The sequence below is a fragment of the Felis catus genome, chromosome A3 (genome assembly GCF_018350175.1).
Source record: "Felis catus isolate Fca126 chromosome A3, F.catus_Fca126_mat1.0, whole genome shotgun sequence".
In the NCBI taxonomy this organism is placed as follows: domain Eukaryota; kingdom Metazoa; phylum Chordata; class Mammalia; order Carnivora; family Felidae; genus Felis; species Felis catus.
Window position 1 is genome coordinate 128179763 of NC_058370.1, and position 70106 is coordinate 128249868.

Here is a 70106-nt window from a genome sequence, read left to right on the forward strand (position 1 = left end):
AGCGAGGCAGAGCCTATTGGATTCCAGAAGCTTTTCAAGGTTGAGGTTTTGAACTCCTCTTTTGATTTGAGTGGGTCGGAGTTGGGAGTGGGATGGGGGCAATGTTGGGGCATTCCTTGATATTTATAAAAGATGAGGCAGAGATGGAAATAAGCTTTGTCCATTTGATCTGCATTTCAAAAATAGAGGGATCACCTCAACTGGTAACTCCCCAGCCAGGGAAGGATGATGGGTATTAGGCATGAACCCTAAGGTTGGTAATTGTTAATAGAATAGCTCAGATATGGTGGCGAGTCCCAGGGCAGGGGTCAGAGGACTCTTGCAACTTCGGAGGCTCACCAGCTGATCTGTCAGTAACCTTTCCCATTTTACAAAACAGCTACACATCATTCTGTTCTCTGTTTCACGAGGCTGTCAGGAAGGAAAAGAGAAGATGGTGTTCCCTGTTCTGAGAATGTCTATGCCTCTTAGCTGTCGGGGGCACTCCCACTCATCTGACTCGCAAGACCCAAGGCGAATGTTTTCCTTCTCTGAAGACTTCTTCGATGGAACTCTCCCAAAGTAGCCACAACATCCCCTTTGTCATATAGCGCCCCACGTAGACTCATTGTACGCAACAAGCTGCCCTGAAAACACGGGCTTATTGTGTCTGTCTCTCCTGGGGGTAGAGACCATACCTAATCCACTGTCGGTCCCCAGCAACGTCTGCCACGTAGCAGGTGTTCTGCAAGCACTGACCGAATGAGTGGGAAAAGGCAGAGATCAGCATCTTCTTAAGAAGTTGCAGTATCTTTCTGCACGTTTCTTTAAGTGCCCTCAAAATTCACAGTGCTGTCTTGAAGCGTGGAGTCTTTGAAGGGGATGTCAAAGCCAGTTTCTCCTACCATGCAGGAACCCTTTTTCAGCATCCCAGGAGAAGTAGTTGTTCCATATCTCCCCCGGACATCCCCAATGATTGTAAGCAGGGGGAATTATTCGTGAATCCTGCCTTTCTGTGGGTACTCTGACTTCTTCATTACCAAGGGCCCTGAGGTTCTGGAAGATGGGGAAACAATCACAGTTATAACAATCATGCTTTGTTGACGGAAACGTTCATTATACAGCTAACAGTGAGTACTGAGGTACCATGTACTCTTCTTGGTGCTTAATTCACTGAATCTTCATTCCACCCTCCACCAACCCTACAGAATGGTATGATTGTTATCTTCACTTCATAGACAGGAAATTTGAGGCCCAGAGAGGTAAAATAAATAAATAAATAAATAAATAACTTGCCGAAGGCCACACAGTAAACTGCAGAGCTAGGGTCAGAACCCAGGTGATCTAGCTCTAGAACCCGTACTCTAACTACCGACCTCTGCTTCTCCATAGAAGTGAGTCAACGATGTTTAGGGTGCACGATGCACTTGGCATTACATCGGTCCTTTTCCATATATGAACGCTGTCATCACTGGGGACAATCCTGTGACTCAGACAAGCAAGTGTCCCCATGGAACAGGTAAAGCAACATTCCAGCCCCCACCCCCTATGATACGTGTCACGCGTCCCGTAGGTTGGCTAGGACCACCCCACGAACATTGCCTTGGATAGAAGGAGACGGTGTCTCAGAAAACACTTCTTCCTGGCTACACAGAAATGTAGTTTCTATGAATTCATTTTGGACCTGTCAACATATACCGGGAACGTCCAAGGAGTCTCTTTTCTGCTCTTAGCCTGTTTTCTCACTTGTGAAATTTGGAGACCAGACCAGGGCTCTAAGACCCTGTCCTACCCTGGCATCGGGCTCTGCTGCCCTGAGGTCTATTCGAGAAGAGAAGGGCAGGGGGAGATGGAGGGGAGGGAGGAGGAGGGTGGAGTTGGCAGTTACTGGAGAGGCAGCAGAGCCCCCAGGTCTTAGAAATGGGCAGAGGAGAAGAATCTACAAAGAGTGGTAAAAGCAAAAAGGGGAGAGAGATCCCACAATCTCTTGGCAACACCCTCAAGATTCTGTTCCCTACCCCCATTCAGTCTAGAACACACCCTTCCCACACCTTCTGATAGAAACTGGGCTAGGGGACGCCTGGGTGGCTCAGTCGGATGAGCATCCGACTCTTGATTATGGCGCAGGTCATGATCTCACTGCTCAAGAGTTTGAACCCCACCTCAGGCTCTGCGCTGATAGCGTGGAGCCTGCTTGGGATTCTCTCTCTCTCCCTCTCTCTCCCCCTCCCCGATCGGTGCTGTTTCTCTCTCTCCCTCTCAAAATAAATAAATACACTGTACCCAAAAAAAGCTTTTTATAAAAAAGAAAAAAAAAGACAAAGAATCTCCTGGTGATTCCCTCAAGGTTCTGTTCTCTACCCCCCTTCAGTGCAGATCACCGCCTTCCCAGACCTTCTAATCGAAGCTGGGCCAGCCCCGTTTCCAGGCAGCGGGGGGAGCCGGCGGCAGGCATATCTCAACACTCCACAAGTGAGCAGCTCCTCCCAGCCTCCCCGCCAGACCCCCTGCCCCACGGTCCTCCTTTTGCCAGCTGCCCTCGGAGGACAGAAGTCACCCCAGGGGACACCAGGTGGGCAGGGTGGCCCTGAGTTTAGCTGAGGTTTAACACCCGCCTGGAGGGCAGGTGCGCCAGGCTGCTCTCCGACAAAGCACCTTCCCTGCGCGGGAAGGGCCCCTCAGCTTTCCACGGCCCCAGACAATGCTGAGAAGCCCACTTTTTGCGAGTCGCTCAAGGTTTGGGACCCTCCTCCGCAGCTCACATTCAAACCACATCGTGCACACCTGTGCGGTGGGCTGGGAGGCAGGAGACATCAGGCCGCACAGCTGAGAGCCCCTACCCTGTGCACCCTCTCTGAAGAGGGAGCAAAGAGGCGCTAAGACCTGGGCCCCCTCCCTCTCCGCTCACGCCTCCCGAAAGGGTAAGGAGGAAAATTACCTTTCAGCCTGGGCCAGCCTGGACGGCTGGTGTCATCGCCTGCATTCCCTGGGGTGTTCATCGGGGTGACACTGAACGCTCAAGGTCAGGGTCTGGCCTGCCTCCTGTACTCAGCACTGAGGCCCCCTCACCCGCGGGTTTGATTTTGACGAGACGAGGAGGCAAATGGGAAAACATCACGCTCTTCCTCAGGTGGGTCTTGAAGTAGAAACTTGGGACAAGGGTGTTCAAAGCCAGGCCACGGCCAGAGGGCCGAGCCGGGCCCCGCAAGCCAACCTCAGCAGCAATAAGGCTGAGACTTGAACCTCCATCGGCCCACTCCCGCGTCTGTGACTCGGCTGGCCCAACCCAGAGGGAAACGATGTGTGAACCCTACCGCTGCTAACTCACCATCGGAACGAATGGCGGCGGCCCTAACTTACCCCCTCCCCGACTCCAGCACTGGCCACGGGGAGGGTACAGGCGTCCAGTGCAAACCATGCTCCCAACGCTTTAGGAGAGGGACCCACATAACCCATCACCCAAACGAAAAAGAGAGGCTTCCAGCTCCAGCCCCCCCCCCCACCTCCACCCCTCAGGGCCTCAATCTGCTCGGCTACAAAACAAGGGTAAGAATAGCCCTTTCAATGAAATGACTATAAAGCCGGGGACGTGCACCCCCGTTTACAAAGGCGGGTGCTGAGCACCCCCATTGAGAGAGAGGAGAAGCTAACCAGAACTCTTTCACAGCTAAAACGGCTCCTGGAGGAGACAGGGCCCGGGGGCTGGGCGGAGGGTATTATCGGGGCCCAGGTGAGCTCACGGGGGTGATGCTGCTCAGCTGGGGCAGGAGGGGAAGCGGGGGGGCTGGGGGCTCCGGCTCTCAGAGTCACCAATTGCCTGTCGCCCTGCTCCCTCACGCATGTGGCAGGCAGAGATAAATTAACGGCAATCAACAATAAGACTTCAACTTTCTAATGAACTTGGTGGAGTGCGCCTTCTATTTTTAACTGGCCCAATTTCTCGGTCACATCACATGACTCCTATTGTCTTGGCTGAGAATTATGAGAAACAGAGAGAGAGAGAGAGAGAGAGAGAGAGGGAGGGAGGGAGGAGAAAGTGAAACTGGGCCATATTTTTTAGTTCAGCAAGGTGACAAACTCTCTTAGTTGCATGTGTATTTTCTCTTTCATTTGCAATTTGCTAAGTAGCTTTAGAGAAAAACAGTGACTTCTTCTTCTACAGTGCTCTATTTAAGGAAACAAAGAGCTAGAAATTTACCTGATTGGGGTCACACAGAAAGTTCTGAACTAAATAAGAAGTTGCTTTGGAGACCGTGTCGATGAGTTAGTTCCATTTAACTTCAGGGGTCTCGGAAGCTTTTTGGGTTTGGAGATGGGGTGGGCTTAGCTCACATTTTTACCATTCGTGTAATATTTCCCGTCATATTGGGCAGCGCCCTGGTGTAGTGGCAAGAATATTGGCTTAAGCTTGGAATGAAACTATTCTCTGCCTTTCTTGACCAGCGTGGGCTGACATGGGAAACTCTGGTGGCATAGATGCGTTCCCTGCGTATTATGTCATTCCCTCGATCTCCACGAATGACTCTCCAAGGCAAGTGTCAATGTCTTGAAGACACCCTGCAACTCATAGCTCCAGCATCCCTGAGGCTGAAGGGAGGAGATCTCGTTGCTTCTCATCTGTTACCCAGGAAAGAGAACCCAAGTGGTTCCTTAAAATTCATCGGTTTCAACAAGTTAGCTTAACTACACAGATTCTGAATTACTCAACTTCGGAGTCGCCTAAACATTTGAAATCTGAATGCCCTTGTTAGGAAGATGGAAATCTTAAGAAGCTGCCCCTTTGGCGTTATCAGTAGGTCCCTAATTCTGGACCTTCTGTGTTTAAGCCCACGATTCCCGAACTGTGGCTTGAGGTACCCCGAGGCCCACAGCAAACTCAGGGAAGCACTGAAGAGTATTTTGTATCTTGGAGCAGTTCCTGACATCCGTTAGACATCACACAAACCACGTGCTTTGTGGTCGTTCCTTCCTGCAACAGTAGATTGTGCTACATTCCTTTCAATGACATCTTACCCTCGCAAAGCGGGGTTCGGGGGTTCAGCGATAACGGGCAGATGAAGTGTGAAAGTCACTGTGAGACAGGAAACGAAGATGTTAGTGTCCAATCCGATGCCAGGATCAGAGAAGCTGCATAGCACCCAAAAGGCTCACATGCTGTTCGCTGTATTTATTCAAGAATGAGATAAAAATGGTTCTTCTACTTTCAATTTATGGGTATGATTATTTCAGGTGGGTACTAATTTGTTAGGAGATAAATGATTATTAAGTTATCGGCTAGAACTACTTAATAAACAGAACTGTTAGGTATTTCTTTTGGTCTACGGGCACCATGAGCCGAAATGGTTTGGGAAACCCATAAGCTAGCTTACAACTCCGGAGGTGGCCTTTCAGCTTCTTACTTATAAAGGTCTCTTCAAGTGCAATGGAAACTATTACAAATATTGTGGCAAGTTGTGTTTGCCCCCCAAAAGCCCCCAGCAATATTTCTAGTCCCATTCTGTTTTCTAGAAACTTGCCTCTCCTCTCATTATAAGGTTGAGCTTAATTTCCCTTCTCTTTTGAACAAGAGTCAAGTTTTTTATAATTATCTTTTTAATGTTTATTTATTTTTGAGAGAGAGACAGAGACAGAGCATGAGTGGGAGAGGGGCAGAGACACAGAATCTGAAGCAGGCTCCAGGCTCTGAGCTGTCAGCATAGAGCCCAACGCAGGGCTGAGACTCACAAACCATGAGCTCATGACCCGAGCCAAAGTCAGACACTTAACTGCCTGAGCCACGCAGGCACCCCTGAACATGAGTCAGGTTCAATGACTCCCTTCTAATGAAAGCTACTGAATACAATGTGCAGAAGCCATGCTGGGTGACTCTTAAGGCCAGGTTGAAAAGATGATGAGGCTTCAGCCTGCCTTTCTCTTTGGATGCCCGCCCTGAGAACCCAGCCACCATGCTGTGAGGGAGCCCAAGCAGCCCATGTGGAGAGGAACTGAGACCCCCCTCAGCCAGCATCAGCCGCCCCTACTTATCCAAGTCTTGACCAAACAAGCCTTCAGATGATTACAGCCCCAAGCTTGGAGTCTGGCAGCTAAGGCTCCAAACACTATGAAGCAAAAATAAGCCATCCTCTCTGTGCCTATTAGAATTCCTGACCCAGAGATCAGTGAGCATAATAAATGGTTGTGTTAAGCCTCTGAAATTTGGGGTACTTTGTCACGCAGCATTAGATAACCCAAGCGAGTATGATGGACACGTATGAGATGCCTATCCAGCCCAGGAACTACTAGCTTCCCCAGCTCTTCTCTGGAATTCTCTCCATATACACTCACCCCATCCATATAACCACAGAGAGGACACCCCCCCCCCCCCCCCCCGCCAAACACCTTACTTGCACCAGGTAACTCCACCCCTCTGGCCAAGAAGATTGGACCAGGAGTAACAACCTGACCAAACAAAGTCAATCCCAGTATTGTCTCAGGAATTTGGAACTGAGAGGGAGATTGGTGCTTCTGTTGTCACTGGTTCCCTTGACGTGTAACTTCAGGAGTTTCGGGGCAGCCATCTTGGATGCCACATAGACTGGCAAGCAGAGACAGAAGAAGAAACAGACACACAGGGCAAAGCAGAGGTAAGAGGGAGGAAGTGTGCTGCCCCAGGTCTCGGAAGGACTTGCAGTTCTGGACTCCAGTTCTTCCTGAGGCTCCAGAGAGCAACCTCCAAGCCATTTCTTTAAAACAAATTCCCCGTGTTTTGCTTACATTTGCTAGGATTTGTTTCTGCAGCCTCAGGGTATTTTTCACATCTACCCAGCACTTTACAGCCCACTGAGGCTCTTTATCTGCATGATCTCATACAATCCTGACCAGAACTCTGTAAGAGGTATATGTTACCACCCCCCCCCCCCATCATCGAGAAGAAGAAACAGAGGTCCAGAGGAAGCTACGGGAGTAAGGCTCACAGGTGGAAACAGACATTAAACCAGAACTACAACCTGTCTTCTGTCTCCAAATGCCAAGCTGTGTTTGGGGGATATTTCTTCCTCCTGCTCTGCACAAGTGGGGAGGTGACATCTGGTTTGTCTCCGAAACCAACCATATGTCCACAGTGCTTTCCTGCTGCTTCATAAGACTCAGGGATGCCCAGCATTCAGGCCAGCCCTTGGGAAACCAGACCCTCAGCCAAGGATACAGGGTGCCTAGTGCCCAGTGCCCAGTGCCCGGCACCCAGAGAGCTCAGTACCCAAAAGGAGCCCAGTGGGCACTGTAGATGCTCCAGACAAGCGACTCCTCCAGTCTGAGGTGGCCGGAGACGCCGCCCAAAGGAAATGGCATGGGAAGTTCAGGAGCACTTGGATACGTCCGAGGTGAGGGGGAGGGGGGGAGGGAGATCATACTCCAAAATTGCCTTTTTCTTTCCAGGACCTTCTCAGTTTCTTCAGTAACAAGAAACCTGAACCTTTGAATCCTCAAGGCCTTCAACTCTCCCTGAGAAAGTCTCCTGAAGAAAGCATCTAGTCCAGCCTCCAACCGATGAATGAGACCCCTCTGCCGAATCCCAGCAACGCTCTAATCTCCTGCTGTCAAACAAGGGAGGGGGGCCACGGGGCGTGGGAAGCACATGAGCAGAGAACGACCTGGGTTCAAGCCCTGATTCTGCCACATATTCCTGCTGGTCCCTACATAAGTCACTTAAGATGTCTCAACCTCAATTTCCTCATCTCTCCCCTTCAACTGAGATGTTGTTTGTTCAACCCAGAAAAAAGGTAGGTGAAGTGTCCAACATCCGTCATAGTAAACGCTCAGCAAAGTCTAACATTTAAATGACCTCGTCTGACAGCCCATCCAATCTTTGTTTGGTCCTTATTGTTAGAAATGCTTTCTTCTATGTGGATGAGCTAAGCTCTGCCTGCCCGGAATGCCCACCGCTGACCCTGCCTCTGCCTCCAGAGCCCCCCGAAGGACAGCCCTCAAGCCCCCAACCTTCCTGCACACACCACTGCTTCCTGCCTCCACCCTCAGACTGGTCCCTTCCCTGCTCCCCACAGTCAGACTGTGGAAGCTGCAGACTGCCGGTGTGTTCCTGGGGGAGCCTGCGCACATTGAAAGCCTTGTTTGCATGGAAACTTCCTCACTGAGTCGGGTCAGCAGCTTCTGTCAACACAGCCCTCAGATAAGATGCTGTAACTCAGAATGTTTGGCTCAATAGACATCTGCTACGCCCGAATCCTACGTCCCGGGCTAGCGGCCTCCAAAAGGCAATGTCAGATTTCCCCATCCTTCTCTCCCCTTCTCTCCCATGCCCGGCCTCCCCACTGCACAAATAGAAGCCAAAGGGAAAGGTCCAATTATTCCATGGAGATTTAGCTACTGTATTGACAAAACTCGGCGTTAATTCCCAGAAAGCATTCAAGCCCTGGGGTGGGGGCAGGGTGGGGGCAGGGAGAGCCCGCTGGATAACTGGGTGAGAGTCATAGCCGCTTTTCAGCCGAATCTGACCTAGTTTAATGAAATCAGGTCATCTGTGAGCTCTTCATTACCCTCAGACTAAACAGGACCCAACAGAGCAGCCAATGTCCCTGGCCTTTCTGAATTCTGCTCATTCGCATTATGACATTTTGATGTTGGGTCTTAATGCGTGTTGACTTAGTGGCTGGGCCCCTGCAAAGGTAGTAAACAGGCAGGAAAGTAAACAAGAGGGCTGATGTTAAAAGCACACGCACACAAAGGCAGTGTAAATACCCCAGGTCCCCAGCCTGCATCCTCAGGGAAGCCAGCAGACAAAAGGCATCACGAGTGTCTGTGACTATTATCGCTGATGGACGGACGAGACTCACCTATTATCTTGCCGGCTCTTCAGCTGGAACTCGCGGCTTCAGCAGATCTTCGGGGCAGGGGGTGGGCTGGGAGGGAAATGAAATTGTCAGTTTAGGGATGGTAGATTGGATTCAAGGGCAAATTGCTCTCTGGCAACAACTGCAGAGGACAGGGACAGTCACTCCTCTTGAGACTGTCCTGTGGGCTGGTGATGGCTTTATTTCATCTGCTGTCCCGATCTGCATTTTCCGGAAACCGAAGCCTGTGGCCTGGGAGTCTGCAAAGGAACCGTCTTCTCTCGGTGGATGCTTATTAATGGGATGACTATTTACGGAAGTAAATGATATGTGTGACTTCCCGGTCCCTATCAGAATCGTCACAGCCTGTCAACCTCAGAAAGGGCAGGATGCTCCATCCCGGATACGCACAGCAAGCGCTTCAGTACAGAGGTGGCCCAAGGACTGAGGGTTCGGGGTGTGGTCACAGTTTTAACTGAAGATGAACTTAACGGGCACAGACTGGCTCAGGCGGACAGCCAAGGGAGGCAGGAGGGAATTCGCGCACACACTGGCTATTCTCTGGAGTCCGTAGTAGTCCGGGGTGGGGTTGAGAGTCTCACATGGTGATGAATTTGGTCTGGGTTCTGGCTGTTGCCTGTTGAGCAATGGCTCCCGGTGGGAAAACGCCGTCCCCTCACCCTCCCTTCCCGAAGGCTCCTTGCCTTCGGGGAAACACTCCTCTGTCAGTCACCCTTGCCTTCGGGGAAACACTCCTCTGTCAGTCACCTCATTGACGTGCCCAGCCCCTGTGGAGAGAGGCCTGAGGGCTCACGGTGTAGACTGGAAGAAGTGAAATACTGTGACCTAAGGGTGACCTGAGCAAGGAGTGTCACTTGTCTGGCTTTTCGTTTTTCCATGTGCTTCCCCACAACATTTCTAAGGCTCTTCTATGAAGTTCGTTCTGATTCTACAGAGTCCTAAACCCATTCTCTGCCTCGGTTCCCCGGGCCCCCATACTCCTTTTCAGAGCAGGTGTGCCCTGGAGAAGCCATCTCTGTGGTCTTTTGGGATCCACCACTGACTGGCCTCGGCTGCCTTAGTGCCGGGCTCGGACGCTGACCTGCGCCCTCCCGGGGCCACCGCTTGAGAGTAGTGCTTGCCCTGGGTCTATTGTTTCCTTTAGCGATTGGTAGACACAGTTGGCCACAGAAGAAAGCCAGTTTCTTTCCCAAAAGCAAGGGATTACAAGCTGGTCCACTCCATGACTCTACAGAGCCGACGGGATGGAAGGCGCTGGGTCTGCCCCTGGGTCTGGCCTGACAACCAAAGTTAGACTGTCCAGAGAAGCAAGATCCTGCCGTCAGAATGACGGCTGAGACTCTGGCTTTAACCCCTCTGTACGCTCCAATCGGGAAAATGGCAGGATCGGGTTTCCTGTTTTATTGGCATTCGATAATATATATTCAGTGACCATGTCTGCAGTGAGGCAATTGGTTTAAAAGGGGGTTATAAGGATTGACTTGTATTTAAGTGCTTAGAATTCCAGAATGGTAATTATCTCGATGTGCATCCTAATTTATAGGAACTCCAAAGAGCTCAACGGCATATAAATTTGAGCCTGTCCAAATGAGTCTCTGAAAGAACATCTATAATCAGAGAGGCAGAAAAAAACACTTTGCCAAAAGAAAGGCTAGAGAAGTTCAGTCCAGTGGTTCTCACACATTTAACCACAGAATCTTGTGGTTGAGATAAAAGCTTCCATGAAAACCAAATACATAAAACAGACCCAAGGGGTCTGCTCAGGTAGAAGCAGAGGAAGGGCCCAGAGCCCTGCCCCCTTTTCCCTCTTTCAGCCCCTTCCCCAGGCCATCAGGGCTCAAGGCACCCATGGAACGTCTGGGGCTCTGACGAATGCGTTGAGAAGCAACGACCTACTACAAGCTCCTCAGTTTATAGATGAGGACCCCTAGGTCTAGAAAGATGAAACGAATTGTCAAAATTGGAGTGCAAGTCAGAGACAGGAGAGGGAGTAGATTTCTGGGACTGCGAGCAATGCTCACTCACCATTACGTTAAGTGCCCACTTTTCAATGCTGCCCCAACCGATCTTCATTATTTACTTGCATTCAGGAGTTAACTTTAAAAGTGTCTTTTTCAGAGACGCCTGGGTGGCTCAGTTGGTGGAGTGTCCGACTTCAGCTCAGGTCATGATCTCGTGGTTCATGAGTTCAAGCCCCATGTCAGACCGTGCCGACAGCTCAGGACTCGGAGCTGGCTTCAAATTCTGTGTCTCCCTCTGCCGCTCGCCCACTCACGCTCTGTCTCTCTCTCTCTCTCTCTCTCTCTCAAAAATCAATAAACATTAAAAAAAATGAAAGCGCCTTTTCCAGAACTGAAACAAAGTTTTATCAATAAGATGAACAGGCATAACAATGCTGGTGGAGGAAAGGCAGCTGACCCAGAATTAGCAAGTGGTGGTACATTACCTTAGATAAGTCTTTTTCTTTCTGGAAACTATTCTCTTCATCTGGAGACGCTAAACTCAGTGACTTCGAGGCTCATACAGACTTTAAGGCTAAATAGCATGGATTTAGATCTTCAAGGTCATCTCTTCTTTATTCTCCTATAAATGATTCCTTTGAATTAGATAACATAGCTAAAGTAGAAAATTCAATAGAAAGATCAGAAAACATAATTATGGAATCTTTGAACTGTTTTGTGTGTGTGTGTATATATATATATGTATATACATGGATGGATATATGAAAATATGGGAAATGAAATATATAGCCAATGAAATGTGAGTATATATCCAAAAGAATTGGAAAATAAGACATAAAAGATGAAATGTTGGGATCAACCCACAATATTCAACATCTGACTAATGCTATTTACAGAAAGAAAAAACAGGAGAAAATTATTACAGACATAATTATTTTATTTATTTATTTATTTATTTATTTATTTTAATGTTTATTTATCTTTGAGACAGAGAGAGAGCACAAGTAGGAGAGGGGCAGAGAGAGAGGGAGACACAGAATCCGAATCAGGCTCCAGGCTCTGAACTGTCAGCACAGAGCCCAATGCAGGGCTCGAACCCACAAACCGTGAGATCATGACCTAAGCTGAAGTTGGACACTCAACCAACTGAGCCACCAAGGTGCCCCAGATGTAATTATTTTAAAGAAAAATTCCTAGAAGGGAAGGGCATGATGAGCTCCAGGATCAAAAGTATACAAGAAAAAAAAAAAAAAAAAGACCGATCTTCAGTGTAAAGTTTCAAAATACTGAGATAAGGAAAGATCTTAAAACTTCCACTAGCTAAATAGGAAAAAAAAAAAAAAAAAAAGCTTCCAGGGAAGAACATTAAACTCTATCCAAAGATTGGGGATGAGAATGGCATCAGACTTCTCAATAGCAATATAAAATATTAGAAAACAAACAATGCTTTCAGGGGCACCTGGGTGGCTCAGTCAGTTAAGCGTCCGACTTTGGCTCAGGTCATGATCTCGCAGCTCCTGAATTCCAGCCCTTCTTCGGGCTCTGTGTTGACAGCTTGGAGCCTGGAGCCTGCTTCACATTCTGTGCATCCCTCTCTCTTTCTGCCCTATCCTACTAGCCCTCTGTCTCTCTCTCAAAAATACACGTTAAAAATTTAAAAAAAAAACCACAAAGAATGCTTTCATATTTCTGAGAGAAAGTGATTTTCAACATAGATCTCTATACCCAGCCAAACTAGCTAAATAATATAATGATCGAATACAGAAAATTTTTGTTACGCAAGAATTCAAAAATTTTACATCCCATACACCATTTCCTAGAAAGCTGGCATGGGTTATGCCACATCAAAACAGGGGATTAAACAACAGAACAGATCGGTAGATAGATGATGAGAGAGAGAGAAAGAAAGTGAGAGAAAGGTGAGTGATCAGCTGAACAAATGAATAGGAGCAGATCAGCCAACACAGAAAGGCAGCAATGATAAGTCACACATCGCAGGCAAAATAGGCTAGGGTGTGCTGGGGCTTACAACTACACAGTTTTATTTCTTGCTACATGTCCATCGTGGGTTGGTTATAGCTCTACTTCGTGTCATCTCTGCTCCAGATCTAAGTGGAACATCCTCTATCTGAAATGTTGACAGCCGTCCTGGCAGGGGATAAAAGAGGTCACAGCAAGCCATACTCTGGCTCTAAGATTTCTTCTCAGAAGTGATACACGTGCACACGCACACACACACACACACACACAGACACACACCTTCTACTCACATTTCATTGGCCAAAGCAGGTCACAGGACCAACCCTGATATATGGGACTCAGAGATCTAATCTTCTCCAAGAAGGGGCAGTGAATATGTTTTAACATACAGTCTACCACATCCCAGAATGACAGCTGCATATCAGGCTTAAAACTCAGTCCAAATTAGAACACGAGACAAAGGGCAATGAGAGTGTTCCAGAGGTGGGAAAATGCAACTGATAAATGGTCTGCTTCATACAAGCACTCGCAAAACACGATTGATAAACCTTAATGATTTTAAGAAATTAAAAATAGGTACATAGTCTTATGCAGAGAATTACTAGCTCCAGAAAAACACAAAAAATTATTGCAAAAGAAAAGCATTCACAATATACTACTGGCTCTTCAGGGAGCAACGTTTTCATAGTAAAACGTGACTATTACTTAGTCAGTATTACTATTACATAGTAAAAAAGTAATACTGACTATTGATTTAACTACAGATTACAAAGTAATTATATTGGGAGGATAGAAAGAGAGGAAGTGAAGGCTATAGTTATAAGAGATTTAAATCCTCAACTCTACTAAAGTAACCTCAAGGCTAAACATATTCTTCCTGGATTCTGATTCTGTAATATCTCGCTCTGGATGTGCTCCATCAAGAATCAGTAACGCATAGTAATCAACCAGTGGTGTGCCGGCAGTCAATATGGATAATGCCTAGCATTAATAAATTTAAAAATAGCAATATAAGCACATAGAAGACGGAAATAAATCATGTAAAGACCAACGTAAACTGTTGAAACTGGTTGCTTTTAAGGAACAAAATCAGAAAGTGAGAGGCAGAACAAGGGATTTTTGTTGTTGTTAGAACAATGTACATTTTACGTTAACAAAAATACAGGTAAAACACAAAAATAAAATATAGCCTGCTACCTCTGATTCATTTTCGAAGTCAGCAGGGTATACATCATAAATAAATAATAAAATACTTACACTTAAATGATTAATTTTCAAGGCATCCAGACATAATAAATTGAACCTGACGTTATAACCATCTTGGCAGTAATGGAATCTTTCTTTGATGATTCAGGAGGCACTTTAAGGACCTGGCCATGACCTAAGGTCATTTCTCTGGGCATCTTTCCTCATTCTCTCCTGATTTGTTAGTCTTGTAGGAATTGATTTCATGTTGGCCGTTCCAAAATTCCGAAGAATCTCTTTGGTAAATGCAAAACCCCTTCGAAGGCTCTACGAACTCTGCTGGAAATGTCTGTGGCTTTCCCTTCGTTCCATGGCTGAGTGGGGAAGAGTGGAGGGCTTCTGGCCAGTCACAGGGCCAAGCTGTGCGAACCCAGCTGCAGAAATCAAACGGAGAGGAGACAACCTGGCTTCCTCAGAGGGAGAAAGTACTGAAATACCCAAAGTCACTCAGGAATTTGGAAACCATGGGCCCGTGGTGCCCAAACATCACCGTGTGGTAAGTACGGCCAAGCTCTTCAAACTGGGAAATTTCTTGGGAGTTGTTTTGTCTGCTCCCAGAAAGCTGGGCTGATGTGCATAGCTTTCAACAGGTCTTACCCGGAAAACAAAATACGGTCAATCCCTCACGTAAGTTCACCGTGTGATACGTCCATGTGATAATACCTTACACAGATATTAAAAATCACATTACAGAAAAATCCCTACCATCATGGTAAAATATTCATGATGTGCTAAGTTTAAAGAGCAGAAATAAATTGGTAACGAATATAAGGAGCTAATATCGGAAATGTACGAGGGACTCCTACGACTCAGCAGCAAACAAAAATGAGCATAAGATCCGAATCGACATTTTTCCCAAAGAAAAGACATACAGATGGCCGACAGGTACATGAAAGAATGCTCAGCATTATTAGTCACGAGGAAGGTACAGATCAAAACCACAACAGATATCACCTTACACCTACCTGTTAGGATGGCCATTGGCCATTGTCAAAAAGACAAGAAATGACAAGTGTTTATAAGGATATGGGAAGAAGAGAACCTTCGGGCACTGTGGGTGGGAATGTAAATTGGTGTAGCCACTATGAATAACAGCATGGAAGTTCCTCAAAAATTAAAAGTAAAACTACTATATGATTCAGCAATGCCACTTCTGGATATTTATCCAAAGAAAACAAACAAACAAACAAACAAACAAACAAAAAAACGAATTTGAAAAGAGACATGCACCCTATGTTCACTGCAGCATTATTTACAGTAGTCAACACATGGAATCAATCTGAGTGTCCTTCGATGGATGAATGGATAAAGAAGATGTGGTAATGGGGCGCCTGGGTGGTTCAGCCAGTTAAGCTCTTGTTTTCAGCTTACGTCATGATTCTCACAGTTCGTGAGTTTGAGCCCCGCGTCGGGCTCTGTGCTGGCGGTGCTGGGGCTGCCTGGAATTCTCTCTCCCTCCCTCTGTCTCTACCCCACCCAAGCTCATGTTTGTGTGCTCTCTCCTTCTCTCAAAATAAATAAATAAACATTAAAAAAATAAAAAATAAAAAAACAAGCTCTTAGGTCTGAAGAACAGATTGGTGGTTGCCACAGTGAGAGGGTAGGGGCTGGCATGTATGGGTGAAGGGCGTCAAAAGGGACAAAGAAGGAAAGAAACTTTACATGTATGAGCTTCTTTAAAAAAAAAAAAGGATATATAATCTGCAAATTTCATACATGTGTGTATGTGCATTTTGAATATTGAAGGTACCTATCTCTGGCTGGAAATCGACTGATTTTTAGTGGATTTTATTTATGAAAATCAAATGCCACTTAAAATAAAAAGAATCCTGAAATCCTTATAGACAGAGAAGCAGGTGGAATGTACAGAATTTAGTCCAGATTTACCAACCAATCACCTAGATTCGCTTCTTTGGCCTCAGTTTCCCCATATGTGAAATGAAGCTGTTGAATGAGAAAAATGACTTCCACTCTACCCTGAAACCCGACACCAGTACTTTGGGGGATGGGGACTGGGGAAGCAGGTGGCTTTACATCCTCCATACCAGCGCTATCCAAAACAGCTACCCTTGGGGCGCCTGGGTGGCTCAGTCGGTTAAGCGTCCGACTTCAGCCAGGTCACGATCTCACGGTCTGTGGGTTCGAGCCCCACATCGGGCTCTGGGCTGATGGCTCAGAGCCTGGAGCCTGCTTCCGATTCTGTGTCTCCTTCTCTCTCTGCCCCTCCCCCATTCATGCTCTGTCTCTCTCTGTCTCAAAAATAAATAAAAATGTTAAAAAAGAAAAAAAAAAAAAAAAAAAAAAAAAAAAAAAACAGCTACCCTTTTAACCGAAAGTATAATTGCATCATCTCTAAAGTCGTTTGTGATCATATTTTTATGTAAATTTGATATGGACAGTTCTATAGTTCAGCCTGCTTGCCTTCTTGCCTTGGGGTCAAGAAGCTTGAAGCCAAAGGCCGTGCTCGCCTGCAGCATCATGTTATCCCAATGCCCTGTCATGTTTCTCACCCTATATAAGAGATTCACATCTTTCTTTTGCTTTTTTTATTCATTAATGGTTTTGTTTCATTGACGTGAATGCTGAAAGCTCTCTCTAATCCTTTTTTGGAAGAGGCAGAATTGTAATGACAAGGTTTCAGTACTGTTTTGCCTAAGCCAGTACGAGCCCTCCAACCACTCCACCATGGAAACTCAAAGGAAAATATCAAATGAGCAAAAATCTGGAAAGAACCTGTGGGAAACTCACATATATTTTTTTATTTACCTGGCATCCAATGCCTTATTAAGTAAATAAGCAGAAAGCCTTATAACATAGCCACCCACACCCTACTTATATCAGTTTGGGGTCTGTATCACTTAATTTTCTCCTCCAAAGAATGAATGCAAGTTCCTCATCCAAGCCCAGGTTTAGAGACCATGCACACAAGACGATTTGCTAATTGATTTACTAAAGAATAGACATGCAACCGCTTAGCTCAGTCTCCACATCAGAAAGGACACCGCCTTAGCGAATAAAAAGAAATTCTGCCGTACTTAATCCTCAGGTTCTGGCTCTGCAGTATCTCACTCTGGGTGAACTCCACCGGGAGACAGAGACAAACATTATCCACAGGCTGCTAATAAATGTAGAGACCAGTCAGAGTCCAAGAAAACACAGTGACCAGGGCACATCGTCACCAGACCAGAAGACAGATTCTCTCACCCGTCTACCTGGCTTGGCCTCAACCTGGCGGGAACCCCATTTACTGTCCTTTGTCTTCTAGGACAGCTCATCAGTGGGTCCCAGGGAGCGAGGATTGCAAAGCGGCATCCTGCAGGCACATGGATTTTGTTCATCCCAAGGCCAGCCAGCTTTCGTAGAGGGCATGGAGATTTGCTGCTCACGGCCTTACCACCCTAGTGAATTCTGGTTTCCATCATCCACCATTCCATCAACACCGCCCTCACCAATATTGGCTACCATCGTACGGCCTAACTTGATGGCCTTTATCAGTCTTTTCCTTTCTAGACTTTCCTGCCGCGTTAGACGTGCTGACCATCATCTCCTTCCTAAAATCTGTTTCCTCTCATTGGGAGGAGCTCCTTCCGTATCTCTGAATTCTGCTTTGTAGACATCACGCATTCTCCCTCTCACCATCCCCCACGTGAAGATGCTCCTCAGGGCTCTGTCCTCAACACTCGCCTCCTCTCACTCCCATGCCCCTGGCTGAAGCTCCTTTCTGTGGCTTCAACAACCGGCCTCGGCCCCTGACCCCGGCTCCGATCCTCTCTTCTGTGTTTGTGGCCCTGCAAACCCAAACGCCTCTGAACACTTCCTCTTAGATTTCTCACCTGACAAATCTACAAGTTCAAACCTGAACTCACCCTCTTCCCCTGCCAAAAAACCTCTCTCACCTCTTGTGAATCACTTTACCCTCGTTTACTGCCCCTAAATGAGTCAGGAATCTGGGAGTCAGTCTAGAGCTTTTCCTCTCCCGCCCCTCCAGCCAACCACCAGGTTAGGTGAATCCTTGGACCAAAATATTTCTCCCATCTGCCCCCTTGTTTTCCCTGGCCACTGTCCTGCTTGTTCAAGCCCATGTCACCTCTCCCCTGAATAAAGAGACACAAGTCTCCTCCCCGATCTCCTGCCTCCAAACTCTTCCCTGCACATTGTCAAGTGATCACATAACGAAGGGCTGACTATAGGTTTCTTAGCTGAGGTTTAGTCTTCCTTCGTGATCAAGCTCAATTATCACTTTCTCTGGGAAGTCCTCCTTGATTCTCGATCAGTTACCTGTCCCTTCCCTGTCTTCCTCAAGTACCTTGCGTAAATCCACCTCTATCCCAACCCCACTCTCTTCCGCATTGTTTGTTTACTTGCCTCTCAACAGGACTCTTAGCCCTTCTGGCTCCTAGTCTCTGTCTTTTTAATCCTTAGCGCCTGTAACAATGCCTGGTCCCAGTCATCTTCGATACACCAATACAGAGAAGAAGGGAGGATATAGAGGGAGGGAGGGCCGCAGGTCCCTCTACCAACTCCGTCATCGATCTTCCGTATGACTAGAGCATTCTTTGAGTCTCAGTGTACCCATCTGCAAAATGAGCCTCTTCGTTTATTAAAGACAAATTACGTTTTGAGCACCTTCTCTTATGGGCACGATGCCCCGTGCCACGCCTATCATAACTGTAAACAGGTTCTTTCCTTTCCCACGACCGGGCGATCAGAATCATATTTTCATGGATGTGTCCTGCAGCAGGGACAGATGGCTCACTCTGATGCGTCTGCCATACTCTTCCATTATTGACACGCCCCCTGCATTCCTCTCCTGGCTCTCCTGGGCTCTGAGGAAAGTGTGTTTCTAACCCAGCTAGGTCCTCTTCCACAGAGTATTGCAAAAGATATAAAGGTAGGGAATGCCTTTGTCCACACGTGCCTTGTGGAATACACCGTACGGCCTTGGGATCCGCACGTACGAAGCATCCGTCGCGGGGGTAATTTTAGCTCCAAACTCCACGTCCGCCACGATTCACTGGGAAATCGTTTTATCTTGCCCTCACTTGGGGAGTTTGAGCTCCATGCTGTTTCTTGCACCCTCCGTCTGGCCCCTCTCCAAAGTTGTGATTTACAGGGGGAAGAAAATGTTTCTGCCAATAAATGTTGAGAAGAGGGGCGGTCAAAAAGAAGCTAAATTGTCATCTTCCATAGTGAAAGCCAACAGATTGTTGCTCACACTGTCACATCAAAACACAATATTTTACTACAAGAGGTGGAGGGAAATGACAAGAGTCGTAAGAGTTCAAAGTTGACACCTCTGGGGAAACAGAAATAGGGAGGAAGAAGTTGGAGGAAACTTGCGGGGTTTTTTTTTAAGTTTATTTATTTTGAGAGAGAAAGAGACATAAAGAGAGACAGCGCCAGTGGAGGAGGGGCGAAGAGAGAGGGAGAGAGGGAGAATCCCAAGCAGGCTCAGCACTGTCAACACAAAGCCCGACTCGGGGCTCTACCTCATGAACCATGAGATCACGACCTGAGCCGAAATCCAGACTGGGATGCTCAATAGACTGAGCCACCCAGGCGCCCCAGACCCTTGCTTTTCTTAAGAGGCCTTGCAGAACTGTTGAAACGATATGCATACATAGCTTTGATTAAAAAAAAAAAAAATAGAAGCTAAATTAAAGAAAAATTAGATCCTCCCCGAACTTGAGTAACAGCCCTCGTGGTGATGCCCATAAGCTGAGCCACTGGCCATAGTGGTACCGACGATGTAAAAGCACTTCTGAAAAATCCCTTCCGGTCCCACCTTCTCGGCCATCCTGTCCCAGTGAGCCCTCCCCCCTCCCTCCTCTCACGTGTCCTTCAAGGCTCCGCGTGCACCTGCAGCGGAGCGCGTGCCGAGAGAGCCCCAGGGACCCACAGCTCGGGGGACACGGCAGTGCGCAGCTGGGACCCGGAGCAGCCCCGTTGAGACCCCCCCCCCCCCACCGCGAATCCTGAGTCGCCGTTACAGTGGTCCTCGCAGGAGCACTGGCCAACTTTTTCGTGGGGTCGGCCCCACCTCCTCATCAGCTTCGAGGAGTCGAAACCAAATCAATGCCTCCCCTGTTGCAAGCAGCCGCTCATCGTCCGCGGGTGAACTCTGCCAGACCCAGGGGCAGAGAACAAGTTCTCTCGTTCCGCCAACGCCTCCAGCTCTTGCCGATGGCAGCTCCTGGCCCATTAGGAACGCATTTTCCACGGTGTCAACCACCCCGCCACCCACTGGGCTGCAGCCAGCCGCGGGGCCGCCGCCAGAAACAGCTGGAATGGGTCACTCAAATCCACGGACTGTGGCGCCCAGAGAAACATTAGTACCCCAGATAGAGTGTCTGCTTCCCGTGTGAGCAGTAGAAAGAGAAAGGCCCCGGGGACGGCAGTGAGCGTGCTGCCGTGACCGGAATCCATAGGAAGAATCCCTCAGACTGTCCTGCACGCCCACACACACACACACACACACACACACGCCCCGCGGCCCTGAAGACGAGCCAGCGGTCTCAGTGGGCACCAGGCAGAGCCCAGCTTCTGGGCCTGGCACGTTTAAGGAGAGGCACAGCAGTCAGCCACCATAGCCGTGGACCCAAGGGAAAACAGGCACCGAGCCCACGCCTCAGGCTCACACTTCACGTTTGCTCACGCGTGGGCCAAAGGCACGTTTCTCATCTCACTCGTGGGGCGAGGACGCAAGTACGCGGTCTTTCGGTGTTAACGGAGAGAGAGAGGTGCCGAAGTCTGACACACGCTCGCCATCTCCCCTGACCTCCACTCCTGCCGGAATCGTTCCTGGAAGCCCTTGCGGGATCACTGGAATTTTGGTCAAAGATAATAAATATTTGATTTGAACCTCCCAGTCCTGAGGCAGACTGCCCACCAGACTCAGAGTGCTCGGCTGCATTTTTCAAATCCCCCGGAAAGCTCCAGGCATTGTGAGCAGGGCCTGCTGACCAGGCTGATGTTTTACAGCCCGGCTCTCCAACAATGCCATTTACTGCAGACGAAAGATCACAGCCAGCAGATGTGGGCGGCCTCGCTCTGGCCTCTTGAAATTGCATCTGTTTTCAAATGTGACTCGACTTCAATCCGAAGCTGACCATAACATCCATGGCATGGCCGGGAGGTGTTTACTAGATAAGCTTTTGATATTTGATGTTTGCTAATCATATTAAAGGCTTGAAACAAAATCCCAGCTACAATAAATCCTCACCATTGTACACAGGAGGCAGGAAACGTCTAGGAGCTCTGCCTGGGGGTGTGATCCGATGCTGGGTGGCACAGGGAGAAGAACGTGGGTCCTGGAGGTCAAGGAAATGAGGATTTAGTGACGGTAGTGACGGGTCCTAATCCTTTCTGTGACCAGCAGTGGGGAAGTCACTTCCCCCGCTGGGCCTCAGTTTCCCCGTCTTAGAATTACGGCTCAGACGTACTAAAGTCCTGTTCACAGTTAGTGCCTGGGTGGGACGGGGATACCAGGAACCTTGCCTTCACAGCGCCGTCGCATGTGAAGTGTGAATAGTCACGCGGTAATGACTTCGACTTTGCAGGCGCCCCCAGTTCTCTTTCCAGTGGATCCTGACTCCTTGAAAACCCGATGCTTTGGTGTCCTGAGAAATCAGCATATCAGAAGCATCACAGTGGACAAAGGAAGCCTGGTTTCACCCCCCCCCCCCCCCCCCCCCCCCCCGCCCCAGGCAGGATAGAAGGCTTGGGGCCTAGAGCACAACCGTAACTCCTGTCGAGAGTCAGCACGGGATTCCCTCCCAGGAGTCGGATCCCACGAATGGAGGGTAAACTCTTTGGGGTTAGAAGTGGCCATGGATGGAGGTCATCGCACACCCAATTCCGAGATGAGCAGCCCGCGTCCCATGCACCGGACATCAGTGCCTCACTGTCTCACCTCTCTCACCGACCCCGCCGCACACCCACCCTGTCTCTCAATTGAGAATGGCCTCCTAGATTCTCTCCCACCTTAACCATAATCTTGTTTTAGGTTTAACTTATCCTAAATTTAAAAGTGGATAAAATCTAAACCCCAGGGGATTGGAGAGGACTGTTTACAGGTTCTCCACTGCTGTTCTCCCATCTGATTTCATTTCTGCTGCCCCTGCTTCTCGGTGCTGACCCAGCCAGCACTCTATCCTTACTTGTCCCTATGAATCCGGCCTAATAGCAGCTACTACTAATGGCATAGGATGTGACTTTCCCACCACAATCTAACTTTTAAAGGGAGGCCATGAGGCCTGAGCACCTTCAGGGCTCTCAGGCGTCAGAGCTCTCCTAGTGAAACGGCAGACATCAGCCAGGTTGTTCTTTCTAGACTCGGCAATCTCCCTGGAAACCCCATAAATCCTTGCCCCCTAAGCCCCCATCTTACTGGGTCATCTTGGGGCTCCCAGGGCTTCTCAGAGCCATCTGGCCAGAAAATCTGTATCATCATGTGTGAAATCCCCCTTTGGCAACAATGGAGAGATTTTGCCCATATCCACGGAATCTAAAACTGTTCGCTGAACTGGTGCCAGGCAGGTATCAGACCGCAGGAGAAGGGCACAGAAGCTTGCCTTCCCAGGAACCGTGCCAAGAACCCTGCTGGCCACTGTACAAGCTGGTTTCGCCTCCCGTTCTCAGATCTTTCGAAACCCCTCAGCGGAGTGAAGCAATTGGCCACTGGCTCTGTCTTGTGGGGAGGGGGACCTTCTCAGCGGTATCAGCGCAGGACATCAGTTAAACAATTTCTTTTGCGGGACTAATTTAGGGCCCGCTCATACAATGAGGCCGGCCCGCTAGGCCATGTCATGAACCAAACAGTTTAAAAAAAATTTTTTAATGCTTATTCATTTTTTGAGAGAGAGAGAAAGAGAGAGAGAGAGAGAGAGCTTGAGCAAGGGAGGGGCAGAGAGAGAGAGGGAGACACAGAATGCGAAGCAGGCTCCAGGCTCAGCGCCGTCAGCACAGAGCCCGTCGTGGGGCCCAAATCCATGAACCGTGAGATCGTGACCTGAGCTGAAGTCGGACGCTTAACCGATTGAGCCACCCAGGCGCCCCCCAAACTGGCCAGTTTCAAACTGGATCTTCACAGCAAGTGCTCACAGGCAGGGTCACATCTCTCACCCATAAAGAAGCAGCACGCGGAGAAGATCACACAGACGTGAGTCCCGGTGGCCGGAGCCCCTCCCACGAGTCAGGTACTTGGCAGATAGTACCTCGCTGAAACCTCCGTGCCCACCTCTTCAGGGTCCGTGTTGTAATTCCCTCTCTGATGCACAAAACCCAAGAGCCCAGAAGGCACAAGTCAAAGCGAGACACGAGCCCGAGTCTCTGACCCCAAGTCTAGTCCCTGCCATGAAACTTCTTGGCCTCCACCGTTTCCCAAGAAGATTAAAGATGGAAATTAGGCCATCTCGACATTTCACAAAACCCTAGATAGACAGACTCACAACTGTCTTCACATCATTGCTGGTTCCTGCAGGTCTGGACAGATGCCTGGGGCTCAATATTACCCCCGGGGGCGTCCGTCAGAGCCTCTGAGGAGCTGGTATCACTAAGAAACCTGCCTTCCCGTCTAGCGGCCAACACCCACCAACCACCACTGTCTCGGGGACTTCCTGGCACTGTCTCTCCCCCAAACACTCTTCTGAGGTCTCAGGCCGCCTTCTTGCAAGTCATGGACCCAGACATAGTCACCAACCACCAGCAAAGGAGATTTGCCGGACCTTTGCACGAGAGTTTTTGCTGCCGTTGTTTGGCGTTTTATTTTTTTATTTTTATTTTTTTAAATTTTTTTTTAATGTTTTATTTATTTTCGAGACAGGGAGAGACAGAGCATGAACAGGGGAGGGTCAGAGAGAGGGAGACACAGAATCCGAAACAGGCTCCAGGCTCTGAGCTGTCAGCACAGAGCCCGACGCGGGGCTCGAACTCACGGACCGCGAGATCATGGCCTGAGCCGAAGTCGGCCGCCCAACCGACTGAGCCACCCAGGCGCCCCGCGTTATTTTTAAAAACATAGCCATAAGGTTTATCTTTCTTATGCGAGAAATAAAGTTAATTTTTAAATTCTCCATAGTTTTATCAATCAAAGGTGGCCCCCGGTAATGCATTTTTTTGAATTTTTTGTGCCTAATTGTGTCTCTGCTGCTCTAGGACGCACTGGTTTTGTCATTATTGTGGCTGAATGCACAACTTTATGTCTTGTCTCTCCCTCCTAATGTTATGACAGAACCATTTCCCTCTGTTTTTATAAATTCATCATAAACATCCTTTCAATAGCTATATAAAACCTAAGGTGAAGACAGAACACGATTTACATAGTGAATCCCCTATTGTTGGGTCTCTAGGTTATTCCCAATTTTTCCCTATTATGAGCAATGCTGTAATGAATATACTTGCTTATAATTTCCTTCAGAGAGATTTCATGAAGTGGAATTTTAAGATCAAAGGGTAGGAAGAATTTAAGATTCTTGATAGATGTATCCAAATGGCATTACAAGTATTTAAATATATCTTAAAAACGCTGATTCACAGAGTGTCAAAACAGGATGGGGGATTTAAAACTCACCTGGTCCAACCTCTTGTCCTTCCAGACGAGAATTCCTGGTGGTTCTATGAGATCACGGCCGGTAGTCACCACCCACTCAACAAAATGGCTCCCACCTATCACTTATGTACTTCCAACAACAGTGTGCATTCGGGGTTAGCTCACTTCTTTGCTCTTTCCTCTGCTTGGAATATCCTCCTGGCCTATTTCTCCCTGTGGAGAAAAACACACAGACATCGAGTGCTGTGGGCTCTTCTCTGTGATGTTTTCCTCCCTGTCGGTTGGTCGTCACCTGCACCAGATGCATGACGGGCAGACAGGCATTTGAAGGTCCACTGGTGAGACCCCCCCCTCCCCCTCTGAGAACCACACCTCTGATCCCATTTTCCATGCCAGGGTGTGCGTGCCTCGACTCATGAGCACATAGCAAGTGTTCAGTCACGCTGAACATTTTCTTCCTTCCCCGGCCCAGCCCCAGCCAGCCCTTGACTCCAGGTCGTGGCCAGCCAGGCCTAGCCACATGGAGAAGCAAATCCCTCACCCCCTTCCTGGCCACACTTCTACTCTGCCTAGGGTACCCCAACATCCAAGTCAACATCCAACCGTGAGGTTCTTGTAGGGAAAGTAAGCAAGCTTCCCAGACCAAGGTTTAAATTCTACCCCCAACTCTTATAGGCAGAGACCTTGAGCGAGTGACACGTCTCCCTGAGCCACGATGTCCTCACCTGCGGAACTCTCTAGAAGCTCCCTTACCGGGTTACTATGAGGCCACCACTCTCCCTTTCCTATTACCCAGGTACTTGTCTCGATGTACTTACCCCAGGGGCATCAGTACTGGGCAGACAACAGAGTAGGCAAGCTAGAAAGAACCAGAAATGATCATCCCCTCCTCCTTCAAAAGGCTATAGGCTAACGGGGATGTCTTTGTCAGGAAGTGATGGGTACAAAGACACCAAGCCTAACTGTGTAATTATGCTGGGATTCCTTCTAGTAATTAGCTTTTCCTTATGAGAAAGGCAAATAATTATCTTTCTGCCTCAGATTCAGACAGTGCATTCAGAGGCATCTACCCTCATATCCAGGAGGGTGGGAGGAAGAGGGTGCCACCCAACTAAATACAGAGCTATTTGAAGCCAGTAAGTATTCTCCGAAATTATCTGCATAGACAATGCAACATTTTGGAAGATGCTAAGGCTTTTGTGTGCCGCTACAGTGTTTTCCATAGGACAAAAGTGGGTCCTGTTTGAAAGTGGCAGGCAGACAGCGTCCAGCAGGCGGTGATGGTCTGAGCCGGGTCCATCCCCAGGAGGCAGTGGGAAGTTCCAACTGAGGGTCCACACGGATAGAATGGAGCGCTCGTCTCCATGCCCTCAGAAACAAGGACCAGAATCCACTCTGGACTGTCCTGAATGCCTGATTCAGTCTGTTTCCAGGGTCTTCCCATACCCACCTTCCTTCCAAGCTCAAACACGATTCTCCTCCTGGCTAATGCCTCAACATTCAAGAATCTTTCAAGTGTCATCTCCTCTAGCAAACCTTTTGCCTTCTTCGAATACTCCCGGTTAGGGCTAAGGCTCTTCTCGAATTTCCCCTACCTTGTGGTATTTCCCTCATCACGGCGCCTCCCAGGTGGCATGACCCTCACTGAAATAATGTTCTTGGGGGCAGACAGCACTGTGTGTTCATTTTATAGCTCCCGAAGCTAACACGGTTCCAAGCACTCAGTAAAGCATTTGCGGAACGAATGCATGAAAAAAACCCGTTGACTGACAAAGGATAGATTATTGGTTGGAAGTAAATGAACGAATGAGCAGATTCATGAAAGAAGTCAAGTTTACCTTTGGACAGTATTAAGTCTGGGCTGGAAAGGAGCAGCTAAGAGACAAATAAGGCCCGACCCTGCCGCAGAAGGGGTTTTAGGTAGCTCCGAAGGGGTTGGCACAGCTCTGGCTGGCTGCCGACAGGCCAGCCCAAATTTCCCGAAGAGGCATAGACACGGACGTCAGTAATGTGCCTCCAGCTGTCGACAGGCAGACGGAAAAGGCTGCCTTGAATTTGCTGTGTGATGTTTCGGTGTACTTTCTTCAAAGCCATGAATTGGAATTTGAACCGAAATCACTCACTTTCAAGGAACTATATTAATTCTCCCCGGCTGCACGATATTGCCCGATAAGTTTGTTACTGTGGACATTTTTCATCTGTCTCAACAAGTTTACCTTCCCTCGAAGGTCCAGCTCCTTCTGTCTCTACACGGAATCCAGCAGGCACAAGAATCCGCCTGTCCTCACTCCTCCAGAAGGGTCATGCTCTCCTGCCTATGGACCACTCCCACCGCCAGACTGGGGGGCCGCCGACAGGGATCTGTCTCCCTTCTGCCCTCCCCGTGCTGAGGGAAATTTAATAATTACCCAGAGAAGGGGCTCCCTTCCTGTTCATACAAACGGGCGAGCGAATGAACTGATGCCTCAGGTGTTTCAAAAACTCACCCAAACCCTTCCCGATACGTCTCCGCACCTCTCAAGCCCTCAGAGACGGTTCATAAACCATCTCTACTCTTGCCTATACTATAAAGCTTCTTCTGGAAGTGTCACAAGTCACCCTCTGGCTGGCTAGAAGTGACTAAATGTTGTACTTTTCACTGTTCCGGGCCCTGCTGGAATCACCTAGCGGGAGGGGGGAACCTAACGAGGAAGAAAATGTGGTGCTGCCTTCAAGGAGCTCACAGTCAGGGTGGCCCCAGAGCTGTGACTGCCCGCGGCTGGTCACACAGGTGTTGTCACAGAACCGTGAGACCCGCGGTACAGTGACAGGGAGAGTCATGTTAGGTGGGGTCCACAGGGAACTTGTGGAGGCCAAGGAGGCCAGGACAGTCCAGGAGATGGCAAGCCAGCAGGGAGTCCGGGGAAATGTGCTGCGGCTGAAGGGGCGCAGGGGCAGGGGGGAGGCCAGCCAGCTCTGTGGAGGGCTGGGAAGGAGGGAGGAGGCCTCCAGGCCCTCTGGCTTTTGCATCGTGACGAGCGGGGGCTCTGGTGGAAAGAAAGACTGGAATGCACCCCACTAGAAGCCACCCTCTCTGGTTAGCTGCACACCAGCGCGCGCAGGGCTCACTCTGCCGTGGGCCCCCTCCGGAGGGCGGCCAGGCCCCGATGGCAGTGGAGGAGCGGGGCTCTAGGTAGGCAAGATCAAAAGACCTGAATCACCTCTGGGGTCACGGTGACAAAATGCTTATGGGCTGGAAGAGGAAGGAGCCATTCGAGTGAGGAAATGAATGCTGGCCTTTTCCCCCCCAGTAGGCACAATGGGAGCCGGTGGGGAGGGAACAAAGCTGGCCCACTTGGGCGGGAGGCGGGCGGTGGGGAGCGGGCCCTGTTCTCTGGCCCAGGAGTTAATGCAGGCCCGGGAAACAATGGGAGCACTGACCCGACCTCGGCTTTAGAGTGAGAACACTGCCGAGGTCAGAGCAGCCTGGCCCCCAGCGAGGTTAACCACATCAAAGCCCCCGCTGATCGCTTAGCCCACTGTGCCCCTAATGACTGTAAAATTGGAGTTTCCACCAGCGCTCCGGCCAGCTACCTCTTCAGGTAGCCGTGGAACAGGGGTGGGAGCCACCAAGGTGGGGAGGACCCCCCAGCCCATCAGCTCACCAACTCGGCGGCCTCACCTCTCTTTCAGATTGTTCTGCTGGGACCACCCCGGCACCCACCCCAGCTTCCCAGAGCATCCGTTTCACACTCCTGACTTCCCTGTTCTGTTCTAGGTAGCAAAAACGACACTCAGCTTCTTAACTTGTGAGAATGTTGAGTCAGTAGGTGAGGAATTTCAATAGCACCCCCCCCCCTCATATGGCCTTTCTTTGGCCTATTACAAAAGTAAGACACACCCACTTTGGAGAATAGAGACAAAAGGAGAAGATAAGCTTCCCAGAGAGAGGCTCCTGCTGACATTCCTGATGTACTTCTTGCCAGCCTTCCCTCTATGTATTTTTTTCTACAGAGCCAGGGTCGCTTTGTGCTTATAATTTCGTATCCTGAGTGTTTTGGTTTAACAGTATATCTCAAGAACATTCCCATGAGAGTAAAAACTCTCCATAAACAAGACATTTAATATCTAACAGCAAGTTCCAAGACGATCATACCGAGAATAGCAGGGAATGGACCTGAGTGTAATTAAGCATTCACTTGTAGGTAGTTTCTAATATTTTATCGGTACAAATACTTCTACGATGAACGTCTCTGGCACATCCTTGACTATTTCTTGGCAGTAGATTCTCAGAGACACATAATGCAATTATCCAATCGAAGAGTAGGAACGTTTTGGGGGAAAAATTCATTTCAACTCTTAAAAATGATGAAGAAACAACCCATATGGTGGTCTCTGAGGATATAGGGACCATTAACATACGGCCTCTACCATCAACACGTGCGCCTGGGTGGCTCAGTTAGTTAAGCGTCCGACTTCGGCTAAGGTCACGATGTCACAGTTCGTGATTTTGAGCCCCACATCGGGCTCTGTGCTGACCACTCAGAGCCTGGAGCCTGCTTCGGGTTCTGTGTCTCCCTCTCTCTCTGCCCCTCCCCTGCTCACTTTCTCTCTCTCTCTCTCTCTCTCTCTCTCTCTCTCTCTCAAAAAAAATAAATAAAAACATTTAAGAGGCATTTACACAGCATACTTGATCTATCATCCCCAATCTTCTCAAAGTCAAGCCTATGGAAGATTAGTAACTTGAGACAGTATGGACAACTGCCACCCCTCTGCCAAGCTGGTTCCTGCCTTGGGGGCTTCGTTGGAATGGGCTCCTGCCTAGAATGCCTCATCTCAGAAAAGTTCCAATCTGACTCCAAAGGCCAGATCCAGTCCCATCCCAGAAGTTGCCCCAGGCCTCCCCAGCCTACACTGAATTCATTTCAAGCCCATTGCCATGAACACAAAGGTCAGCCCATAATGAAGCATGAGCTACTTGAGAACAGGGACCCTATCTTATGCCTCTCACAGAACTTGGCCTATGATTGGAACTCAATAATGCGTCATGAATCAGTCAAAAGACATATGCCACTTGTCAAAAGATAAACTGAGTCGTACTAAAATTTGTGGAATTCAGTATTTGAGCAACAATCGATTCCAACTGCAACACCAAACCAGAAGTGGCTGGGAGCACTCCATGGATGGGAACGAACGAGGGGCAAAACTTTTATGGAGACAAGCAGAAGCAAAGCAAAAAAACAGCTGGCTGTTTGTGATTGGTCGTCCTTAGGTTTTGATTTCTTAACCTTGAGGCAATGCAGGCTTAGTTATTGGTTTGCTTAAGCTGCTAAGCATTAAACCCACCTTAGTCTAATAGCCCCCTAGTGAAATTAATTTAACGCATTCTTTGCTATTTACTGATTATTTCTTTTGTGTTCATCTTGTCTCTTCCAATAGACGACGTAGTGTCATGGTCAAAAGTTTGGAGTCAGGTGAAGATCACATCCGAGGTCCACCTTCACGGGCCTTGTGGCCTTGGGCCATCTCAGGTTTATCATGTGTAAAATGCCAATAATAATAGATTCTATCTCTTTGGGAATGTTGTAAGGATGAAGTAATGTACCGGAAAGCAAGGAAACTTTCTAAGATACTAGTCTTGTGTCAAAAGGACACAGCAGCAAATGTGAAGGATTACCTGTGGCCAAAAACCAAGAAAAATAAGAAGAAAGAAAGAAAGAAAGAAAGAAAGAAAGAAAGAAAGAAAGAAAGAAAGAAAGAAAGGAAACCAAAAGGAATGAACTATGAAATCTATAAAAATTTGTGAGCTCATAATAATGTCTCCAATCTCACTGTTCACTGAAGAGTTGTTTAGGCACCAGAGCAGTCTAAAAATTGATGAAAAGGAGGAATCTATCATTTTAAAAGAGAATTAAATAACACATTTATCTCACATTAATTTGTTAGCACAGAGTAAGGGTTCAAGAATGTTATGCCTTACTGAACAATGAGAATATGAGTTTTTTTGAGAGCAGGAAGTGAATTTCTTCTTGTGTGTTTTAATTCCTTCCTTCTTTTGATTAATTGTCTCTAGTTCATCAGCGACCAGCTTGTGCTTAGGTTCTTGATAGGTACGCAGCGAGTATCGGTCCATTGCCGTTTCGAATCTGTAAAAGTCTTCCAACATCACATCCCTCCACCTTTGACTTTGTAAGAGGCAAGATGAGCAAGTTCTGCAGGCAGAAGGCAAGGGCTCTGGGAGGCCACACTTTGATCCAGGCAGGCAATTCCCTCCCCTCCTCTCTCTGCCTCACTTCTTTGATGGGAGAAGAGGAAGAAACCTGCTTTAAGAAACCAGGTCATTAGAGCTAAAAGGGACCGTCACAAAAACTCAATCCAACTGCCTTGTTTGCAGATGAAGGGCCTGGGGCTCTCGAAGGTTAAGTGACTTGCCCAAGATCACAAAACCAGCCAGCTGGGCTCCAGCCGGGGGATTCTTTCCACTGTGCTGCTTCTAGTAAGTCGCTAAAAAAGAAATCAAAGTTCAGCTTTAAGATTGCAGACATGGATCTGCGGAGGCAGTCAAGCTCTGTTCTACTTCTGGAGAAGGGGAGGAAAAAAAAAAAAAGAAAAAAGGAGTGGTTCAACCACGCTGGGCGATACCTGTTCCCGGGTGCTTTTCTGCATAGCTTTTGGAACATCATCGGTGGACATTTCATGGCTCTTTCAAGGAGAAATCACAGCTTCTGCCAAATGCTCCTGGACCAGAGGGCCATGCTCCCTGGACCAGGAGGCTGGCATTCTGGGGGGAGCACAGGAGCTGTTAATCCCTACCCTCTCACCCCAGCCCGGCCATGGGTACCAATGCCAAGGCATCCAGACCATGCAGAGAGAAGAAGGTCAGCAGAAAACCCCACTGCATATCTCAGTCCAGTGGGAAATGGACCTTCAGAGCATGTGGGATCAGCAGCCAGGCCAAAATGTTCAAGGGGTGGCCAAGGTAAGGCCTCGAGGATAGTCTCAACCGGTGCCATGGTGCAAATGACACCGAGACACGGATGCCACTGACCCTGAGCTCTCAGCCTAATCTCTTCACTTCCACGTGGATGTCTAAATGGCACAATTACATGTCGGCTGTAGAGTTGTTGGTTTCCTGTCTTATCCCCTCTCTCTTCCTCTCTCTTTCTTCCTCTCTCTCTCTCTCCCTCATGCTCTCACTAAATACTCTTCCCACAATCTTCCCATCTAGAAATGACACCCTCCACTCAATTGTTCAAGTCCAACATCTGGGAGCCCTCATGATCCCACTGCTTTCAGCACCCTCTAGGGCCATCCATCAGTAAGTCCCATTGGCTCTTCCTCAAAATCACTTCCAAAGCCTGACCACTGCCATCCCTCGTCACTGCTACCAAACCACAGTCACTCCACCTTGGGCTGCACCTGCTCTTAAGTGCTCCCCTTCCATGCCTGGCTCACCCTTCACCCCCGCGTTCCACCCAACAGGGATCATCTTCTTAAAATGTAAACCAGATCGTATCACTTCCTGCGCCAAAGCCTCCAGTGGTTTCCTACGGCGCTTCAAGTAAAACCCACTAGCTCCCCAGAAAGCCCTGAGAGCCCAGCCCCCTGCCTCTCTGTGCTCCTGTCCAGGCCCCCCACCCTCTTCTCACCAACTGTATACCAGCCTCGTGGTCTTTCTAACCATTGAATGCATGACATCGTGGTCACCATCTGGAATGTTCTTCACATCACTGCTGCCATCACACCCCTCTGGGCTCAACTCGAATGTCAGCTTCACAGAAAGCCCTGCGGAGCCTACTCTACATTGTTGCTTTTCTCTTCCTTATAGCCCTTACCACGATTCTCCTTAATACCATATTTATTCTTTTGAATGTGTGTTCATCCCCAACTTCTAGTGTAGACTCCATGTGGACAGGACTTGGCTTGGCTTGTTCAGGAATGCATCCTCTCTCCCTCACATCACAGGTGCCAATAATCTGTTGAAGGTATGGATTCAACTTCTAAGGGGAGTTGAGCCAAGTGGACAGCCTCTATGAGTCAACAAAAAGAAGGCCTCCTTCAAGAAACCTTCTTGCCCACGCCCAGGACCCTGTGGGAACCCTGATGGTCTATACAATACCGGTTCTCCAACCTAGCCACTCACTCATTGGAATCACAGCATTAGTTTAGAAAAACACTGAAGCCTGGCTTCTATCCCCAGCCAATCTGATTTCACTTGCGCCTGGAGATTGGGAACGCTGGAAATTCCCCAAGCGCTTCTAATGCACTGCCCAGTTTGGGAACCACTGGTCTGCACCTCTAATGAAACAGCGTGTAGAAACCAAACATTATGCACAATCCACATCATTTCAGTCTCTGAGGCTACATAGTGTCCTTAGAGCGAGGCCCTCTGTTTAGAGGATGTTCTTGACTTCTCTCTCCAGCCACTCAGGCCTTCCTGTCCCTTGGATACACTGAGCCTCAGCTGGGATGCCATCCCCGTGCCTGGCCTGGTTTTATCATTCCATCTCATTACTCCGTTGAATTCTCGCTAAGGCGCGTGTCACTGCTTGAAATTATCCTCACTTTTACAGAAGGAGGGATGGTGGGACCGAAGGGCTAAGCAACTTGCCCAAATCCCCACGGCTTCTGGTGGGATTGGAGCTCGGGCAGAAAGGCTGTGTGCAGCCACGCCCGTTACCAGGGCTGATACTCTGTTACCGAATCCTAGCTTTACCCAATCTCTCTCCAAGGCTAGGGCTTCTTCAAGGATAAAGTCGGGGTTAAAACAACCCCCCTGGGAAGGTTGTTGTAAAGACTAACAGAATTAATCACTATAAAATACCTTAAGTGTCTGCCTGTAGGAGGTGATCTGATGTGTCCCAGCGTCGCTGTCTACCAGCTGTAAGACCCAGGCGAGTTATTTAATCTCCCTGGCCCTCAATGTCCTCTTCTATAAAACGGGGGTAGTGACACCACATTCCTCGTGAAGATTTTGTGACAATTAAGTGAAACGACGTATTTAAAGAGCTTAGAGAAGCAGTAGACACTTATAAGCTCCATAGCTATTAGCTGTTGACGGTATTATTATTATTATCATTATCCCACCTCTACCTGCGTTCAGAGGTGCACATTTTCCAGTTTCATCCGAGTATAGAAACCATCTCCGCGTCTGCTGTTCTTATCACGTAACCATGATGCCATAGTTTTTTTTAATTACGGTTTTCATGGGGGTAGGCTAGGCTATCAAGGTGCCGACCCCTTGGTGATGGGTTTTCAATTCCACGAACAGTTCTTGGACATTTACTCTAGGCCGGTCCGGTCCTCCGGGCTTCAGAAGATACAAAGAAATATTTGTGAGATTTATTCCCTACCCTCAAGAAAATTGCAACACAGTGGGATACCTGTGGTAGCTGAACCTCAAGAAATTTCTGTATCAGCACAAGGGAAGAAGAAATCGATTTAGTCTAAGAGGAGATTTAGATTGTGAAACTGAGCACACTGCTTCTAAAAAGATCTCTTGGTGAATATAAGCCAGAATGCTAAAAGATCGGAAACGGGGAAGGGTCCTGAGCCTCTTCGGGTGCATGATGCTTGCTTTGCAATCGGGGAAGCAGAGACCCAGAGAAGGCAGGGGAATTGCCCAAGGCCACACAGCACACAGCGGTGACCTCATGGGGAAGAAAGCCCACGGCAAGAAGAAAACAAGAACACGAAGTTTTAGATTCAGCAGGGGACAGCGAGAGAGATAATCCCAAGCAGGCTCTACATGGCCAGCGCAGAGCCCCAGGCGGAGCTCAAACCCACGAACCGCGAGATCATGACCTGAGCCCAAGTCAAGAGTCGGCCCCCTCAACTGACTGAGCCACCCAGGTGCCCCAAACTTTTTTTTTTCTTATTTTTTTTAAATACCCAGTTTGCTGGCCTCAAAAATTTGTCTATAACGGAACTATGACAAAGCTGATACTCTGCACGGGATCTGTAAATTTTATTATCTATCTGGGCATCTGGGTAGCTCAGTCGGATAAGCCTCCGACTTCGACTCGGGTCATGATCTCACGGTCCGTGAGTTCGAGCGCCGCGACGGGCTCTGTGCTGACAGCTCGGAGCCTGGATCCTGCTTCGGACTCTGTGTCTCCCTCTCTCTCTGCCCCTCCCCCGCTCGTGCTTTGTCTCTCTCCCTCTTCAAAATACATAAACAGTAAAACAAATTTTTTTGAAATGTGTTATCTATTTGAGCAAAGGTCTTCAAGACGGTAATAGTGACAAGGAATCTGAGGTTCAAAGAAACCAAGGGCCTTATCTGAAATCATCCACCCTTCTGGTAAGAAATGTAGATTCAAACCCATTCTGCCAGGTCCAGGCTTTTTCCTGCTGTGCTTTGCTGGGGTGACTTTGGTCTTAGTATTATTTAATAATTACTTAATAAAGACAATAAGTACCCACAGCTTTCACATCCACGCTGTGAAAACTTGAAATATCAGCACAGTTACTGAAATCGTTCCCTTTCTTATACATTTAAGAGCATATATAAGTCACTGGCTTATGTCGTTCGCTCCAAAGGCGTTGCCAGTAACTGACTGGACACCCAGAAATCCTTCTGCCGCCAGTGTGCTCGGGAACCATACATGTGCCCTGGCTCCAGAGGGTATCAGAGTAGTTCCTACGTATTTTACAGTTTAAGCTGACAAATATTTATTGCAAACCCGCGGTGTGCCAGTTACTGTCCCGGGCATCGCCTGGGCTAGAGGATAAGCCAGCCAGGGCTGTGCGCTTTCAAAGGACCAGGAGCAAAGGTGTGAGGGGCCTAAAGGCAAGTTTTCCAAACTCCTCATCATAGTGGGAGTCCCTAGTTAGAGAGGATGCTTGGACCTCTGGGATTGCTTTGAAAAGCTTTTGGGAAGGAGGCCCTGTGGGAAATGCCTGGAACTCTCTCAAATTGGCTTCATTTCAGACCCCCAAGACCAAGGAAGCATTCAAAGGGGAGTCCTGAAGGAACCATTTATATGGAGATCTTCTCGGGGGCGCTGTTCAGGAGCTTGGACGCAGTCCACGGCTAACAGGGCTATTTCTGTTCCAACCAGAAGACGCCTGACTATCTCTGGCTTCTTACCAGTTATAATGGCTAAATACACCCACTTAAAAAAGAAAAAAAGAAAGAAGAAAGAAAGAAAGAAAGAAAGAAAGAAAGAAAGAAAGAAACAAAGAGGGGGAGGGATATAGAGAAGAAAGAAAGAAAGAAAGAAAGAAAGAAAGAAAGAAAGAAAGAATAAAGAAAGAAAAAAGAAAAAGAAAGGGAAAGAGAAAGAGAAACAAAGAAGGGGAGGGATATCGAGAAGAAAGAAAAAAGAAAGAAAGGAAGAAAGAAAGAAAAAGAAAAAAAATTTAGTCACAAAACATAAAAAGGAGATGTGTTTTTCCTTTAGTCTTGTGGTATTGTGGAGCATTATAACTGAAAAGCACCTCCCATCTTAACATCCAGATGTTTGGAGTTATAGGATCCTGATTCCCACTCAAGAGAAATCCATGAGGAAGGAGAGATGGCCAATGAATGGTCTGTCTGCACATCTCCATACACACTACCCCCCACCCCCGAGTGGACTTCTAGGCTTATCTGGGACCCTGGTGATATTTTCCAGGGGGTCTCCGTCATAAACAGGGCCTTCCCTCCTTTCCGTCCCCCCATCCTTCATCCCCCCCACCCCTCCCTCCTCCTCCCCCATCCCGGGATCTGCAAAGGTAGAAGGTCAGAGCTCCGGAGCTGGAGAATGTTGCATGTTTGGATCCTAGCTCCACCTAATTGTTAGCTGTCTTTTGTGTATAAAATGGGGAGGGTCCTTGTGAGGGTGGCATTCAAAGGTCCCTATAAAAGACCAAGAAAGCACCAGTCAGAGGAGGTGCCCGTCTAGTAATGGGTTATGCGAAGACATCGCACGGGGTTCCGTGGGGCACACGGAAGTTTTCCGAGAATAAATTCCCATTCCAGATCCTCAGCTTCCCTGTGTGCTCCAACCCAAAAGTGACTGGGAGCCCTGCTGAGATCAGGGTCACGCTGAGACCAAGGTGGCCACCGAGCTACGTCCTGAAGGCTAAGTACCTCATTAAGCATTAAATTGAGGAGAGAATGGAAAAGAGCCCCAGCAGAAGGACCCCCTCGATGGAAGGTGAGAAAGCATGGAAATGCCTGGGCAGACAATGAGACCCACCTCTGATTTATCTTGCAACAGTAAAAATGTCAGGGTGCCTCTAAGAGCCTAGTTAGTCCAGCCGTCAATAAGTGCTGGTTGACCTAATGATTAACTAATTGATAACAAAGAGTTCCTAAGCGCTATGTCCTCATTGGAAGCTTTTGTGATGTTGATCGAACTCAGTAGAATCCCTGCAAGTATTTAGGCTCCCTGACAAGGTTGTTCCACAGGGTTTTCCCCGAGGAGCACCGGAGGAAATGGCGGAAATGGCGGAAATGGCAGTCCGTGCTGGGCTGAACCACCCCGGGGGCTGAAGGAGGCTCTGGGGACAAGCCAACGGTCTTTGCCACCAGGTTTGTGGCAGCCTAACATTCTCCAGCCTTTCTGTGTGTGTGAAGATACGTCCTCACTCTTATCCCCCCTTCTCTTTTATTCTTTGCAATTAGTTCTGGCCTTGCCCCCAAGCAACCCCAAAGCACCAAAGGTGCGTATGGGTCACCGGTCCCTTCTCCTCCTGGGACGCATCACTTCTCGTCCAGCACCGGCAAATTTCCTACTGACCACGTCGTGATCAACTGTTTCTCTTCCCATCGAGGCCTTGTAGGCCGGTGCTTCTCCAACTGCCATGTGCCTTTGAACCCTGGGGCATTTTGTTAGAAGGCGGGTTCTGGTTGAGTAGGTGTAGGGTGGAGACCACTGTCCTGTATTTCGAACAAGCTCTCCGGGGGGGATGCCCACGTGGCTGCTCCACAGACCACACTTGGAGTAGAAAGCTATAAACTGGTATGGTAGCTGTTTCTCGCCTGCTCACTGCAAGAAAATCTCCTCGGGAGATCAGGGAGATCGCTGATTGGTGGGATTTTCTCCGCCCCTCCCCTTTTTGGAGAGCTGATAAGAACCGCGAGCACCCGAATTGCAACTTAGTATTTACAGAGTCATCTTCTGTCTTCTCTTTTCTCTTCCACCCACACTGCGAAAGTAGTTCAGGGAGGCTTTAAGAGAGGTTGGGGGGAGGTCCCGTTTTCCAAGCGGCCCCAATCTGTGTGGCATCGAAAAGCTGACGGACCTCACCCCTGCCTGTCCTCACCACTGGCTCACAGCCCAAACACTGATGGCCTCTGGCCAGGAACAGAGAGAGGAGGTGATGGAGAGTTTGTAGTAAAGGAACACCTTCTGGCGCCCGTGGATGGTCAGGAAGTAACCACGGCGGGGGTCCGCTCTCAAATCATCCTGTCTTCTCGGGCCTCAGCACATCCGTCCATACTTCAGATAGCCCACAGGGACCTTGTGCCCCCAACGCTAGGCCACCTGCACATCTCTCCTCTTCTCTTCACAACAACCTTGCAAGATAAGACTCGTTAGTCTCCCTTTTACAGTTGAGGAAAGAAAGCCTAAGGAAGCTAAATAATTTGCTTAAGGTCACCCAGTAAGTTAGAGGGCAGGATTCAGAGTAAAAGGCACTGGACACTCACATCTATTTGCTTGGAGATCCGTTTACGTCCCTTAAACGTATTACTTAGACTCTTCTTCTCCACGTTTCCCCGTGTCACAGTGCCTTGCTGTTCTAGAAATGTCTGTTGTGTTCTAGAAGCATCTGCCACCCAGCATTAAATTGAATTGGACTGAACAATGCTTTATAATAGTATATTTCATTAAATTTCAATAGCTTATTGCTTCCTGAAGTGACTGGGAGACAGGAACACAGCGCTGCATTCTCGAAACAAAGTTAGTACAACTCTGTGCTGGTGAAATTGCTACAGAGAAAACATTATAAACGGAAGTGGGGTTAGAAACAGGGCCGCGGAGGGACAGTAATGATTCGTTTCTGTTTTAAACTTTGGTGCAGGTAAAAAGATAGATGGATATCTACTCACGGATGGGTTTGTTTCCCCTTTTTGTCTTTCATTTTTTGCAATGATGAATGGCGACGATAACAGCGAGTACTTTTTTAGCACTTAATATTTACCAGACACCGCATTAGGTATGTGTTATGGAGTTTAAATCCTTTACCAAAAGCCTAGAAAGGAGGCGTTGTCATCTTCAGAGCTACAGAAGCCTGAGCGCCTGGCCCCACATCACATCCCTAGTAACGGGGTCTCCTTCGTCCCTCTGTCTCAGTCTCTCTTCCTTGCTTTTTTGCCACAGTATCTTCCCAGTAATGATGTCAAGTTGGTTTGAACACGAGATCAAATTGACCAGTAGGAACACTCTGAAATCACCTACAATATTAAGATTGTCTTCTCCTATTTATGATTTTCTGTTCTCTGCCCCACCCCATCCTCATGCCCTACCCTTGAAACAAGTGCACCGATGCCTAGGTGACGGGGGAATAAGTTCAAGCCCGAAAGAGGGATCGGTACAGAAAGCTACCCAGGTTCAGCCCCAAAAGAAACCATTTTACTTGGAGGTCTGTTCCCCATGACACTTCATTTAACTACAGCCCATCTTTCCATCTCTGGTGAGACCAGAGTGCATTGCTTTGGGCCAGAGTCCGTGCAATACTTGCAGGGAGTGCAAAGAACAGGACAGAGTCATACGGAGAGAATCACCAAGCAGGAATACGTTTCTGAGCACGAAAATATTAACATCTCAGAGCCCGGTTCATAAAAAGAACCATCACACGAATACCTCACTCACAGTCTCACAACTTAAATACTTGTTGAAAGAATGAAATACGGCGTCCAAAGTGAATTTCACTCTGACTTTTCAGGTGGTGAAAGGAAAAGGAGATCATAAAAGCTATGTTCATGTCTGGCTCAAATTGTCAGTAATTTCCCTTTTATAGAATTGATCCTCCGTGAATGACTTCCTCTGAGTTCCTGGCATCGTTTCAGACATGAAAAGCCAGATAAAAATATGGAGGAAGATCCTTTCAGTTCAGTAGTTCGCTGGTCTCCAGTTCATTGGTGTCTGTCTCTGATATAAAGACAGCCATTGCCTGGAAACACATGGTTCAGCTTGGGAAGGGGAACATGTGGAACCGAGGCAGGGGACTCAGCTGTGACCTCCTCTAGCTGCCTTAGACAAGCAGGGAGAGGGTGGAAGGGGGACAGAAGGGTTTCTCTCTGCATCCCTTTTATCCTCCACACTGGATATCGTGAACAGCGACGGCACCGATGACGTTGGCGGGATGGAAGGAGACGGGAGGTGGGCGGGAGGAAGGAAGGAGCCTCCGTCCTGCTCATCAGGATAGGAGAGGGGCGCGAGGCCAAGAAGCACAGCCGCGTGAGCAAAGAGGCAGGGGCGTGGGATCTCGGCGTCAGGGGCCGGGGCAGGGAGGGGAGGCGGGAGAAGAAACTAGATCAAGGGGGTTTCCACGCCAAGCTGAAGAGCTTGGTTTTTATTCTCTACATGACAGTCGTGGGTCAATGAACGGTTTCTAGGGGAGAGAGAGATGCACAGAACTGTGCTTTAGGAGCAGCATTCTGGCTGCAGCGGGGAGAAGAGGGGCTGGTGGGGAGGAGAGTAGCGAAGGGCGGTGAAAAGGAGCCGTGCAGCTGTGGGGACAAACCGTGGGGCGGCCGGAGCAGACGGAGGGCGGTGAGCGCCGTAGAGGCAGGAAAACCCAGGTCTTGAGGTGCTTGCTGGGGCGCTAGGGTGAACGACGGTGGGGAGAGGGAGCGGGGGGGGGGGGCCCAAATGAAGGTTGACCTCCAGATCTCTCCTGCTCAGGCGACCCAGGGGGAGAAGCAGGTTGCAAACGTCCAGGGAGGAACATGAGAAATAGCTACTCTGTGTTGCTTTTCTGTTTCCCTTTCATTTAGTTTGGACAAGAGAGGCAACAAGAGTTCAATGACGCCTTTCTCTTTTCAGGCGTGTTGGTCATTCACCGAAGGCGATGGGGAGGGGAGCGGTGCAGAGGGCGAGGGCGAGGGTATTAGCAAACACAGAGCTAAAGCCGCGCAGGGGTTGTTAAACAGAGAGCCGGGTGCGGGCAGAGCACCTGCCGCGTGTGGGGTGCCCCACGCCACCGTGTCCAGTCTCTGGCGGCGCGTCCCGCGAGCTTTTTCCAAACCAAACGAGGTGGAGACAAAGAGCAAAGCCTGCGCCCCGTGGCTACGTTAAGGGGTGTGAGTACTTGCTTTAGGGACACTTCTGGCTTAACCTTTAGAGTTTGTTTTTTATTGCAGGGATTTTTTAAAATTTCTTTTTGTGCCGGGGTTTTCTTGTAGTTTCAAAACAGCTGCCACCCGCTTCGACCGTTTTCAAGTGAGGGAGGTGCCCACCCCTGCCCCGCGGCCCTCCCCGCTCTTGCAGCCGCTGCATCTGGGACTCTGGAAGACCCTTACTCCCGGTGACCGGGGGCCGGAGCCAGCAAATGCCATGCGTCCAAGGCTGAGTCTCCACAGTGATCTCGGGTTCCAGGTGGCTCCCCAGGCTCTTGAAGCCAGGCCCCCTTCCCACCACGAGCCCCCCTCGCAGAGATTGGCTGCTTTTCATCCTCCAAGGTCTTCCTTCTCCGTCTCTCTCTCTCTCTCTCTCTCTCTCTCTGTCTCTGTCTCTCTCGCTCTCACTATCTTTGTCTCTGTCTGGTTCTGCCTCTCAAGCTCTCTGTCTCTGTTCAGCTGTCTCTCTGTGTCTCTCTCCATCTCTGTCTGCCACTCTGTGTCTCATGTCTCTGCGTCTCTCTTTCAATCTGTCTCTGTCTCGGGGTCCGTGTCTCTTGATCAGTCTCTCTCTCAATCTCTCTGTCTTTCTCTCTTTTCAAATTTCAAAGCAAGCCCTTGAATGACTGACTATTCAGGGCAGGCAGAATGAGGCCTCTCTCGGGCTGGGGCCGCAGTCAAAGCCGCCACACTTCTAAAGGGGCTGCGGGCCGGTCTACCCGGGAGCGGGCGGCCGTGTCGCGGTGGCTGCGGCGGGCGGCCCTGCAGCCCGACTGGCCATCTGTATGCAAATCTCAGCAGACCCAGCAAACTTGCATCAGCCCGGCCGGCCGGCGGGCTTTACACTCAGCAATTATCGGTGCACATCGGCCCTTTGTGCCCGCGGCCCGGCTTTGTGGGTGCCGAGGCGGCCCAGCACCTGCCCCTCGGGGGTGGCAGATGGCAGGACTTGGCAGCAATATGGAAGTTTGCCTGAATGTGGCCGAGCCACAAATGGACATCTTTTATTTCTTCCTGGGGGGTGGGGAGCAGAAGAGAGGGGATTAGTGCTGGATTATCATCCATTCACGCACTGGGCAAATATTTATTGAGTGCCTACTATGTGCCCTCCAACCCGCGCTAGAAGGACGGGCCTCACAAAGGAAGGACACCGTGTGGGTGTTTTACTAGAAGGAAAAAAAAAAAATCCAAGAAGGGGTTATTGACATTCAAAATGGCTACATATACAATTGGCCAGGCAGGTTGTGTTCCAGGAACTGCCCTCCTGCCCTCCCCACCCCCACCCGGCCCCTGCCCCCCGCCCCCCCCAGAATCACCTCCTGCCTGGTCCCACATGCCCACAGGGTGCATGTAGAGTTCTTTCTACCCCAAAGTGTGTGTCTTCTTGAACCCCAGCTGAGGCGGGCCTCTGCCAAGGACTCCAGATGAGGACAGAATGGGGCTGTGGCTGGGTCAGTCTGCGCTCAGAGTGGCCAATGATTTGGGCTCGCGGCAGAGCCAGGCCGCGGTCACCACCCCGCTGGAGAATGAGCCTCCTCCCGGACCTGCGTGAAGCCATCGTTCCGTGGGGCCCCGGTGGGTTTGCACGTTTTGCGACGCTCGCCACGAGCCTAATCTCACGGATGCTCTCAGCCATCCTGTGAACTGTTGCTTTCTCCATTCAACAGAGGAGGAGGCTGATTCAGAGAGCTTGGGTGAAGACAGAGATTTTAGGGTGAGCGGGGTGGGGGCGCAGGGAGTGGAGACCAGACTACACCTTGGTCTCCTGGTCCCTAGCGTGGAGCTGCAGGGTGGTGGGCAGATCTTTCCTACAAAGTTAGTCGCTCTGTGCTTACCATGACCACTTTCAAGCCAGCCTATTGAGAAAAACTTTGGGACCGGACCTAAAGTCCTTTTTCTATTTCCAAATAATGTGCTCACCTGGCACTGGCACTCTACACCACAGCCTCACTTCGTCCTTGACCCTCTACCCACCTCCCACCCCGCCCATCTCTCATCTTTTCGCCAGTACCGAACTCCGTGCTTAGTTGTGTTTTCCCCGAAGAACCTACCTCCCGCGGGAGCCCAAGGCTTTGGGGCCATAGCTGCAAAGCTCTTGCTCTAACGTGTGGAATGAATCGTGTGCAAAACGTGGATGAAATGTTGTAGGGAAGCTGCGAGGGTTCTTACCTGGTCAATCCCGGAGAACAATGAGTAACGTTCGCCGCCGGTTAATGAAAACAGAACCACCAAGCAAATCAGACAGCTATGTCAACACCTCTAAGGGAGAAAGTCAAGGCTGGGATGAAATGAGAATCAGGGAGGAGGAAGGTTCTGGCTGGTGTTTGGATCAGCAGCTGGGGGAAGAAAGGATTGGGGCAGGGACAGGACAGGATGCCTCTCGCACATACTCACTGATGATAACTAATACTATTTACGCAGTCTGATGGCCCACCGTCAAAATGTCCAATGTGACGGATGGTGTAAGAGTGTCTCCTGTCACCAAGTCGCAGACCCCTGGGAACTGATTCTGAGGACAGGGTCCTCATCTACCCAAAACTACCATCCTGAAATAGCTCCCAGACCCCCATGCCAGGGTTCGAGCTGTACTTATTGTCCTCGGTTCCAGAAAGTGCCAGGTGGTCTGGAAAACTGCCCATCTGCCTACTTCCTGAAGGAAGCTGAATTCAACTTAACACATTTGTAACGTGCAGGGAGGCCGTCATCAATGGGATGAGGAATTTTAAGTGGGACGAGCCAAGGCCCAAAAAGGGGAAAAATCCAGAGGTAGGAGAGAACCACGGGCTGCCTGGCTCAGCTGAGGAAAGATGTCCGCAGGTGAAGTCAGTAACTGCAGGTCATGTGAGGTCTTGACCATCGCAGTCAAGAAGTGGGACTTGTCCCAGGTCAATGGTAAGCCCAGTGGAGTTAGGGGCTGGAATGTGACCTGCTCAGATCTCGGCGAGCTCAGGCTGCCATGGCTGGAGGGGGTTGGAGTGGAGAGGTAAAGAGAGGCAGGGAGTGGGGAAGTAAAGGGCGGTGGCCTTTTAAGATAAGGAGATGTTTCTTCCTTCATACCAGAGGAGGCAAACCAGAATGGGGTAAAAGGAGAAGAATTTTGTCGCCTGGAGCCAGCATTTTTATCTGTAAATTTGGGATATACTGTTACCTACCTGACAGAAGGACTATAATTAAACCAGGAATGTATGGAAATGTGCCTGGCACATGGTAGGAACTCAAGTTTGATAAGTGATGAATCGACGAATGAAAAATAGATTCATTCATTCATCTGAGAGGGACAGATGGACAGTTGCTGAGCCCTTTCATGTTCAAACGCTGCCTCCTCCAAGAAGTCTCCCAGGATCTCCATTTTACTACTCGCCACCCGCCGTGTGACCCCTTTCACTATTCACCCAACAACAAGTAATTTTGTCCTCTCTGAAGCTGCTGTGGATGACAGGCCCCTCTGCATTCCAGCGGTGTCTTCCTCGTTCAGTTCTCCTCTCGCTCCATCTCACATCTGACCATGGTCTCTTTTGGTGACTCCACCTGGAAATCGGCCCTGGGCAAACGTTCACGTGCTGGGTTTTTAGAAGGGGTGTGTCCTTCTGAATATAGAATTTTTGAGATGATTTGATTTTGTCCCCAAACCTAACCCCACACTCAATCTGGAACCTTGGGCGAAGGCACTTAATCGCACAAGGTTCCATCCCTCACCTGTACAATGCAGACCCACCTCTCAGCGGGAGGGCGCCCAGGGCCCCCAGCGTTCCTCTGGGAGGGGCAGGCGGGACACTTGCAAAGGAGCCATGGAAGGAGTGACCTCCGTGAGTGATTCTCAAACAAGGAGGCCTTGACCGCCCAGGGTTGTCTTTTCCCTGTTCTCTCACAGAACGCATAGTGGTCCCGTGGGACCTGGGCGTTGATGTCCCCCTAGGAGCCCCCGCTCACCAGGCTCCGGGCCCACATCCCATAGGACTGCAGTAAGCTCCAACAGAGCAGATCCTTCGGAGGCACAAGAGAGCTCCAAAATCCTTCTAGAAGCGAGAGCAACCAGCTCTGAGAGCTGCCCCCAGAGTCCATGCGTCTATGAGAATGTAGGTTCTCTGCCCCTTCCCAAGTCCCATCTGGGGTTGAGAATTTTACAGGAGATGCGGCAGAGAATGGAAATAAGCATGAGGGAATTCTAGTCGCCATTCTAGAAGAGTCCTTGATTTCATTTTGTGGATACTGGTATTTGGTTTGGGTTTGGGTTCTAAACAAGAAGCTGGAAAGGGTTCCCCTGACTTAATGTTGGAACTAGAAACAGAGACACAGAAGAAATCATTAGGTCCAATCTCTCTCCTGGTGTAAGAAGACACCACGAACACACACACACACACACACACACACACCCTGTTCTCACCTTCTAGTCTCCTGAATCCTGCCAGCAACCGACAAAGATTCCTGCCCCATAGGCCTCTGCAACTCTGCTTTACGGCTCTGAATACCAGAAAGTTCTTCCTCTGGTTAGGATCCTGCCGCACAAATTAGACCTCCATATGAATCCCGATTCCTCACATCTGCCAGGAGCCTTCTGACCCCAGGGGATCTTTCTCTCTTTTGAATTTTCTGACAGTAAAACTCACTCGACCTCTAACGTGGGTCATGCACTGTTAACGGCTTTTCGGTGTGCAAATGCAGCTTTGCCTTCACCTTGGTCCGTTTGGGTTGCTGTAGCAAAGACGGCAGACAGGATGGCTTCAACAACAAAAATGATTTCTTTCTCCTCAGCTCTGGGAGCTGCAGGGCCGAGGTCAAGGTGCCAGCACAGTGGGGTTCCGGTGTAGCCCTCTTCCAGGCTTGCAGATTTCTCACTGTGTCTTCCCACCATCCTCTACTTACAAGGGCACTGATCTCATCCCTGAGAGCTCCACCCTCTTAACCTAATTACCTTCCAGAAGCCCCACCTCCAGAGGCCATCCCTTTGAGACTTCAACCTGGGAATGTGGGGGGCGGGCACAAACATTCAATCCATAGCATTATCTCTTCTGACCTAGGATTTGCGCTCCCGGAAGGAGGGTCTGTATCTTATTCATCTGTATTCCCCCTTGTCCTTGTCCAGTGCCTGGCACATAGAAGATGCTTCTTCATTCTCTAGGCAAACATTTACTGAAGTTCTGCTATGTGTCAGACAGTGGGACACAAGGACGAATCAGGCACCACCACTTCCTTCAAGAAGCCAAATCTAGTCCCAAAACATGTGCTGATTTTAACTCGAAGGTCATTTAGGCTAAAAAAAAATCCATAAGACTACATTCTATGGGAACACGTTGAACTTGCTGGGGAAGGTGACAGAGGGCACAGCCACCCCTCTACCCTCGCTGAGTCCCTCTGAGACCATGGAAGGACCTCCCCACCCCACAAGATGGCGGCGCCTGGTGGGTACGCAGTGGACTAGAGAGATGAGAAGATACCATGAGGACCCAAGCCCTGTTTGTCTCTCACTGTGAGGCCCATCTGACTTTACTAGAAGCCCTGAGTCTGGGCATGAGCAAAGAAACTAGGGTTGTTTTAATGGAGATACAAGGACCTGAATTTTAAATCTGTGGGAAAATCACTTAATCTCTCGGAGCCTCAGTTTCCTGACTTTAAACTACCACCCTCTGAGGATTGTTGTGGGGACGCTCTCCCTCTCTCTCTCTCCTCTCCCTCAAGAGATTAAATGAAATAATGTGTGTTTAGTGCAGAACTTCTCAGACGTGCTCAGAAAATGGGAGTTGTTATTAGCCTTGTTGGTAGAACCTCTGATCAAGGAAGAGATGGCCCCTGTTTTCCAGGAAGACTCAGTCGTGTGGTGGGTGTGGCCTCGGGAGCCTGCTCGGCCCCAGACATGAGGCGGGAAGGCTGTGCTGGGCTTCCTACAACTCTCAAGGGCCACAGCTTAGTGTGCTGCCCAGGACACTCGTGCATGAACTTCACACCCATTTCCATTACCCAGTCCACACTCATCTGCCTCTAAAGCAAGTGGACCCTAGTTTTGCCAAACATTCACTTTTTTTTAAGTGTATTTATTTATTTTGAGAATGACAGTGAGAGCAGGGCAGGGGCAGAGAGAGAGAGAGAGAGGGAGAGAGAGAATCCCAAGCAGGCTCCACATTTTCAGCACAGAGCCTGATGCTGGGCTTGAACTCATGAAACCGTGAGATGGTGACCTGAGCCAAAACCAAGATTAGAACGTTTAACTGACTGAGCCACCCAGACGCCCCCAAAACTGACTTTGGTTACAAACAGTTTTTATAGTAGAGCACTGGTGTGTTAAAGAGAAACCAGCAGGGCTCTGGATACCTCGGGGCATGAAGGCCTGGGCTGTTCTGAAACCCAGCACGTCTCTGCTCCCCGTAGCAGAACGGGCCCCGCACCCCAGAGGGCCTGACCCATTGCTCACCATTATTCGCTTCTTCTGAGAAAGTCCAGAGGGCAAACTCACAGTGCAAACACTTGGGCAGCAGGAGTAATGGAGAACATGCAGAAAGAGAAAAAGAACAAACCACATTGTGCAATGTGATTCCGGACCAGATGTCATTTTGGGAAGAATAGAAAGCAGCGTGGGATGTGTGTGTGTGTGTGTGTGTGTGTGTGTGTGCATGCGTGTGCGTGCATGTATGTGAGTAGAAGGAAAGACTGCCCTTGGGAGCCAGAAGACCAGTTCTTGATTTATATAGGCCAGGAACCAGCCACGTGGGACATGTCAACCAGTTTTTCTAGGCCGCTTCTGAAACTACAAGAGATTGGAGGAGATGTTTCTGTGTTTCTATTGTTGTATTCGCACAGAATCATAGAGACGCGTGGGTGCTAACATATCTAATCAATGCATATATATACAATCTATATGGATATAGATACATGTGCTTAATCATCTGTTCAGTCTCTCAATCTGAAGTCTCTGTGCTTTCTGGCATGGCTGAGCCATGAACTTTTTCCAGCATTCCCTATAAGCATTTACCATATCTGTCACACATGAATTTTCAAGAGAAAGAAAGAAAGAAAGAAAGAAAGAAAGAAAGAAAGAAAGAAATAAAAGGAAACCATTTTAGAGTGTTTAAAGGAAACCACTGGGCATCAGATCTCAAAACTGTCACATAGGGTACTTCATTTAATCCTAAGAACAATGCTGAAAGATAGGTACATTGTTTTCATTCTTTTTGTAAATAAAGCAACTGAAGGTCAAATAGGATTTCCCTGAGGTCCCACAGCTGGTGAGGGGTAAAATCAGGAGTCAGTCCCAGGCCTCACTGGGTCCCCAGCCCGTGCCCTCTGGGAGACGCAATGCCAATTATGTAAGTGTATATATATGTGTGTGTGTGTGCGTGTGTGCGTGTGTGTGTGTGTGTTAAATTATTTAGAAAGCTAACTTGTCCTTTCCTTCTGAGTTACCAAGAAGAAAACAGTGACTAAAAGCCAAAGACCCATTTCCTTACTTTTGAGTTTTACAATTTCTTTTGGAGCTGAACAGCACGGAATCAGCTCGGAAGCAAAGAAACCCGGGCCTGCCCCCTTGAATCTGAAATCCCTTCTGCGGGAGACCCCGGGACAGTGCGCTTTCTTCCAGAGCCCCTGCGTGGTTCGCCTGTGGCTGCCAGCTCCTAAGAAGTGCCATCAGTCCCCTTCCTTAGGAAACCCCTCAGGTCCCCGCCGACCTCACTGCTGGGAGACATTCTCAATGAGGCAACGGCAGGAACATTCCACGGAGACAAAAAATCAAAGTCACTTGATTCCCTGCCCAGCAGGACTCCAGCCATAGCATTCTGGAAAGACGAGTCTGAAGTTAGAAAATTTCTAGCCAAAGCAATTTCCTGACTCCCTAAATAATCCTTTGTGGATGACCAGCCTTGGTCCCAGAACCTGCTCACTGATGCTCACCTTAGCTCTTGGTGCTACGATTTCATTCCTTCCCTGCCTGATCTGTTCTCAGCCCGAAGAGACGAAGCATGGCTCTCTTCTGAATGACACCCATTCACGTCCCCCAACATTGTGATTAGACCCCCTGGGCTGGCCTTCTTGGGTTAAATGATCCTCATTCACTGAACTTTTCTTCTCCTGACTTATCCCTGCCCTTATATCAATTTCCTGGCCCCTCTCTGGACTCCAGGTGAAGAATGTGAAACACGCTTCCCTTGTCTAGCGTCCTCTAACATCTCTCTTTTTACATTTCATCCTGAGCAGTCAGGCACACACCAGACCCTCTTTTTAGAAAAGAAACTATCGCCCGGTTCACGTTCTTCATTCGGCTTCACCTCACGTTAATTCACGGTATGTTCCGAGACTCACAGGAAGCTGTCCCTGCTATTCAGTATCTATGAAAGCTGTATCAGGATAATATATTCAATTCTAGAAACCCCAGGTACAGTGAGTGTTAACGATCGTCCATATTATTCCTATACTTAAGACATAGGGACTCAGAAACTGTCACAATAAGGGCGGGGCGGGGGGGGGCCAAGCTATTTTCTGTTCCTAATTAATCTATTACATACTCTCTCTCCCCGTCTCCATCCTTCTCCGCTCCCAAGACACGCGTGTGTATGTCGAGTACTCGTCCGTTAATTCATGGCACTTTGAGACACCGTTCTAGATTCTCTCTTCCAGGTGGAATTTACTGTAATCACCTCGGAAAATGAAAGCCATTTTCCTGAAGCCAGGGAGGAGGCAGACGCTCGTTTGCATCCCGCATTTCGAGCCCTAAATTACTCTCTGGTTCCCCAGAGGTCAAGCAAAAGCAGTGGCTGTCAGTTTGCTTCTGGGTCGTGCTCGGGATCTTTCAGCAGGTCAGCGGCTGCCCCCCTGCAAACACCGTATTTGATCCCCGCTTTCTTCCCAGGCCTCAGGATTATGGAAAACGTCCCGGGTTTGACCACAATCTGAAAAAGGAAACTCAACCGCACAGAGGCTGAACGGGGAATATCTCTGAGAAGCACCACAGTCTGACAAAATGAGCAGAATCGGGCACAGGGAAAAGAGTCAAAGCCCTGGGCTGCTCCGCCCGGAGACGAGAACATTCAGGACGGCAGCACAAACCGCCTTCACATGCCTGAGGGCTGTCATGTGGAAGAGGGATTAGTCTTAAGCTGTGTGGTCTCCAGGGGAGGGACAAGAAGCAGCGAGTGGAAGGCCCAGAGGAAAAGATTTCAGCACTACAGAGCACAGATTTTGCAAAGTGGGTGAAAAATGCATGCATAGCCACCACTGCTGAATTCTTACCACGTGTCAGGTGTTCTGGTTACCAGCGGTATGATTTCCCTTAATCCTGACAAGAACTCAGCAAGGCAAATGGGCTTCTAAACATTTCCCAGCTCCAGAAACAGGGGCTCACCGGAGTATAGGGCACTGCGCCCAGGAAGAAGGAGGGTCGGGATTGGAATCCAGATCTCCCTGACTCCACAGCTCTGCTAGGAGGTGCTGACTCAGCAGGTCTCGTGGCCCGGCCACGGGCAGACCACAAGAAACTCATGGCCACGCTGAAGAGGGGGTCTGGCACGGTTGGGTGTGAGCCCCCCCCCCACTTTGAGGGACACTTCCTGCCCCGAGAATCACCACTCGGGTACCACCAAGTGCAAAACCCCAGCAAGAAAGTGCATGGGGCTTTTCTTTCTCTTAAAATGAAATCATAATAGCGGCCATTATGGTAGACATTTAGTAACATTGCTCCCAGTTTCTAAACCCTCATCCGATCCCTCCAGGTAGTTGAAATGAACACACTGAACTCAAAGAGACCGAGGGGCTTGGCGAGGTCATGGGGCCCCGCCCCGGGCAGAGCTGCCCTAGAACCACCAGAATTCTGAGAAGTGAACCGTCTCCCTGAGCAGAAGTGAATGTTGTTGTTTTTATAAATTACTTTTAATGTTTACTTATTTTTGAGACGAGAGAGCATGAGCAGGGAGGAGCAGAGAGAGAGAGAGGGAGACACAGGATCCGAAGCAGACTCCAGGCTCTGAGCTGTCAGCCCAGAGCCCGATGCGGGGCTCGAACTTACGGACCATGAGATCGTCACCTGAGCCGGAGTCGGACGCTTAACCCACTGGGCTACCCAGGTGCCCCTGGAAGCGAATGTTTACACCATGCGAAGTGGAATAGTGTTTTAAGAGGTGGGACTCTGGAGCAAGACCCCAGCTCTACCACTCCCTGCTGTGTGACCTTTGGGAAGGTGCTTCACCTCTCTGTGCCTCACTTTCCTCACCTGTGAAATGGAGATGGAAGAACAAATTGAGCTAAAGCATTTAGATCCTTGACATTTTTTTTTTTTTAATCTGAGTAGATTGAACTGCTCAGAAGGTTCCCTGCCTCCCCAGGGCTAACTACCATCGGGAGCACCACTGCTGGGGATGGACCCAAAGGACCACAGTCCCTCTGGCTGTCAGATCCTCTCCTTACTGGGAGCAAGTTCCTCAGCAACTGTGTGCCTCGAAAGTCACCTCTGCTGGAACTTTCTAGAGCCCGACTGGCCATCCAACACGCGCATTTTCACAGCTGGGAAACTACGGAGAGCACCTGGTGGCCAGAGGGGGGACCTCTGGTCCGAGCTGACCCGCTCGCTGAAACACAGAGACAACCCGGGGATTCCCAGCAATGGGGCCCCTGTGGGTCTAGCGGCACACAACTCTCGCGCTTCCCTGGCACCTAGCGGGAAGAGAAGATTCGCCACCGAGTTCAGGCGAGACATCGTCACCGCGGCATTCGACGAGTTCAACATAGACATCGTTCATCAAAACTACTAGGGAAGCACCGAACGTCTCTCTGTCTATTTTGGTTCCGTCCTGAACGTTCCTTGCACTGGAGTGAGACAAAGGATGAGATTCAGGAAGAAAACACACACACACACACACACACACACACACACACACGGAAGCAGAGTTTCCCCGGGGGGGAAGAGGACGAGAATGTGGGTGGGGCCCTGCTCCGGGCCCAGAAGCTGGCACACGTCACCTCACAGAGTGGCCCGGACTCTGCCGAAGAGCAGACCACCCCGGTCCCTCTCCCCAGGTCACGGGAATAATGGATGGAGGGACCAGAGCCTGAATCTTAGATCTATTCAGCTTCAAATTCCGCTCCCATCTCCCTAAAAAGGCCTGAGGGTCACTCGCGCCACTGCATTCACCCAGGAATCTCCTCTTCAACAAAGGCCCTGCTTTTGGTCACCGAGGGCTGTTGTGTGCTCATAATGAGCTTCTAATCAGGTAAAGACGTGTGCAGGCTCTTTCACAGGGGCTGTGGTGAGCCAGGAGAGTAGAGGAGCCCAGGTCAGAGGCCCCACAGCGCTGGCCCGACTGCAGGAGGGGGCTGAGGTCCACCAGGGCCAGCGCTGGGGAGGGGAAGGGGTCTCCGCTCTGCTCCCCCCACCCCCGCCACCCCGTCCTGGGTGACTCCCGCTGAATCTCCAAAGCAAGCTGCGCTCGGGCTGGGCCCACAGCAGCCAAGAGCTGTGCGGGGAAAGGCACCTCCCCGGTTTCCAACCTGAGCGTAGAGCGAGGGCCTCCACTGTAATCCACCGCTCCGCGGAAACCAATCATTCCTCCTCATTACCGAGCGGAGAAATGCCTCTCAGGGCTCCTTTCCCTCCTTACAAACAAAATAAAACAAATCCTTCCTATGGATTTCATTTGCCATTTAATGCAACCTAATGATTTCCAATTGAAACCATATTTGTATTTGTATTGACTTATTAATAGCACATCCATTTTCCACGCAATAAAGCCTGAACATGAACTGATAACTTTGACCGAAATGCATTAGGTGGCATTAAAGATTAAATAAACACCGTTTCTATGAATAATGTTTAAAGTCGTCTATTTGCCAGCCTATTGAAAATTGATCTCTGGGTATTTCAAGCCGGGGTTCCAAGGAGCGCATTTTGAACGTATTATGAGTAATGACTACGCATTACGACACGGAATGCTTTCCAGGCGATCCTTAGAGCTTGCTGCAACTTTAGGGTGTTCTAGTTAATTTGCACAAATTGTGCCATTGTTGATGGCAAAAGCCAAGCACCACGAGGACCAAACTGAACCGCATGCCTGACTCCGAAAAGCAGCCCAGAAATGACTTAGAAGACAAATGGGGAAATTCTTCCTTTCTCCGCCCCCTGGGCACGGTGGTCACATGTGTCCTCTGCCTTGGTCGTCGACCTTTGCTGTTACTCTCCATATTTTGGCAGAGCGAGCTGGACACTATCGCTCAGAAATGAGCTGCCTTCTGGCTCTGCCGTCAGGGAAGGTGCGACCTTGGGCGGAGGGGCCCTTGGCTGCTTCTCTCTGGAGTTCAACCCACTCTACCTGGAGAAGGAGACGGTCAAGCCAGGGGACTCCAGGGCCCCAAACGCACTGGCATTTCCTGAGCTGTGATTTCATTGCACATAAATTCATGACGGCAAAGACAGTGTTCTCTTGAACTTTGTATCCCCAAGGCCTAGCTCAGGGTCTGACACCCCCGAGAGGTCTGCAGAAAGGAAGGCCAGATTTTCACAAACTTGGGCCAAGGCTAGAAGTCAGACTTTCCTGGAGCGCCTGGGTGGCTCAGTCGGTTGAGTGTCCGACTTCAGCTCAGGTCATGATCCTCTGGTCTGTGAGTTCGATCCCTGCCTCGGGCTCTGTACTGACAGCTCAGAGCCTGGGGTCTGCTTCAGGTTCTGTATCTCCCTCTCTCTCTGCTCTGCCCCCACTCATGCCAGCTTTCTCTCTCTCTCTCTCTCTCTCTCAAAAGTAAATAAATAAACATTAAAAATATTTTTGAAAAGTCAGATTTTCCTGGTAGACGTGCCTTCAAAAGGTCAATAATAATAATCACTGAAATAATATAACCACTTCCTGTTGAGCACCTATTACAGGCAGGCAGGATGCTGGGGATGTTACATACCTGACCTCGAACTGTCTCAAGAACCACCAAACAAAGAAGCTGTCACCGTGGTACACACTGGGGGATTTCTTTCGTTCGTACTAGTTGACAGTATCCCCGAGATTATTCTCAGATGGCTCAATGCTTTCTCTTGACTCTCTTTTTGGTCCTAACTATGAAGCTGTTGGGCAGGGACGTCTCCATACCCATCTTAAAGGTGTGAAAGTGAGGCCCAGAAGAGTGAAGTCACTGACTGCTCCCTCCCCAGACCCTTTGTTTCTTCCTTTCCTGGCCTCCTTCCCTCCCTCCCTTCCTTGCCCTCAGGGCCTCTGTCTTCCTTGTCCCCTCCTAACTGTGCCCACCCCCAATCTTTCTCGACTTCTCTCACTTCTTTCTTCCTGCTTCTGTGACAGTGAGGAGGGGTCCTCAGAAGCTCACTGGTTAATAGGAAAGACAGGCCTTAAAACCTTTCATTCCAAAACTGTGATAAGCGCCGGCCTGAGGTCTGCGTGGGGGGGACGTGGTGAAGGACCTCCCGGAGCCGGGGAAGGGAGAAGACATCCCTGAATGCTTCCTGGGGAGTCCACTGCTGAGCTGACCGAGTCAGGAGAAAAACACAGGAAGGGCATTTGAGGTCATAGGAATAGCATGAGCTCGGGGAGGCACAGACGATCAAGCATCCCAGCACGCTCTGGGAGTGCTGTCACAAAGGGGAGGGAAGCATAGGCCAGAGCACGGGGGGCCTAAAAGCCCGGTCCAAGGAGTGGAGGTTATGTTGTGGGCAACAGAAGCTATAAGGCAACGGAAGCCATAAGGGTTCTAAGCCCAGGAGTGACATGGTCAGATGTACAGGGAGCTTCGGAAACACTATTAACAAGAGATCTTTTGGCCAAAGTCTTAAAAAGCCAACTGGCCAGTGCAGAGGGGCATCTGTCTTCAAATCTTAGTATGGTGGATCTAGAAAAGCCTTCGGCCTCGAACCAGCCTAATCCCCAAATTTTAGAGAAGGGGGATTGAGGCCTAAGGGAATATTATCCTCCCTCTGTCAGGTGGTCCCCAGTTCTCAATGGTCAGCTTTTTCTGTAAGCAAGGTCGTCACAACTCCTGTTGCAATCATCTCCACTGGCTTCTGTCCCTTCTCCAGCCTGGGCCCTGGGGCACCTCGGGTTTCTTCTGATTCCCACAGTCCTGCCACTGCAGTAGAGGACCACCTGTCGCATGGCGGGGGTGCCTAAAAGACAATCAGCACATTGTTGGTTACAGTTGTGCAGGGACAACTGTATTCGTGTCCCTCACGCCAAATGGCGGAGGAAACGTGCCGCACAGAGCCCGGCGCGTCACCTGCCCCCTGCGTCTCAGGACGGCTCTGCCCTCACGCAGACCCGGACTGGAATCCCCCTGCAGAAGCCTCAAATACCACCACCCTCACTCTCCGCACCCAAGATGCTGCTCAGTGGTCCCTGCCGAGGGATCGGTGTCTCACAACTGAAGCCGGTACGATGAGCTCCGTTGCAGGTCGACAAAAACCTGGGATGCGTTGAACTGCCTCACATCGCACGGTGGGTGGGTGTCAGGGCTACGACTCACACAGGGGTCAGGCTAATCCCACGGCCGAGGCTGCTGCTGAGGCTGGGTCTCTCTCCTGGACACTGCCGACTCCAGGGCCTGGCTCCCCTCCAAGCCACCATCCAACCTGCTGTGCTCTGTCCAACCTGCTGTGCTAAGCGCTAACTCCACACCCAACACAGGCTAAGAGAGAAGCAAGCGGGACGCAGGCTCCCCGCTCCGAGTGCCTGCGATCTAACAGGAATAACGATGGTTCACCGCGCGTCGAGCGAATGCCACGGGCCAGGCGCTGTGCCGTTTCACGTAGGATTGTGTCCTAATTTCCAGAACAGCCTCGAGATGTCATCCGTGGTCTCCTCCCGTTGTAAAGGAGCAAGACGCAGGAGGTGTGGAAGCAAGTGGGCCATGGTCCCCTAGCCGTGAAGTGAAAAAACCGTCACTCAAACTTACGGCCACTTCCTTTTCGCTGCTGAGCAAGGCAGAGGCCAGCGAGGCACAGCACCTGAGCCACGCGGAGGCCTGGTGGACGCCGTGGTTCCCTTTGAAAGAAAGGCTGCATCGAGTCTCCCCGAGTAGGGGCCTTTGAGCGGCATCCAAGGCTTCAGCGGCCAGGTGTGGCCCCCGAGTCAGGGGAAGAGGCGAGATCGGGAGCGGACAGTAAGACCCAGCGGGACTACAGCGTGGGTGGGGGCGCCAGGGGCACACACACGCAGGGCCAGGGCTTGCTGCTTCACACGCACTGCCTGGTTCCATCCACCTCTCAACAGCCCCCTGAGGAAGACCCTCCTCCCTGCATTTCCCGGATGCAGAACTGGGGACCGCGAGGATTGAGGAGCTCACCCAACTCACCCAGAGCCAAACCATGGGCCCCTTCTATCGTCTCTTTCCGTCTCCCAAGACGGTGTGTTGTAAGAAATAATGGGTCCCGGGGACCAAAGATCCTCAAGATCCCGCATTTTGTCTTAAGGGGCTTTGAATCTTCTGAAGGCTGGGCGCAGGCCTGGGCACGCTGGGGGCCCTGGGGACAAGCCGCTGACCACAGCTCGGATCCCATCATGGCCTCACCTTTCTGTTCACGGGGCCAGAGAAGCATCCGTTTACCACGTGGACACAGAGGATGGGGTCTTCCCCCACCAGCTTTCTCAAGGGGGTTGAACAGGTCCTTACTTATAAATCACAGGCATGGTGTCGAAGGCAAGACAGCAGGGTCCACGGGGCTGGGAGTCAGAAGATGTGAACTCTGACCCTTGCTCTGCACAGCGTTTCCCACCCAGGGTCTCCCCTCCCGTCCCTCTGGCCTGCGGCCTCCACGGAAAACCTTGGGCCTCATCACGACACAGTGACACCGAAGCCCTCTTCCCAGTGAAAGATGACAGGAAATCTTCCCCAGCCGGAGCCCCCGTCGAGCCTGGAGTTCACCGTCCACTGCGCGAAGTCGAGGAGAGCCTGATGCTCAGTGTGGGTTCCCTGGGTCTCTTCCTTCGGCATTTCCCTCTCTTCTCTGGGCTTTGTTTCCTCTCTTGTCAATGAAGGCTCAGGCTATTTCTAAGTCCCTTTCCAGTTCACAAACTCTTGTTGCTACTAGCATGAAGCTGGAGGACCTGCTGGAATCAGTTGTTGGTATAAGAGACTCTGGAGAATGTGGCTCAACCGGTAGTGTGAGTGCATTGAGACGCTCCCTAGCCTCCCAAAAGGAAAGAAAGAAAGAAAGAAAGAAAGAAAGAAAGAAAGAAAGAAAGAAAGAAAGAAAGAAAGAAAGAAAGAAAGAAAGTCAAGTCTTTGGTGAACTTTCCTGGAAGGATCCCTCCCAAAGTCTTCCTGGGCACAAGAATCAGGCTGTCGGGGATCTCCCTGACCACCCCCCCCCCGCCCCCCCCCCCAGCTACTTTACTAAACATGGCCTCTTTATAATTTCAAGTTCACATATAGACCCAATTAACAAGGAAGAAAATGATTCTTTGCACATAAACTTATTTTGATTTTTTTTTTTTTTAAATCCCACTTTCTTTCCTTTTGTGTTTCAGGGGAAAGTCTTTGCAAGGCACAAGAAAGATTTTTTTTTTTTCAGAAGATTTTACTTCAAGGTTAGTTAAACAGCATTTTCCCATAAATAAGCATGAAAGCTGGGTCCCCTGGGCTGATTTCTTTCAGTTTATACACTGACTACAATAACTCCCAACTCTACACATGATGCCAGCTTGGTTCAAATAATAGCAGCTAAAATATATAAAAACCAGTGCTTTAAAAACGCACACACACAGAATTGGGTAAGGTCAGCTCGGCATTTCTTGATTTCACACATCTTTGTTTAAATTATGGGTTTTGCTGTCAAGCTGTGTTATTCTGTTGATCATTTTGGTTTGTGCATCAAAGTGCAAAGTATTAGTTTTAATTTAATCTTTTTCTACTGAAAATGTTACACTTATGACTCTGGCATTTCAGTCACAGTGGGGATGAATTGTGAGTTCTAGGAAAGAGATTCTAACAATTTAAGAGACGGAAGCACTTTTAAAGAATACACAGAGGAGGAGACTCGGATTCAGAGAGGGCAACAGCTTGTCTAAGGTCACCAGCCAAAGACCAGAGGACTCTGAATCCTGTCTTCAGGGGGAGTGTGATTTCTCTTGGGGAAGCCTTCTCACATCTTCAATCAGAAAACACCAAAATGCCCCTGACTCTTCTCTCCTGAGCCCATCTGCCCAAGTCCTTACAAAGCTTTCCTCCTTGCGGGTATTTGGGGTCTTTTTCAACTTGTCTTTGGCTCGTATTTCCAAACACTAACAGGTGCCTTACATTGAAGTCACCAGTGTCAAAAGCCAGAGACGCTGCCTGTCTTGACCCTGGGTTCACCCAGCGGTGGGACTCTGAAATGGTCCTGTGCACTCAGAAGGGAACAGAGAGCACGGGCCCTTGGTAAGGAAGGAGATCTGGGAGGCCAAGCATGTCAACGCACAAGCCTCCTCCACCACCATTCTCCAGCGGGTCAGTCTCTCTAGCAAGAAACAGAACAAGTCCCAGTGCCGTTGAAACCTCTTGTCAGACATCGTCCCTAACTCCCTCTCCTCCCCACACCCTGGGAAAGTGGCCCCTCGGTGAACACAACATGGCCACGACGCCCTTCTGTGAAACGCACAGGGAGGGGAGCAAGGCGGGAAATGTGAGAGAGGCTTCTAGGTGCAGGAAATGGTGATGTGAAGCCGGAGGCCAAGCAGAGACACTGAGTGGAATTCAGTTTGGCTGGAGCCCAGACTGTGACCTGGCATGGTGAGGCGTGAGGAGGCAGAAGCAGACAGGAGGCAGATTATGAAAGGCCCTGCCAACCCTGTCAAATTTGGATGATATCCCAGGAGCAATGGGGAGCTATTGAAGGATATTAAGTAACAAGAGACATAATCAGATTTGGGTCTTTTAAAAATTTAGTTAGCTTTAAGTTGCTGAAGTAACGTGTGTGTATATGTGTGTGTGTGTGTTGTAACAAGCGAAATGATATAAAGATAAATGAGAAAAAGCTAGTCTTTTGTCTCCGACTCTCCCTCCGTTCTTCCCCCAACCCTGGATCACTGCTGTTAACAACCTGGAATAGATGCTTCCGTGGCTTTCTCTTTTACTCCAACGTTTACCACACACGTGCGTGCACACACACGCACGCATGCACACACACACCCCCACCACCAACACAAGGGAGGTTGTAGACTCGCAACTGGAAAAGAATCATGTTTGGCTTGTTCCTCAGGTGAACTTAGTGCCTGACTACACATCAATGGCATCCACGACACGAGACATAAGCCTAAATCTCTGTCTCTGTCTGTCTCTGTCTCTCTCCATGCATCTCAATGTTCTTAGACATAGATGTGCTCACCTATATGATTTCCCGTAAGTGGGGGTCACATCAAACGTGCTGGGTCGCTATTATCTTTCATGCCTTCATCTTTCTTTCCATTATTATTTTATTCCATTTCATTTCTCAGCAATGTGCCTTTTAGGATTCTTCTCCTAGCAGTTACCTGAGAAATGAGCTAGCGACAGGCCGACGTGGAGGCTTAGAGGCAGGAGGCTGCTCTTGGTTGCCAGAAAGGGATGGGGCAGCCTGGGGTGGTTGTGGACTGGAGTCATTAAGGACACCTTTGTTGACTTCGCCACTGGCAACTGGTTCTGAAGGTCACAGTTTAGAAGAGACACCCCGAAATCTGGGGGGGGGGGGGAGGATGAATCGGGAAAGAGAGGTGAGTTTCTCTGTCGAATAGAGCTGAGTTTTCTGGTCCATGGCTGGTCGCCCTGAGCAGGTCTCAGAAACTGGGTCTCACCTTCCTGTCTCCAAACCCAGGTCGGTCACTTCTGCTGCAGAGAGTCTCTGTGAGGAGTGAATGAAAGGCTTGGATGGGACGACGTACCGCCCAGCGTAGAGAGGACAGTGGACACGGGGCCGATGGTTAACACACAAGCACTACTTCCCAGGCCAACGTAGCTGGTTCCTCACGGACTGGACCCCTTTCCTATCTCCTACACTCTTATCAGGTCTGCCCATAGGGGAGCCCTCTGCATCACCCTAGAGACTTATGCTCTATAGGTCCGTGCACAGCAGGGCTGGCCTCAAGGGGACCGCAGGTGACCACGCAGGAACCTGGAAGTCTCCCAAAGTTATTCTCCCCATCCAGTTGCTGAGGCCGGAGATTCCCTTTCCTCGGGACACAGGCAACCTCGAGGTCCACAGCCCAGATCAGATTTGAGGCACGAAACCCTGAAAGAGAAGGCGCCCTCGCCGTTGTTCCTTGGCCTGCGTGCAAATGCGAGAGCCTGCGTCGGCCCCTCACGGGGGGTGGGGTGGTGGCACGGGTGCCTTGCCTTAAAAGCCCGAAGGGACAGACCCGAGTTCAGCACAGGCAAGGGACAGAATGGGGCCAGGAAGCAAGCCGAGCCGGGGGTGGACAACGTGGCCTTGGGAAGTCTGGGTCCTTTTTGGCTGACATCTTATTCTTAGTCCCTGCCCCAGGACAGGTACTTAACAGATGCTTACTGAGTGAAGGCAGCAACAGAAGAGAGTTGACCAAACCCTGTAGAGTTGCATTCACCAGGAATCTACGGAAATAATGGTGAGAGATCAGGCAGTGTGACAGCCACTGGGGGAAATGTGTTTAGCTGGAGGGCAGTGGACCATCAGAAGAACACAGAGAAGATTCCTAGCAGGGTAGAGAAGCCTGGGAGGGGTGTGGTAGGGGAGAAGAACGGGGTGCATGCAGGTCAGGGTCACGTGGCCCCTGGCTCTGACGCTTCAGACTCAACAGTTGGGTAACTTGTCATCTACCGGGGGCTGGATGCTGAGGGAGAGATTCAGAGGAGGAACATCCTTCCCCGGCCAAAGGCAGGAAACACACGCGCGCCCGCACACGCAGCCCAGGTCTCCCTAGACAAGCAGAAGGAGGGGCGGGGCAGAGGGAGATGGGGACAGAGAGAAAGTGAGGCTAGAGAGATCTTAAGGAGGGAAGAAGGACAAGGGAAAGAGAGCGGAGGGTGATGACGAAGGGCAGAAAGGGCTCAGGACCTCAGGGGGCTCTGACCAACCCTCTGGGCTGGGCCTCTAGCTCAGCGTGGTTACCAGCATGCGACCCCGGGCAGGGAGGGGGCCCCTGTGCTGTCTATGACTTGCCCTGAGAACTGAACCTCTTCCCATCCCCCTGTCCCCGTCTTCCTTGTTTCCTCCATGCGCACAATGAGACCACCCGCCTAAGACGTCTCCCGGGCCACCTTCAGCTCTGTGATTGTGTATTTGTGGCCACGACTAATTCCGACGTAAGGGCTGCACGAGTCAGGGCGGCGACAAGGCCTCCCCGAGCAGGCCTGTCGTCAGGCAGCCTTTCTGAGAGACGTAGGGGAGAGAGGGCGCTGAGGCCGCGAATGCTGAGGCCGCCGGGAGGGCATCCTAGGGAGGGCCTCCCGGGGGCCTGGAGACCCCCAGTGCCGCGGCTGTGCCGGGAGGCCGGGAGCCCCTTGCCCGGCCCCGCCGGCAGGCCAGGGCAGCAGCCGGCCAGGGACAGTTTTCCCCGGGCTGGAGACGGCCTGGCTCCGGGCCCACCTCCCGGTGCCCTCGGCCTGACATCTTCTGGGCAGAGCCGCGGTGCCCAGGGAGCCGTGTGGATGGTGTTAGTAAACACGCTTTCTTGCGCCCAGCCTGGCAGGGCCTGTGGGCAGCGGGAGGGCGAGTTGCTGGCAGCTCCCACGGCCGGGCAGGCGGACGGGCGGGCAGACAGGCGGGCGGGCCGCCCCGCACAGCCAAGCCAAGGCCCAGAATGGAGCAGCTGCTCCCGTCGCCATGGCGACGGGGACTGAACAATGAGCAGCCAGAAATGCGGCCTGGCCGCCTCGCACCGCGGGCCCCCACCCTCCGGCCGGCCCTTACACCTCCACGCGCGCACGCGCGCGCACGCACATGCACGCGCCCTTGCACGCGCACACGGCCCGGCCCTCCCTGCCGGAGAAGCCGGAGAAGCGGAGGCCCGGGCACCAGTGACTGACCGCAGGGTGAGGCCCGGGGAGAAGGCAGGAGAGGGTGAGGAGGAAGGGCGAAGGGGATCGCAGCTTCACCGCTGCAAAGCGGCGCCAAAATCTCACCATTTGATCCCGGCTAAAAATCCGTGTTTAAAAAGGAGCCCAGCTTTTCAGAGGGTCACGTGGTGCCTTGGATTCTTACATAACAGGAGAACTGAAGGGGGTTTCTAATTAGCAAAAGGCATCTGGGAACAAATCACCTTCTACTCAGGGAGGGGGAGCTGAGAGAGCCCCACGGAGCCTGCAGTCCCAGGAAACCGGAACGCCTGCTTTCAGGGCCCCGAAGCCCACCGCGATCCTCCTTGGAGGTCACGTGAAGGGAAGCCTGAAAGGTTGAGCCACAGGCTGGAAATGGAGTCTGAAAAAGGCCTGGTCTGGGCCCTCAGGAAAGCAGAGGGAGGTTGTGTCCAGAGGCCTGGGGGGCGTGCGGGGACAGGACGAGGCAGGGGGGGCGGGGGAGAGTGGGGGGACGTGGGGGCCGCAGAGGAAAGCGGGCAGGCTCTGGTTGCGGTGCTCCAGGCAAGCCCGAGCACTTCCTTTGTGAGCACTGACAAAGAGAGATGCACAAGTCAACTGCTGTCTTCCAGGAGGCCCCCAGGACCCTGGGGGTGGTGGCGGGGTCCGCAGTCAGCACCCGTCATCTCCATCTTTTGCGCAGAGTTAAGTGTTCACGATTTGCGCAGACACTTTCCCCCTTCACCAGCCAGCGGTCAGTCACTCTTCCAAGTTCCCATCCCTGTTTTTCCAGTGAAAACCCAGGTCTGGGAGCATCAGGAGCCTTCCAGGACCACCGTCCAAGGACAGGCAATCCTGTCCGAATTTCCATCAAGTCCGTCGTGTCCCGGGAGGCCGCTTGGTTTCCGGTGGCTTCGCCTGATTCCTTCCTGCTTCAGAGCAGGTGGGTATCTGCTAGACCCATGTAATAGAAAAGACAGGACCACCCATTACCTGGCCTGATTCGTGTGAGAGCTAGAAGGGACATTTTAGGGACTGTGGTGTCCGCCTCCCCACTCCCCAGCTCAGAAGGGATCTACCTTAAAGATCTCAGCAGGTGAATGCTAGAGCTGGAAGGAAAACCACCCAGAGTCCGACATCCAGGCAATGCGGGGGGAAGGATGGAGAGAGAGTGGAGAGAGAAGAGGAGAGAAGCAGTATTTGGCAAAGGGGAAGGGCGCATGAGAGGAAAAGGGAAAACTGGGTGGGCAGAGGTGTCTCCCACTAATAAATCTCCTCAATGGAGTGGGGTGCTACAGCGGGTTCCAGAAACTGCATCAGAACACCGCTGAGAAATCTGACCCCGCCCTCAGCTTCACAGCATCTAGAATTATGGGTACCACCAAAGGTAAAAGATAGGAAATAGTCAAAGGACGAATGAGCGCGGGGACAGAGCCCGACCCCCTCCCCAGCTGCCCCTCTGCTGGGCAGGGCATCTCGACGGAAAGTTCTGGGAGCCCTAGGAAGCCATCTGCGCTGGCTCAGAAGTGGCAGAGAGGGAATTAAAACCGCAAAAGGAAGGATCAGAGAGAAACTCTCTCCCCCTCAAGAGCCACTTTAGTAGATGAAAAAAGCCAGGCGATTTTTAATCATCACAAATTGTTTGAGCTTCTGGTTCCATCCTCTGAAGCCAGGGCAGCCTCCCCTAGGTTGCTGGCTGGTCTCCGGTGGTCCGAGCTCTGTAGCCCACCTACATCTTCCTCCCCACTTCCTTGAACCCTGGGCCTGTCCTCCCAGGTCCCCAGGCAGAGGCCAGGCAAGCTGACCCCGCTTATCTAAGGAAATCTGACAAGACTCCGGCCCTCAGGGGTATGGCCACTGGCAAAACATATGGTGCATCGTAAATAAGACTTCCTTTTAGGAAATGAGCCGCTGTAATTAAATCCCCATTCATTTTTTGTAACGTACACACAGAGACAAATAGATCTTTATCCTTTGTAGGCACAGAAGAGAAACGGCTTGTGCTGGACAGAGATTCTCTGGTGTCAAATCTTTATCAAAGGCTTCCTAGATCCAGGTGGAGTGAGAACTTCGAGTTCCTAAGCCCAGCCGCTGGCCCAGTTGGGCGAGTGGCTCCCTTGGCTACCTCCAGGACAAGCGGAGGAACGTTTTGGAATGGACGAATGCATTGGCTTAGAATCTGCAGGGAGGAAGTGACCTCGTCTGCCCACCCCACGGTCGTACCACAGAGCGAGCTCGGGAATAAAGATTAAATTCGACTTGTTTCAATGGGATTTAGTTTGATTTGGTTCAACCCAAATGAACACTGGCAGTGAGGTGTGCAGGGGGCGAGGCACCGGGGAAAGATGCAAGGAGAAACCAAGGCAGCCCCCTGAGGGCCCCTGGGGCAGGGTGCTGGCTGGCGCACAGGCTCAGTGTGGGGGGCGGGGCCTCGGCTTGTTCCCACTGGGTCTGGGATGGCTTGGGGGTGACAGGGAAGGGTAGGATTTCCTTAGGAGAGACCTGAGTAAGCACACCCAGGGAGAAGCAAAGGGAGATGCAGAAAACAACCACCGTGCTGAGGTGTGTCCCCTCTAGAGTCACAAGTCTCGCGGGAGATGGGGCTGCAGAGAAGAAACTAGACATCTCTCCCGGCTTTTGGCCCCGACAGGGACAGGACGTAATAATACGTGATTTCCTCACGAGTGACACTTTCCTTCTCAAAGCCATCAAACAGCTGTAGGCAAAAACAAAACAAAATCAAACAACTGTTTCTCCAACCGTCTCTGAAGGGAAGGTGAAAGGCGCTGAGTTCTTTGGTGTGCGCGTCTCCGAGGTGAAGGCGATCCAGGGTCAGCCTGGAGCCCCTTGTCAACCCTCGAAATTGCACATTCCATGGGGCCCTTCCCTGTAGTTAGAGCTTTGAAATCAGTGGAAAACCACAAAGCTTCTTTGAGATGCAAATGTTGCGCGCGGGGCTGGGCGAACAATTCTGATCGCTATCTCTCCAGGCCCGGCTTTCTGTAGGGCTTCTGCCTGGTTGACCCCAACGAGGCTAAATCACAGGTACCGAGGCTTAACACAAGGTAGAAAGTGCTAAGGGCCATTTGGCAATGGCCAGGGAAAAGGCAGCTCCATCTGGCGTGATCAGGACAGGCTTTAAGTCCCGGGACCAGGGTGCAGGACCCCTGGCTGGCCCATGTTCGAATCCTGATTCCAAAGTATAATAGCTGTGTCACTCTGAGCTAAGTGCCTAACCTCTCTGTGCTCCAACGTGCTCCTCTGTAACATAGGGATAATAACAGTACAATGCCCTCCTCCCAGGGTTGTTGAGAAGATTGCCTAAACTAATATCTGTAAAGCATGGACGACAGTGTGGGGCATGGAATAAGGACTTTGAGAGTCTGTTGCTATTGATGAATGGTTTAAGTAGTTGTACAGAGACTGGAAAGGTAGGGATATAAGGAAACATTCTAGATGAGGAAAAGTATATGTTCATTCTTGGGACCCTGAGAGCTTTCAAAAATCAGAACAAAGTTTCCTTGCAGTCTTTGTGGTCCAAAGATGAAATGGGCCACCTCGGGAAGGGGCATCCACGTTTCGGCTGACAAGGAATTCACGGAAGAATGCCAAGCATCAGACTGGCGGTTGAACTAGATGACCTTTGAGGTGCCTTCCAGCCCTGACATTCCTCGCCCTTCATGCTGTTCTGCACAGAGGGGAGCACTGTCCCAGTGCTCCCTGGGCCGTGATAAGGGAAGCAAGAGCACAGTGGCTGTGCTCCCTAATACATCATCCTGCCAGAAGGATCCTCCCAGCATGCCCCATAAGCCTCCCTGGATAACCCCAAGCATACCACTGGGAAGGTCTGGGCCTTACTGTGTATCCTCACTCTGTAGTAAGGCAAGGGGAAAACAATAGTTACGGCGTTTTTGTCATTTTTTTCGTTGTCTCTTCTCCATCATCTTTTGATGCACCTTCATTTAAAGATTCAGAAACTGGGGGTGCCTGAGTGGCTCAGTCGGTTAAGCGTCCGACTTCAGCTCAGGTCGTGATCTCATGGTTCGTGAGTTCCAGCCCCGCGGCAGGCTCTGGGCTGACAGCTGAGAGCCTGGAGCCTGCTTCGGATGTCGTGTCTCCCTCTCTCTCTCAAAAGTAAATAAACATTAAGAAAAAAATAAAAACAAAAAAAAAACTTTAAAAAAGATAAAATGGGGTTCCTCGGTCAGACCACCCACACTAGGGACGACTGTATTGTTCAGAGGAGACAAAGACGATTTCCATCACGGCAGAAGGTTCTTGTGGGCCCTGTTGCTCCAGGCCCCTTTTTAAAGATTCGGAAACTGAAACCTGTACCTTACTCACCATCACTGACAGCCACTCTCTGGCGAAGCTCAGGATCCTAGGATCCCTTCCCCCGTGAGCTCAATGGCCTCTGTGCCCTGTTCCACATTTTGCAAAGGGCTTTCAAATAGATGATCCTGTTCTGCCTCAGAGCACACATCAGTGGGCCCATTTTACAAAGGAGTAAACCAAGGCATGGACAACTTAAGTGACCTGGTTTGTGGGGTCAAGGGCCCTTCGCGTGTACCCGTCCGTTCGGCCACCCAGCTCATTCCCCTTCTCCCATTCACATCTGACCACAGCCACACTGTCACTGCTGCCTGCTTTGGCCAAGCACCTCAGTTCCAGCATCTGTCCCTCCACCTCCAAGGCTGTTTCCCTCCCTAAGAAACCATTGTTCGCTCGGGAGCACCGCTTCACCCTTTTCCCCCATTTCCCCCTGCTTTGCATGGAACCAAACAGCAGTTTTCACACTTTCCCTTTGCTCAGCACCTGCAACTCCCTACAGCACTTTCCCAACTACTGTTGGTTCTAGGAGGAAGCCCACGACACTGACAACATCCTCCCCCTCCCACGGATGCAGGGACAGGGCACAGGGACATGAGGGCCTGGCTCCAGGTTGCCCTGCTGATCGGGGACAGAATAAGGAGAGAACCCAGGGGATTCTGGTCCTGCTGTCTACCTCTCAATCTTACTACGTCCATTTCTCGCCATGGACGGCATGTCCCTCTTTCTCAATGTGTATCAGGAATCGCTTCAAAGAAGGGGAAGATCATTTGAAGTTTCAGAAATGTCCAATTGGCCAATTATCACAGGAGAAAAAAACGCCAACCTGGAGTCAGTCGTGGACGTGGCCGTCCCAGCTTTGCTACCGAGCGTGTGACCATAGACGGGCGTCTTGTCTCCAAGCCTCACTTCCCACCTGTGGGACAGCGCAGCGGCGACACTCAGAGGCCCCTTCCAGCTTCCAGTGTTCCCATCTCCAGACCTGACCAGCAGAAAATGGGCCATTTTCCTTTACTTTGGAGACACACAGAACGGAGCAGAGATGCACACTGAAAGAGCCTTTGGGGAAGGTCACCCTTGACCTAACCTTCTAGGTTCGGCGAGACCGTCTCAACTGGAATGCCAGGTAAATGATTAAAACGTGAGGGGGCATTGTTCTGGCTTTTTTCATGATCCGGTCATTTAATCCCAACACCGCTGTGTGAAATGTATTCCTGTTTGCATGGGGGAGGCCCATAGGTTTTTAATTCTTCTGTGGGAAACAAAGGCCCTCATTCACTAAACAGTAACTCAAGACGGTCGTTTCTGCTCTTACCAGTCAAAAAATGTTGTCTGGCCACGAGATCTCATCATCGAACTCAAGAGGCCAAAGAAAGCTCTTTTTACACTGGGTCCCTTTCATACGTGGTAAAGCCCGTGCTCGCATTTTCCTCTATGAATACGGTCTCGGGTTTATTTTATAGAGAAATACATCAAGCCAGAGGCTTTAATGACAAGATCATGAGCAGAGGAGGCCTCTATTTGTTGCGAACGGATTTGTGTTACAGAAAACAAAGTGACTTTGCCACTTGTTTTTGGAAGAGAGACTTGGCAGTTCCCTTCAATAGCTAGCCGAGAAGTGACTTCACACACACACAGGACAAATTTCTATCCAATTTACGGAAGTTCCCAGACAACTTTCCCTTCATTCCCAGAGGAGTGGGCAGATGACATCTAATTTATGGCCCACGAATTGTGGTACAAATTTATTCATGGAAGACAAATATGTCATCTCCAAATGGCTCCCGAAATACATAAGGTGGAGTTGCATTGCCAACAAGGGCCATGGCGTCAGGGGTTTGTGGTCCAGCCCTCTGTCTTCTTGCCTCCGTTCATTCAAAGGCACCTACTTGGTTAGGGTTGATTAGCTTGCAAGGCACTGTGGGAGTCCGCGGACGTGGGGTGGGACCAGCGCACCCAGACATGGGACACTTTGCCCAAAACCCGGCCCCTGCCCTCCACCAGCTTGCACTTCGGTCAGGGAATAATCAGCGAGCTGCGTATTTGCGCAAAATGCAACGAAGGATTTGACAAAGTCTTGAAAGAGGTCACAACAAATCATTACAAGAATTCCAAGGAGTAATCACAGTGGATTGGGTCTTCAAGGAATGTTTCAAAAAATAAAGGGGCCTAGAAGGATCTGGAGTAGCACGGCCCACAAGAACCTTCCGCCATGATGGAAATGTTCCCTATCTCCTCTGAACAATACGGCCGCCATTAGCCTCCTGTGACTGTTAAGCATTTGAAGCATGGGTAGTGTGACCAAGGAACCCCATTTTATTATTTTTAAGGGTTTTTTTTTTAGTTTTTTCCTTTTTTTTAAATGTTTATTTATTTTTGAGAGAGAGAAAGAGAGAGAGAGAGGGCACAAGCTGGGGAGGAGCAGAGAGAGAGGGGGACACAGAATCCGAAGGAGGCTCCAGGCTCCGAGCTGTCAGCACAGAGTCCGACGTGGGGGTCCAACTCATGAACCGTGAGATCGTGACCCGAGCCGCAGTCAGACACTTAACCGACTGAGGCACCCAGGTGCCACAAGTTGTTTCTTCTTCTTTTTTTTTAAATATTTGTTTCATTTTTATTGTGGTAAAATACATATAAACATAAAAATTACCACTTTAACCATTTTAAGGTGCACAATTCAGCGGCATTAAGTACGTTCACAATGTTGTGCAATGATCACCACTCTCCAATTCCAGAAATGTGTCATCATCCCAAAGGGAAACGTTGTACCAATTAAACATGATTCCCCACTCCCTTCCCCGAGCCCCCAGGTTAACCCCTGGTAACCTCTATTTTATTTCTGTCTCTGTATGAATTGCCTTTTCTGGGTACTTCATATAAATGAAATCATACAATTTTTGTCCTTTTGTGTCTGACATATTTCACTTAGCAGAATGTTTTCAAGCTTCATCCATGTTGTATCATGTGGAGGCTTTCTTTCCTTTTTGTGGTGAAATAGTATTCTATTGATGTTTATACCATAGTTTGCTTATCCACTCACCTGTTGACATTTTATTTAATTTTAACTAATTTTAATTTAAATAGCTACATGTGGCTGATGGCTACTGTATTGGATGCTGTAGATCTGTAGGGTTTGGGCATGTCGGTGTGTGAGAGTATATGTGAGGGGTGTGTGTGTGTGTGTGTGTGTGTGTGTGTGTGTGTTGTGTGTGTGTGTGTGTGAGAGAGAGAGAGAGAGAGAGAGAGAGAGCTCCCATGCCCTTGCACACGCCAGGTTGGAGGGGAATGACCAGGGCGTTAGAATGAGGAACATTCCAAGGGAAGGAATTCTGGGAAGCACAGACTCAGGGCAAAAGATAAGACCTTTAGAAAAGAGGAAGGTGCTGGAGGCTGAAGCATGAGGTATGTTAAGAAAGGTGGAAAATGAGACTAGAAAGAGAGGTTTGACCAAATCACATATAGTCTTGACTACAAGTCTAAAAACCCAAATGATTTCCGAATGAACTGTTTTTATGTGAACAATGGCCATATTATGTGCATCTTCAAAATCCTCTGTATCATCATTCCTGCTATTATTTTTATAAAGAATCAGGACCAAACGCTGGACAAATGCAGGACTCCACCTGAGGAAAAAAATAAAGTGTACAAAAGTTCCAGTCTAGAAAGCAGCTAAATTAGCAGAAATTGTTAAAGTTGCAGGGGAGGGGCGCCTGGGTGGCTCAGTCGGTTGAGCGTCCGGCTTCGGCTCAGGTCATGATCTCATGGTCTGTGGGTTCGAGCCCCGCGTCGGGCTCTGTGCTGACGGCTCAGAACCTAGAGCCTGTTTCCAATCCTGTGTCTCCCTCTCTCTCTGCCCCTCCCCCAGTCTCACTTTGTCTCACTCTGTCTCCCAAAAATAAATAAATAAATATTAAAAAAAATTAAAAAAAAAAAAGTTGCTGGGGAAAAAAATCCTCACTGCACCAAAGGATTCACTAGACGCTTCCTTTATACACTGTGCTCCCTTAAGGCCCTAAAATGGGATTCGATTTATAAAAAATGCACTTGACTTTTCGCAT

The 70106-nt window shown here is 50.0% G+C and overlaps 1 protein-coding gene and 3 long non-coding RNA genes across 13 annotated transcripts; 2 read left to right on the plus strand and 2 right to left on the minus strand.

Moving 5' to 3' along the window:
* Positions 1-2364: 2364 nt before the first annotated feature.
* Positions 2365-10997, plus strand: LOC109498392. 4 transcript variants are annotated; one of them, XR_006595970.1, is made up of 3 exons: positions 2365-3109; positions 7393-7736; positions 10944-10997. It is a non-coding gene; the product is annotated as an uncharacterized LOC109498392 (long non-coding RNA). The 4 variants fall into 4 exon arrangements; XR_006595969.1 differs by lacking the exon at positions 10944-10997 and adding an exon at positions 7844-8321; XR_006595968.1 differs by lacking the exon at positions 10944-10997 and adding an exon at positions 4423-5208 and having other exon boundaries at positions 7393-7797.
* Positions 4066-15447, minus strand: LOC109498393. Its single transcript, XR_006595971.1, has 3 exons — positions 14024-15447; positions 8808-11421; positions 4066-5050 (listed from the first exon to the last, which is right to left on the minus strand). It is a non-coding gene; the product is annotated as an uncharacterized LOC109498393 (long non-coding RNA).
* A 43471-nt stretch (positions 15448-58918) lies between these two features.
* LOC102901211 lies at positions 58919-61499 on the minus strand. 4 transcript variants are annotated; one of them, XR_002155206.3, is made up of 3 exons: positions 61292-61499; positions 60236-60416; positions 58919-59959 (listed from the first exon to the last, which is right to left on the minus strand). It is a non-coding gene; the product is annotated as an uncharacterized LOC102901211 (long non-coding RNA). The 4 variants fall into 4 exon arrangements; XR_006595975.1 differs by lacking the exon at positions 61292-61499 and adding an exon at positions 60524-61285; XR_006595974.1 differs by lacking the exon at positions 61292-61499 and having other exon boundaries at positions 58919-59408; positions 59526-59959; positions 60236-61285.
* Positions 61500-61533: 34 nt separating this feature from the next.
* On the plus strand, positions 61534-63987 carry LOC111559876. Of its 4 annotated transcripts, none has more exons than XM_023252089.2 (4): positions 61534-61737; positions 61976-62096; positions 62513-62662; positions 63700-63987. In XM_023252089.2, the coding sequence occupies exons 1-4, from the start codon at positions 61549-61551 to the stop codon at positions 63969-63971; spliced, it is 732 nt and encodes a 243-aa protein (XP_023107857.2). In that variant the 5' UTR covers positions 61534-61548; the 3' UTR covers positions 63972-63987. The 4 variants fall into 4 exon arrangements, 2 of the variants coding, with proteins under 2 accessions (XP_023107857.2, XP_023107858.2); XR_006595972.1 differs by having other exon boundaries at positions 61603-61737; positions 61976-62164; XM_023252090.2 differs by lacking the exon at positions 61976-62096 and having other exon boundaries at positions 61534-61765.
* Positions 63988-70106: the final 6119 nt, after the last annotated feature.

What these genes read in the sequence shown, in the direction of transcription:
- LOC111559876 (XM_023252089.2), top strand. Translation starts at nt 61,549, where the DNA reads ATGAGCAGCCAGAAATGCGGCCTGGCCGCCTCGCACCGCGGGCCCCCA. An exon ending in CGTGAAGGGAAGCCTGAAAG is followed by an intron (nt 62,097 to 62,512) that starts GTTGAGCCACAG and finishes CTGTTTTTCCAG; the next exon opens with TGAAAACCCAGGTCTGGGAG. An exon ending in TCCTTCCTGCTTCAGAGCAG is followed by an intron (nt 62,663 to 63,699) that starts GTGGGTATCTGC and finishes TATCCTTTGTAG; the next exon opens with GCACAGAAGAGAAACGGCTT.